The sequence below is a fragment of the Homarus americanus genome, unplaced genomic scaffold (assembly GCF_018991925.1).
Source record: "Homarus americanus isolate GMGI-L3 unplaced genomic scaffold, GMGI_Hamer_2.0 scaffold23939, whole genome shotgun sequence".
Lineage (NCBI taxonomy): Eukaryota > Metazoa > Arthropoda > Malacostraca > Decapoda > Nephropidae > Homarus > Homarus americanus.
In genome coordinates, this window is record NW_024755797.1 from 898,859 (window position 1) to 970,947 (window position 72,089).

Genomic DNA, 72,089 nt, shown 5'->3' on the forward strand with positions numbered 1-72,089 from the left:
ATACCGGTTATCGTCAGGGTCGTCGGAAAGGAGGAGCTTCAGTTTCTCTACGCACTCAATGGCACCCCTTACATTACCATGTGATAACATGCGTTCTTCTTGGGATGACGCACCGCCTGTCTCTTCACTGACGTCATCAACTTCTAACATCTCGTTGGCAGTCACATCAGGATCCCTTATCACCTCCATAATGTCGTCGTTGGTGGTCTCGGAGAAGCCTTTAGCTGTAACACTCTGCGCAGCTTCTCTGGCAAGGTCCACTGCTACTGCAACAGTCTGAACCTCACCAGTCACAGATTGACTCTGCCTCCCACCTGGGATACCTTGCAAGACATGTCTCCATGCATGACGAACCATTGCTACAGACAGCTGATCCCATGCCTCCACCAAGAAATCCACAGCTTTCTTGACGTTGAATTTCCTCCAAAAGTGTTTCACAAGTACTTCTTGCTCTGCCAACTGTTGTTCCTCGTCCTCTTCGCTCTTGCTATCGGTGTCACCCAGGTTACGCAACTCATCCTTGGTGTTGGTATAGTCGTTCAGGAGCTTAAACTTCTTTGCAGCGAATGCAGTTTTCACATTGCAGATTAATTCTAGGTCCATGGACTGGATTAATGACGTAGTGTTGGGAGGAAGGAAGACCACTTTTACGTTGGGGTGACGATACAACAGTAGGGGCGAGTGTCCTGGTGCGTTGTCAAGCAGCAACAAAATCTTGAATGGAACATTCTGTTGCTCAGAGAAATTCTTCACGTTTGGAACGAAACAGTCACCAAACCAGGAAAAGGACAGAGTAGAGAACATCCACGCCTTACGTCCGGTCAGCCAGTGGACATTTAGTTTGGTCATGTCCATGTTCTTGTAGGCGTGCAGCTTGCGGGCTGTGTGGATCACCGATAACTTGAGCTTACAGGTACCGGAGGTGGTAAACAGGATGGTGATGCGCTCCTTCTGCAACTTCCGGCCCCGACACTTGCTGGCAGTCTTGACAACGAAGGTTTTGGAAGGTAGCTTTTTCCAAAAGAGACCGGATTCGTCCATGTTGAACACCTGGTCGTCGGTGTACTGTCCTTCCTCCATAATCTCACGTAAAAACGGAGGAAAATCCCTAGCCGCAACACAGTCAGCACTAGCTTCTTCACCACCAATTGTAATGTTGGTGATCTTGTTCCTCTTCTTAAACCTCTGCAACCACCCAGAGGAAGCATTGAAGGGTTTGGGCTCTGCAATTCCCATCTTACGTGACACTGCTGCGTACAGTTCACGTGAGTACTCCTGAACTGAGCACGTGTCGACCGCCATGTTCCGTCTTGCCTGACGAATCAAGTAGCTCACAAGTAATTTCTCCGTCTTGAGAAGCACCTTGTTGTGGCAATACTTGATCATAGAAGCACCTGTAGACTTTGTGATGTTCATGTGTTCTTTTATCTTGGCTGCATCCTTCTTGATTGTCCGGATCGTAGATTCGTTCACACCATGCTGGCGCGCCAAATCAACCTGTCTTGTTCCTTTCTCCAACTCTTGGATGATCTTGTATTTAATTTCGTAGCTTAGGGCACGTCGTATCTTCTTTGGCTTAGGGCGGCTGGGTCCAGGTAGTGCAAGGTTTCTTTGTGGTGGTGGTGGTGGTCCGGTGGCAGCCATTCTTATGGAACAATAGATACCGATATACACGGTGGAGCAAGGAGGGGTGTAACTGACCCGGGTAGGTCAACGGGCTTCATCGCTCCCGCAGCGGGGCACGTCATATTACATTAAACCAATCAAAGCTAGCGGGGGAGGGAGGTAAAGATGCTTGACCCAATCACAGTCCGATATGTCATATGACGTCACTGATAACGCAACAAAGACATAAACTGCGCAACCTACTCGCGCCGCGTACCCAACATAGCGTGAGGTTTGAATCCAAAAATGGCGCGGAGCGAGATGACCGCCAGCTGCTCTCCGTGTAAAAGAGTAGATGCACCGCGTAAAGTGAACATTCCGGGTCTGGCTGGGTACCGCTTAAACTTACAAAACGCGTAAAAAAAAAAAAAACGCTTATAACGGGGTAATACTGTACTTTAATTAAATAACTGTCAAACTGTCCTAGTATGGTAAACAATGTCTTCAGATGTCTATGTCACTATCTTGGCAGCCTCTGATGCCATAATAATACAATATAATGGAAAAAAAATTAACTTTGGGGTTTCTGCTCATATTCTGAAATTTGATACATTTTTCTTCTAACTACAAGTCTTGTACATCAGGACACTGTAATTGAGGCTTCCCTATACTGTACTTCTTGTGTCTGCCCTTTCTTGTTACTTCCTACTTGTTTCTCCAATTTTCTTCTTTACCATTTCTTCCTTTTCCTGGTGTTTCCAGTGATTCACCCCAAACACATGAGAAATGAAATTTGATACCATGGAAATAATTCACTGCACCTTAGAAAATTTTTTGTCTTTCTTATTTCAATAACTTGATGGGGTTTGCCCTGAATAGCAATGATTATGCAAAATCAAACTAAGCATTCTTAATACAGTAACTACTACAGTTTCGGCAATGTTATACCTGTACAAACATTCCTCGATTTACCAAAGGATTCCATTAATGAAAAACAAATCATAAATCAACTTTTCATAAATTGGAGCACATTTTCCCATAAACGCCATGATGAAAGTTGAAATACATTCCGATAAACAAAAATTCCTCCTCAAAATCTCTTAAAATGCCACAAACCACGTTTCTAATGGCAATTTTTGGAATACTGTACACAATGAAAATAACCCAACAATAGGCATATTAAGTGAAGTACAGTACAATACCAGTAATAATTTTATACCTGTACGTACTTCCGAAAAACCAGATGAGATTTAAAACAAAGTGAACAGTATGAAGCATTAAGTCAACATTTAAAATACAGTAAATATATGCACAGTATCTGTACTACTATGGTAATACTGTACATTGACTTCCATTCTATAACTGGAGATAGGTTCTCTACAAAAAAAGGAAAAAAAAGAAAATGCTGATGAGTAATTACATCATCCTAAATTCCCATTACTTTGTTCACGTGGTGTGAATGTTACCATTAGTCAGTCATGTTGCCAGCAATAACCACGCCTCCAAACTTTTGTTCACTTCCAAATTCCACACTTTCTCTTACAACTCTACACCCTTATTCTTTCATTTAATTTGCCACATATTACACAAGAGTAAAAGAAGAGAAATTGGACAATTAGGATACTGGCAGAGTGGCTGTGTGCTAATGGAGATGAGTTTACTTGTCTTCAGTGTGTTTGAGGAGTAAGTTATAGTACACAGTACTTTGATTGTAGGCAAATGATGACACATTGAAAGCTTATTTATAATGTACAGTACTGTACAAGTACTGTAGTCTTAATAAAATTGAAATTGTTTAAGAATAATGAAATAAGTTAGTGAACTAACTAAACATATTGGTATTTAAAAATATAAATGTGTGTGCATACTGTATTTCACTATTAAGGAAATACGCTGTATTGATGAAATTTTTTTAGCTTTAGATTTTTTTGTAAAATGAAACAAGGGTCTTTTTTTTCAATTTTAATGTTTTGGTAACTTTGGATTTTAACAAACCGAACCTTTGTAAATTGGGGACTATTGTATCTGTAAAGGAATTCCCCAAATGATGAGGCTTCGGTTTACGAAAATTCAAATTGCGAAAGAACATATTTTACCTATGCTTTGATTTTCAAACAAAAACACCACCACTGCCAAAAGTATCATCTGCCCCATATAAACAACACAATGGGATTTTAGGATGATATATTAACTCATCTGGGGCCAAGTGTAGGATGTTTTACCATAGAAAATTTAGGGTTGTTTTTACATTGTTCATTTCGTTACCTATCTAGTGTACAGTACGGATATAATTTTATAACTGTATGGCCTGTATTTCACTTATGTGAATCACTGGGTTATAATCATTATGTACAGTTCTGTATATCAAAATGTTTAATAAAAAACAAGTTTTGTACCATTTTGTGGATTTATAAACTTCTTAATTTTCAAAGAAATGTATTTCAGCTCTTCTACAAGGAGTCTATGATAAAATGTTTTAATATATGAAAAATCAATTTACATAAAGTTTTTCAGGAACAGAACCCTGCCACACAGCAGGGAATGGCTGTACCTGTATTTACAATATTACAGATCTCTCCCTAAAACCTAATCACATACTGTACAGTATTATCTTTGTGTGTTTCTACATACTGAACTCATTTGTTCTATTATCATTTACAGTATAATGTATCTGTCTAAGATTAGGTTAAAGATGTCACAATCCAATTGCTCCATTACAAAACTTTAATTGCAAGGTTTCTCCCTTTAATGTACAGTACTGTACATAATACAACACATATAAAAATATAAAATCTTTCACGTGTATGGCATATACACTCTACAAAGGGAACAACAAACCTTTTCAAAAACAAGGATGTATTCTAGTTTACAATGGATATAGTACAGAGATATGCTAATATATACAACCAGCTGCATACTACAGAATATTGAACTTAACTCAACACCTGGAATACTGTATAGTAATATCTCCGTTAGCTGAAACTCTCCAATACCCAGAACTGAAATTAGCTCGGAATTTTCCTTAAAAATTCTCTCGATTCCGGGTGTGTGAAAGAGTTTCTGAGGTTCAAAATCAGATACATTTTCTGAGAATATCCGAGAAAATCTTTCCAAATTTCTCTGTTCGAAAGATCACATGATGCTCCAACTCATTCAGACGTATCAAGTGAGTGGGTGGCGTCGCTGCTCGAATCACTTAGTTCATATTCTGTTGCTATTGTCGAAGGTTACTCCCTCGCTAGCTGCTGTTTTTGCATACAATTTGTGTTGTGCAGTGCTGTACATTACTGTACCAGAACAAAATCAGTCAAGAATACAGTGTTAAGAACGTAAAAACTTATTACAGTTACGTATACTGTACTGTACATTCAATAAGTGGGAAACACTGGAGCACCTTAGCTTTCATCTTTATTCAAAATATCTTCAGGCCCTGAGACCCAATATTCAAAAACCCCAATAATGGATCACCTGACAAAATATTCTTTTTTTTTAATGATCTCTTACTGGAAACGTCTCAGAGAATTTATTTAGGATCATTATGGTATCAAATTCATCTCTGACACAAATAGAATATATGCTGTGAATAAAAGATTATACAATACACTTCTTGCAAGGGCAAAGGTGGTGTTGGTGTGACTGAGTGAGAGAGGGAGGGAGAAACTAACAACGATTCGTATTTAAGACCCCGATTAATTTAGGACCCAATTCAATTTGCACCATTATTTTCTTCGTATTTATGACCAAAAAATTATATAAAAAATAAAGTAAAATTACGTTTTCAGATTAATAATAGCTAAGTCCCGATATGTATTATAAAAAAAAAATAAAAAAAAATACGTCTTGCACACAGAGGCTGCCGGGCTTGTGAGGGTGACGCTAGCATCACTAGTATAAACAATCGCAGCTAGCAGGCCCTTTGTTTTCATGCATCTGAATAGGAAAAGGAGAAAAACATTCTCAGGTTTCTTACGGAATTTTTTGCGCCCCTATTCAACATGAGCAAGAGAGCAAGTGATAGTCGTGCTGGTTCAAAAGCTGAAAGAAAGTTTATAAGCTCAGCAGAGAGACTAGATGTGTTCAAGAAATATAAAAAAGGTGAGAGGTCTGTGGATATTATAGGGAGCAAAGCAATGAACGTATTATTATTTTCTGAAGTGGATCCATTAACAGAACAAAGCATTAAAATTAACAGGGACGTGAAAAACACATATGACCTCGACATAAAGAAGTACAATGAGAAAAGAAAGTGGCTGTTAAAGGTTTTTTCGACAGCTTTATTATTCAAAGGCTTAAACCACCAACTTCAGCTACACCATCAAATTTAGCATTATAAACAGCTTCAGCAACAACTTCAGATTCAGTAAGTTATAGCAACAGCTATAATATCTTTCTGGAAAGCTTCAGCTTCAGCCAGAGTTGAACCTGATTGATGAAACTATCTGAGCAAAAACTCGCACAATATACATTGGCTATCCTTATGTTTTAGACTTAACCACCATTTGTGAGTAGAATTTTTGTTTTACATAAGTATTATTTAAAACATGTATGAAAAGTACTAAGTGTTGCTTTCAGATTCTCATGTAGAGAAATGGCAGTGTTTTCACATATATGCACTTGCATACGATGGCGTTCCCAATCTATTTCGTTTTTTTCTTTACCATTAATGGTTAGCTACTTCTATTGTTCCATTTATTAACATTAAATAACATTACTTAATACATACATATTAATTTTTTACATTAATTTTACTCCAGCAAGAACCAGGGTCTTATTTTCTTCAGTTTCTTATGCAGAAGTAGAACCATCGCCATTCGTCACGGGTGTTGTAAACATGAACGAAAACAATGCCGTCTCATCTCCTCTCGTGTGTTTCAATATTCTACGTATTATTAATGAATTGTATTGTTCATTTCGCATATATAAACATTAATTCAATCAAATCCACATATTCAGTAATAAACAATAATGAATCTTTTGTACATATTCTTAATAAGATTAAATGCCACGTTTTCCTTGAGGGCGTAAGTATGCATTGCCGTTCCACTATCACTCTCTTTTTTCTTTAGCATCAGTGGTTACTTTTACTGTACACTAAATAACATGAATTAAAACACATATTTTTTACATTAATTTTACTACAGGAGATGGATAACGGAGATTACCGGTATGGGTGTAAACACGACTACAACAATAGCCTCCCATCTCCTCTTGTGTGAACTTATTATTATTGATTTATATTGTATAAGGTGCATTCATAAACATTACAGTATTTAAAGAATATAGTTTGCATTTTTCATTAATTGTATTGTTTTGGGGGAAAAGAGGGTAAAAGGCCACACAAAAGTTATGAAAAGGTCACACTGGGGAATGCATCTCATTATTATTGCTTTATGTTAATGGTAATTAATGATTCATGATACAATGATTCACCTTACACTGCAATATTGGGCGGACACATTACTGTGGTTACTCGAGGCTTTACTGTACCGGAAAAGTTAAGGGGATGTGGGATTTTTCCATTTTTTAGAGAGTAGTCTCATTACCTGGAAATCTCTCATCACCGGAGGAGCTCTGCACCAATTATTCCAGCTAAGGGGGATATCACTACTATCTATGTGATATCTCAACTGTCCAGAACACATTACATCCTTGTTCCTGAGTAACATATGTTTAAAATATTTTTCCTAAATGACCATTAATACACCTACTGCAAGGCCTTAATTGGAGTAAATCTAATGAAGACTATATGGTTATCATGTAATTAGAAAAAATTGAAGAGTAAATCAGTTTCCATAATAAGTTATTCTCAATTACGGATTTTAAGAAAATAACTTTCAATGTCATAGACTTAAATGACATCCATACAAAAGATAAAAAAATGTAGGGCATAAGGGACTTTTTTCTATATGTACACCAAAACTAAGACAGAAAACCAACAAAAGACATTCTAAAATATTTTGTATAGTAGGGCACAGTTGGGTTGATTCCTATCTTTACATTCATATACTATATGTCAAAAGAATTAAAGAAATATATAACAGTACTGTGTATGTATTAAAACATTTAACTGAAAACCTTCAGAAATCCTCATTGTCATTAATAATATACAACAATAATTAAGTAAAATAATATTCATAAAAAAGTTGGTGCATATTATGCAGACCTCATAATGCATAACATTAAATCTATTACATCTATTCATGCTGCAATTAGCTATTAAAGAAACAATACACTGAAAAGCTACACATACTAAATGTAAAGAATTTTATGATCTGCAAACATACGCACTATAATGCCATATGTGTAACGCATTCTTAGTAATTAATGTAAGTAAGATGAAAATCTAGATCACAATCTAAGTACTGTACAGTATCACGAAAGCTTCAGTATCTCTCATTACTGTACTATTAAGGCTAAGATAAAAGTCCAGAGAATTGTAGGAGCAGGTGAGGAACAGACACTGTAAACAGTAGAGTATCAAAACCTGCTGAATCATCCCTCAGAGTAAATGACTCAGTCTTATAATCATAACCTCGCCTACATTTAATAGGGTTTTCCTAAGTTATCATGTAATAATATTCTTAAAAAGTTACTAAAATTTGTGTAAGATAATTAAACTAACTTATTATAAATAGCTTCACTCAACTAAGTCAAAGCAAGAGCAAGTTGGTTGAATATTGCTGCAATTATGTTATGAGTTATCCAGGTCTACACTCTGAGACTGAACACCATGTGAAGAAATTGTTCATAAGAAATTGTGATGACGCCATCGCGATCCGAGTCATGGTAGCTAAAGGCCTGGGTTAGAGTCTGGAAGGAAGAAGGCACTTTTAAATCAATGAAAAAATATTTGTTCACGGCAAAACATGCTATAACGATGAATCGAAGTTGCAACTAATTGTCTTTATCACTCACAAGCATAATTTATGTTAGCTTTACATTTACATAAGCAAAAATATCTATATCTATAACCTGTAATACTCAAAAAAAATTTCATCAACTTCAATTTAAACATGCCTGTAGATTCTTCTCTAAAAACAATCTCCTCTGCAGTTTGTACAAAATAAAAATCATCTTGTACTGTACATTATTGTTCTATAAAGTTTTGTTGACTATAATTAGTGTGGCTTCTAAAAACCAAAAAAAGTTGGTCATTAACTTGGCATGGTTGACTTTAAGCAGATAGATCACACATGAGGTAAAAAAAATTCTCTAAATGTGTCTGGCAATCAGGAGAGACATTCAGAAAACACATGAAATGAAGCAAACAATACAGTACTCGTACTGTAAAAACTGTAAATTTAAGACACAGCTATAAAACTTGTAACTAATAATATACATATAAACTTCTCCTGACTGTCAGCTAATGAAAATTAACTTCACATTTCCTAATTACAGTATCAAAAAAAAATTAATTCTAACTTCAATCCCAAACTATCAATCAATGAAAATCAACCCACATTTCCTGACAGGTGGCTGACAAAAATAATACTAAAAAGTGTAAAGCTTGTACAATATACAGGTAGTACTTTACACTGTTAAGACCCATAATTAATATCACACCCAACACAGATGCATACCCTCACACAGATTATGAGCTCTTGGTGTAGACATCAAGTGGCTAAGTGTGCAGCATCTAAGGTCTTATAAAAAAATTCCAGGACTTGCAAAGCAAATACCAAGAACACAATGAGTTCATTCACAAAGACAGATGATCACTCAGGAGTTTAAGTTGGTCAGTCTGAGGCACCTAAGTGTTGAATTTTGACATCACTTTTGCGAATGTTCATTCAACATAAGAAAATTCTTGGCCAAGTATAACATTCCAAGGGTTCCCACTTGCCATATCCACCACCATCTGCCTTTTTTGCTTAACAAGCTTAAAAGAACCTTAAAAATAGAGACTTCAGGACGAATCACAGATCATACAAAATACAGCATGCGAATTAAATGTTATTCCGTAAATAGAGTACAGGTATCCCTCGCTGTACAATTGGGTTAGGTTCCTGAAAAACCCTTCGTTAAGTGAATTTTTATATTGCGAATAAAAGAACATAAGGGAAAAATAGGGTTTCGTTCACTAATATCAAAAAACCCTACCTAACTATGATAAACATTATACACTTACTGTACTGTAATTTGTAAACTAACACATTAAAATCATTAATAAAATATTATCTAGATGAAAATATGCAACTAAAACCATTAAGGAAAAGCTACATGAAAGTTAATCACTGGCAGTTGCAAAGACGCTGGCAGTATGGCCTCAAGCCTCGTCCTATCAACACAGCCCAGCTGGGGACGCTGCCTCTGCCGACCTTTAGCAATGCTCCTCTTTCCGCTCTCACACACACAAAAATGTTTATCCCCTTTAAATTTATAAACTCATGATAATGATTCATTTTACCTTTTTGGCACATTATTTATGTAGAATTGTGTGAAGTTTGTTTACCTGAAATTACAAGTTAATAAATAACCATAACATAACTCCCCTAGCTCATCCTGCTAACTCTTGCTGGAGAACAAAGAAATATTTAATAATCCCTTTATGTTTTAGCCTTTTGATGAATTCTTCTTTTGCACATTCTGTATGTATTATAGTGTTGTGCATGTAACTGAATAAAAAAATATGAAGAACGTAATGTTTATCTTGTTTATCTACCCAACCTTACGAGCCTGGTAGGGAGAGCGCTAGGAGGATGTGACCGCCCCAGCTAACTCATGGGGGTGTACAATTTGAATTGTTGCCAGGATCCATATTTATAAAAGCGGGGGAAGCTTTCGTAACACGCAAAAGAGGCGGTAATTTAAGAAGTTCGCATATGCGAATTTTCATGTCTTGAATGTTCGTATAGCAAGGGATACCTGTATCAGAGATGCTTCAACATGGAAGGGCAGCTGGGGTCAATAGGTACACTATAGAGGAGACAACTTTGAAGGTGATATACGGCTCTTCCCCGACATACGACGGGGTTAGGGACCCAAATCCAGGTCGTAAGTCGAAATGGTCGTAAGTCGGAAATGCTTAAATAATACATAGGAAATCTAAAGTGGGTGTCTCTTTTTCTTTCTCAGCACCACAAAACTCACTTTTAAGCTTGCCAACCTTTTTAAAGTGAATTACAAATGAAAATTTTGTCTGTGTACTGATTTTGGGACTCAAAAATACGTAATTTGACCAAATTTTGGTACGACTGAGGCAGGTTGTAAGTCGCGTAGGTCGTAAGTCGGGGAGGAGCTGTAGTATTTATTTATCGTGTGATCTTTAGTTTTCAAAAAAACTAATGTCTTGGAATTTTTGGATCAGACCATGAATACTGCATACTAATTTTACTTATACTCATGCTGTATGAAAGCACCACACCTGTATGTACACTTGTAAAACTGATCAATTGTAAGTGCTGTCCTAACTGAAGCAAGAAAACTTTCAGCAGAGGATTTTTTTAAACAAATTTTATTGGGCAACAAGAATGAGACCTTTATATTACAGTACACTACAGTATAAAGAAAAATTAGTAATTCATCATAAAAATTATCAAGGTACAGTAGCACGTCTTTTAAAATAATTAACCCTCTCGGAGTGTTTCAACGAAAATTGCGTCGCTAAGCACTCCCATGCTGGAACAACCCCTCCCACTCAGCAGAAATGCAGGAACAGCGAACTGTCCTTATCAACCACCAAAGTTCCTCCTACTAGCCACGTGGGCTGGCAAGTATGTCTCTAAGGGTGCAATTTGGGTCTGAATCGCTCTATCCAATGTTTACTAAATTAGAAAATCCATTCTTGTTAACGACGCAACCTGTATCGAAGTACACTACTGCGAGAGGGTGAAATTTTTGACCATGGCCAAGAGTACCCGATGGTTAAGTGTGCACATTACAAGTATTTCAACAGACACATGTTTACAATTACGTATACGTATACAGTATATATAAAAAAAATAAAATAAATTAATATACATAAGTTAAACTACAAAAATATTTAAATAAAATTGTCTTAAAAATCAGGCTATTTTGACAAAAAATTTATAGAGAACAAATTATAAAAGAGTGACAGTCTCAAAGTACATTCAAGCAGTATTCTTTTTAGAATAATCCTAAGCAAAAAAAATTTCATTGGGTAACATAATTGTTATTCAGTAACAATGTTAAAAAAATCCTATCTTTACATATATGGGCGGCTTAACCTGCAATGATTTTTGAGCATTCGCACACAATCAAGATAAATCTACTCATGCTTTTTGGTGATGTGATTAATTATTATTAGTAGTAGTGTATTGTCGTTTGAAAATTGTTTTCCCCCTTATTCAACATTTTGTACAATAGAATAGACATTAACTCTTAAACTGGTAACACTTTCCCACACCCCTTACCTTGTACGCACATAAATTTGAGTGTTTAGGAAAAAAATAATAAATCTACAAAATTACAGAATTCTATGTAAAAATAAATAATAATAAAAAATAAATTCAGATTTCTTCCCCTCCCTGAACCCAATGTGTGTGTAGAACATGTGGTAATGGAAACCCAGAAAAAGTGACTATCAGCCTTTCATTATAATAAATGACTCCATGTATTTCTGATGCTGATACAGGTACATTACACCCAATACGGTACTTCAGATTCGTCACTGCTGAAGAAAATCTTTTGGCACTTAATCTGGGCAATAAACTTAGAATGCTTCGGCTTCGGAGTTACAGCGTAACTAAGCATAAGACATGAGTAGGCTCGCTTATCTTCCTGTATTAGTACTGAAACCTATAGGCACCTGGAGCAACCATATGCCATCTGTTGCCTTGAAAGTTGGCGGGAAAATTCATTGCATAAATTGATAGGCGGAACAGTTGCAGAAAATGTGCATCAATTGGCATGTGGTGCAGTTTAAAGGTTAATCCTTTCACTGCGGTCAGCTTGTGACCCAACACCCACCTACTGTGCACTAGATTTTTGGATATTAAAAAAAATATACAGGTACATATACATATTTCTCATATTTTACCTGGCAGTAAATCGACTACATATAACTGATTACAGAAATGCATAACTCATTTCAAAAGTTGTTTCTACTGTTGCTACAAATTACAGCAGGGCAAAACTATCAGATACATAAATAGAATACTACTGTACCTGTCTGTTTTTTCCATATTTACATTATTATTTCTTGCTTCTATTACACTAACCGCTTGTGACATTTTCTAAGTTACACTGCTCACTTCACAATCACAAAAACAGAGCAAAAAGTACCTCAACATCACAATAAATGTGAGGAAATAATAAAAATAATAATCAATATAATAAAAGAAATAACACTGTGTTGCCATTTGGCAATCATTTTACAGGATACAAGACAGAGAGTAGCCAAGATATCCCCCACGCCCTCTCCCTCCATCCCCTTCCTGCTCTGAGGGTTAACTCCATGTGCACGTAAGAAATGGTTGTTTCCTTATGTTTTGACCTTACGATAATTTTCTTTTTGCACTATGTGTGTGTGTGCATGTAACAGTAAAAAAAATTTACTTATATCTACCTGAAATTGTGTGTTGAACAATAACACAGCTTCACCCACTCTGAGTGCTATTGTTGGTGAGTCCAAGACTCTGCTACACAATTACCCGGTAAGTGCCATCTCAACGGATATAATTTCTCCTCTAGGATATAATTTCTTGTTATCCCTCATTTAGCGATCATTTTGCACGAATGATCAGTTTTTCAGTATGTTTGGCCGAACGATGGCCATCATTAATGCAATTTTTTTTATCGTAAATAGGAAGGCGGTCTTAAACATCACCATTGTTAAAGCAAATTATCGTAAATCAAGGTTTACCTGTACTGATACAGTACAGTACTTTTTTATAAAAGGATGGCCTGTTCCTGGCAGCATGACTGGGGTAACCTAAGTTCAGTCACGGTCAAAACTAATCATCCATCCCTCCTATTACCATACCCATGAGCTCAAGGCCTTTCTATACGACGGGTCACAAGAAGGTGGGGGGATGTATTGAAGGGGGGAGAGCTAGGGGTGGCAGACCCAGGTAGGGTTGGAAGGCACAAGTGAGAGTGTATGTGGTCTTAGAATTATCCTCAACACCCAAAGAAGGTGTTAAGGCTCGTGGATGTAGCTTGACATTAACAGCCTTAATGACCTTGGAGTAGATAGGCCGAAAGCCCAAACAACCAAGAGGGTGGGTGTCCAGGGAGGTCAAGGAGAGGTGTCATATGGACTTCACTTTCCTTTAGTTATCTATGCCTTTACTTGAGATTCTGGGGAGGAATGTGAATGAGCTTTTGGCAGGTAATGTCCCAACAGAGTTGATAAAGCATCTGGCTTCTGTGAGAGAAAGTCCCTGATTTGACAACCTAAAAGAGAAAGAGGTGTGGCTTTGCGTTCGACCTTGCGCACCAACAGTAACACTAAACAAGCCCAGTAATTTAACAAAGCATCAGCACCAACCATTACAGTTCTTAATCTATATATAAGGCACAAGGTAATTTTAGGTGGTTTATACACTGACTACTGTACAGTATATGGTGAAATTATGCAAATTAATCAAAATTACCATAAACGGTTTTTTATTTCATAACCTGGGAATCATTGAGAAAATACAAACCGTTTTACACCAATTAGGCCAACTTAATGGAGGTATATTATACTTACTGAATAATGAAAGACAAAGAGGTTGGGAGGCAAGTAACAGACACTAATGGAAAATAGCAATGTCTGTGTAGTGGACTTAAAAGATGGGAAATATTAATACTGTAGTAGGGGCACAAGTGTGAGAACCATCAAAAGATGAATGCACTCAACCTGTTTATAAGCAAGTACTGTAATTTTAATTCATACTATTAAGTGATACGAAGTATCAAAATCTAAAGTGAATATTTATTTACTAAATGTAAGTACCTGTACAAGATCCTGCATCCAAAAAACAACGAAAGAATAATCCAACCTCTTTTGACACTTACGCAAACAAATCTACCTCTGAAACCACACATCAATGCATTAACATTTACCAAAGACCAAAATGTTGAGTCTAATATCCTCATACTATATTACTACTGTGCTTCTCAACTTCCAAGTAATGTGGGGTGAATGTCTTCAAGACTGATGTTATCTGCAAATCCAGTTATCTTAACATAAAACAGCAACTCAATAATTAAAGTAGCAAAAAGACAACCAACTAATCCTCCAGGTTGAAATGCCTCCTTGCCATAGTAAGTTCTGAAAACAAAGGACATCACAATACCACAAACCTGACTAGAATACTGTACTGCATTGCAAAAGAATTTCCTTAAAAGATTCCCCATCCATTATCCCATTAATGCATTGTGCCATTTTAAAATGAAGACTCATTAATGCATTCTTTTAAAAATATTAATCAATTGATGTTTTTAACATGCAAGTCCATAACAGCATGGGTTTTCATCAATATATTTCTTTCTCTGTAAAACTTTCAGGCAAGATTCTATGGATTTGCCAGTCCCATTTTTTTAGTGTAGCTAATCATTCCATAAAAAATTAATTATGAAAAGTTCTAGAATAATTACAACAGATGAATCAGTAAGGGACCATCCATAATTTATCAACATTTTCTTAAAAAGTAAAAAATGGTCTCTCTTCTGACCCCACCCCCTAACTGTGAAAGAGAGCCAAGTAAATGATGATCTTCCAGAAATAAAATGAACAATCAGCTGTTAAAGTAAATATAAAAAAGGTATTTCTATCAACAATTAATAAATAAATAAATATATAAATAATATAAAAATATATATTTCAAAGTAGTTACACCTGTCTTCCAAGAAATTTCAGAACAAAATACAAAATTTTTCATGTCCTTCTTGCTCTATCATACTCCATGTCATATATTTCAAAAGCTAATATTGTAAATGGTGTTTGAAGAACAAGACTATAAAATAACATGACGTGAAATTGGAGTGAGCTAAACAAAATCTTTAATAAAGTAAATTGTAGTTTGCGTAAAAAAGAAACTTTGGACACTCCATAAAAATATCAAAAATTTTGGATGGTCCTCCCTGAATATACATTAAAAGCTTTTACAAATGGCCAGTACTTTACATAGCTAAGCGCAATTTTGGGGGGTAACAATTTCTTAAAAATTAAAGCACTCAAGCTCAACAAAGTGCACATCTCATTTCATTATGTGAAGTGTTATTACTACTGCTGCAAACTCTATACTAAGTTATTCACTATAATTACATTTAGAGCACCATCAACAGCAGACTTATTTACTTAACTGTGTGTTGTTGATGTCACCATCTAAATCTTAAGAATGAGTTATATTTATCATGCTCAAAACTGTGTTTAACCTACATGTAACAGTAGCCATCTCAGTACCATCGACACTGACAACTTTACAAGATTTTAGCCATGACTAACATATACTGATCAAAAGTAAAGGTGGCAATTCCTTTCTGCTCCTGATCACGCTGACGGAATTCTGATGTCAACGTCTGGAAGAGTGGGAGCAAGATTTTTAATAAAAAATGGTAGACTTTTATCTCTTAATAAATACTTTGGTGCAAGCTTACTAATGCAGCATGTGTAAATATGACTGCCTGATAAGACACCCTTGTGCTGTACCACAAAAAAATCGTTTACATCATTGATAATCTAGGTTTTGAGTTCTTCAGGACCACAAATCTTAATCTGACCCAAATATTTAAGGGTTATACAGGTTATCAAATTGTCTTACAATCCAGTGTAAACTAGACTCATATGTAAAACACATATCACACACAAGCAAAGGACACGAGAAGCACAAAATTGGATAATCTATTCAATAAAAAACCCATATAATGTGATCATACAGAACACATTATAGTAAAAAAAATTCCTTAAAAATGTGATTACGGGTAAATTTTGTATTGCACACCAAAATCCCCTTAAACGGTCCCTAGTGCTGTGTCCTCCACCCACCCAAATCAGAAAGCCCACTAAGGATACAGAAGCGGAGTCAGTTGTCCTGCACCTCTCACTACAATGTGACTGTCACCACACTTTGTGTGCAACATGTTAAATCTTACATGGTACTTGCACCTCTTGTGAACTAGTTCTGTGTATTACAGTGGCTTCCAAGTATCCAATGTAGCTTTCTCGGGATGATGAAGCAAACATGAAATCCTCTCTTACCTTGATTCACAAGAAGTGGAAATGTTGGTAATATATATGCCTTGAGGGTGAATAAGTCTAATATATTCACACTAGAGGAAAATTATGTGAAACTAAAGTACAGGTACTGTATTCTATATACTGTACATCCTCTTCAAGAAAACAATACTGCATCCACCTAAATGCATCAGGAACTCTGCTCTGAGCTGTGCCACCACCACAACACATGGTTTCTAATAAGTGCCACCACCACAACACATGGCCACTAACATGTGCCACCACAAAACATGGCCACTAACATGCCACACCATCAGAAAATATCATTATCTCCAAAGTACAGTAAAACCTCATTAACTAGGTGATAGGGGCTCTACCCATGTCGATATAAAGCAAACTCCTAATTATAATAAATATAGTTCAATGCTGCCGACAAAGTCAACAGACAATTCATTGTAGTTGTATTTATATCTTTTTTGTATTGAGAACAGCATTATTGTCTAACTGCAATGATTTAGTTCTGGTAGTAAAATAAGTTAGATGAAATTTCCTAATTTTGTTGCATTTTATCCACTGTTTTTTGTACAGTGGTTCAGCCAATTAGGTAGGTTAGGTGAAGTAATAGTTTTCCTTCCTTGTACTCTTTAATTATAGCATCTAGGCTTAATGTATTCTAAAAAAAAAAATTTGTTACCTTCTCAATGCTATAAATTCATCATGCAGAATTTCGGTTATTCGTATGCAAGGACCATTTTTCAACCAGAAATTTATTAAGTGGTTGATAGATTAGTCTATACAGGTGAAATCATGTACTGCACCATGCCACTTCCTGCCTCTCAGTACACTTGTACCTCATCAAATAAAAGTTTGAGCAACATAAACCTACTTATATGTGAAAAATTATATACTGTATAACTAATTTGTCCATCACAATGCCAAACTCACACATTCGTGAATTGGTGTGCATTGTCACGAGGCCCCCACTTTAAATGAAGCATGAACCATGTCTCACAGAGCCTACCACTCATACATACACCATCCTCCCATGCAACAATAACCTGCCTAAATATTCCAAAGATTTCTAGCAAAATACCTAAATATTCGTTAGGGTACCACCCAAACGCCAGCAAGTCCTTCCTCATTGTAAAGCCAGAACATTATGAACGGGCAATGGGGGTGTTCGGTGGAAGTGAGGTCAAAATAACAAAGGATGGCCAAAGACACCTAGGCACAGTAATCGGCATGATGGACTTCAAGACCGAGAACGTAACGGGAAAGGTGAATGAGTGGGTTAGGGAAACCCAAGCTCTTCTGAGATTGCTAACACAGAGCCACATGCGGCTTTTGCGACATTCACCCATGGAGTCAAGCATCGCTGGAACTACCTGATGCGCACTATCCCTGATATCGGACCCCTCCTCCACCGTCTGGAAGAAGCTATCAGCGTCAATTTCATTCCCAAATTAGTGAAACACCCTCACTTAACCCCAGCAGAAAGATCACTCCTTGCACTACCACCAAGACTGGGAGGAATGGGATTGACCAATCCAGAGGAGATTGCTGCCACCGAACATCAAAACTCAGTTAAGCTCACAGCAGCCCTCACGGACCACATAATAGCTCAGAACGCAACAGGGGAGGTGGACACCAGTGAAGTAAACAAGATTAGAAAGTCCATTACGACAGAACGACAGCACGATCAAAGTGATAAGTTGCAGCAACTGTTGCTGCAAGTACCAAAGAATTTGAAAAAAAAAAGTAGCTATAGCGCAGGAGGTGGGCGCCTCGAACTGGTTAACTACATTACCGATAAGGGCAAATGGTTTCAGTCTCAATAAACAAGAATTTACTGATGCCAATGCTCTAAGGTACGGTAGGCCAGTAGAAGGTTTGCCCTCCCAATGCATCTGTGGCTCTTCCTATGATGTCGATCACGCCATGGTGTGCAAGAAAGGGGGCTTCATATGCATGAGGCATGACGAAGTAAGGGATCTCACAGCAAATATGCTGTGAGGTCAGGGTAAAACCGACCCTCCTTCCATTGGACGGAGAGATTTTCCAACATAGGACTTCAAACACATCCAACGAAGCCCGTGTTGACGTCAGTGCTCAAGGATTCTGGACGTGGGGACAGCGAACCTTCTTCGACATCAGGATTTTTTATCCCATGGCCGCATGTCACCGTAACTCAGCTCTCGATGCTGCACACAGGAGGAACGAGAACGACAAGATAAGGGCATACGGGGAGAGAATTCAGAATGGTGATGAAGGTAGCTTCACTCCTCTAGTGTTCACAACCTCTGTTGGGATGGGACCAAGTGCAAGATGCTTCTATGCCAGACTCGCGGAGGTGATCTCCAAACAGACGCAGCAGCCCAGAAGTTATGTTACAGCCTGGATGAGATGTCGACTGTCCTTCTCTCTCCTTCGGTTGGCTTTGCTCTGCCTCAGGGGACCGAGAGCATCGGCCCTAAAGCCGACAACGGTTGCAGATATTGTTATGAGGCTATAGTCAATGAATGCCGCATAGATCTGCGGCTCAACTAACTCAACACGGCTAGGATAGCTACTTATGTATTAGAATATTTAATATTAAGGTAATAAAATGGTGGAGAAGGTATGGCTATTGGGGGAGGCTGGAGGCCATTCTAAAAAAAAATAAATAAATAAATAAAAATATATGTTTCATAAGGTAATGTATTCTTTGAGTGTTCCAATGTATGAAGTACTGTAGCTTGTTTTCATTTTATGGTTTTGAGCCATGATAGGTAGAACCAATGGGAAGAAGCAGGTTTTCAGGTGAGAGTTCAGTGGGAAATGAATAGTTCATTTCCAAGTGCAATATCTTACTTCATGTTTTGGTAAAACTAGATTCTTCGGTTGTGAGAATCCAGGGAGATAGGGAACAGGTGTGAAGCTGGTTGGTACTGTATATGGAATACCTGTACATGTATCTGGGTATTTATACTACGTATTTAAAATCCAACAAGAATGACCAAATTCTGAATAAAGGAAAGGTTTGCATTATGGATGATTACAATATTATGATGGAAATGCTTATACAGTCTATAAATCAGATGAAGATTAGGCTCAAGATACAGTACAGTTGGTCCTCATATTACGCGGTTAATGTAACCCGGAGGGTACCGCGGAAAGTGAGAAACGCGTAAAGTGAATAACATAACATATGGGATTAATTGAAATGGAGTCCGGGCCGATCCCCAAACTCCACTTTTTGACGACACACAACTATGTTGTAGTAAAAATATTATCTTAACTTTATGATGGCATGCACACACAATTAATAATTAAGAGAAATATTAATAATATTAGGTTTTTTAACACTTACATTAGTAGAAAAGATGGCTGGGCACACGGGGATGGGCGGTTGGTTCCGAGGCAGAGGGCAGATTATTGGCCCTCACCTGTATCACTTGTATCAATTGTATCACTATCCACCACAGAGGCTTGCAGGGCCTCTTTGTCAAACCCCCCAAAGTTCATATAAGTCCATATCCTCACTATAATTATCACTATCACTGACTTGGGCCGGCTGTAGTGGGTGGCGGGTGAAGAACTGGTCATGTTTTGATGACTGGGCGACCTTGTGCGCACCATTTTCGCGCCTCTTACACAACATGGCGGATGGCGGGAGGTTTGGATCCAAAAATGGCGCGGCTTGCCAGCCGCTCTCCGCGTAATGGGGTTCACGATCGCGAAATGTGAAAATGTTAGGTTCTGGCAAGGCACCGCGTTAAAGGTGAAACGCGGAATGCGGGACCGCGTAATATGAGGACCAACTGTATATATATTTACTTAACCCTTATTCAGCAGCTAAGGATTACCCTCCCCCATATGCACGAAAATGGAATGCAAATGAACATGAAACTTCCACAGATGATGGTAGCTGTCCCTACTTCCACCAGTGATGGCTGCCATTTAAGGGTTAAAATATAAAATACTAAACTAAGCACAACATAAAATTTTAGGCAGTGGTGGTACGGTTCCGCTAACCGCTAATTAGCGAAGCTAACTTTCTCATTAGCGGATTAGCGCTTTTGCGAACTTTGGAAACCACTAGCAGACCAATTAGCTTCCGCTAAATTTAGTTCCGCTAACTTTAAGTCCGCTAACTTTAAGTCCGCTAACAAAATTTATACATGTTTGTTCCTGTCTGTTGTAAGTGTGTGACGCCGCGACGCGTGTCTCCAACGACCGTATTGCATATTTACATGAATAATGAATAAGGCCGATAGGTTGTATGAGAATGCAAATTAATTATTTGTGAAATTGTGTACAGTGTACACCTTGATAAGTTGATCATCATCTGATCTTGGCATGATGCTATTTGCTACCTATGCTATACAGTACTATAGTTTTTGGATTCGTTTAATACTTTCTGTCTTTTCGTACAGTAAATAAAGATCATAAAGTGTATGTTGAAACTTGAATGTAAACTAATGTTTAATTTCATTTGTTCATTTAATTATTTGTGTACACCTTGATCATCTGATCTTGGCATGCTATACCTTTTTGGAAAGCTCTATGTCTAAGCTACAAGACAACATATGAAAATTTCAGCTCTCTAGGTCTGTTTTTAAGGGTTTTAGAGCCCCCCCCCTCCACCCCAAAAAACGAAGCTAAATTCATATAATAAAAGTTAGCGGCTAGCAATGGCTTCCGCTAATTTTTTAGCTGTTTAACGGTTTAGCGTTAGCGAAGTTAACTTTTTAGTTAGCAGATTAGCGGTTAGCAAAGCTAACTTTTCGTTTAGCTGTGCCCACCAATGATTTTAGGCAAGCTCAAATATTCTCAACAAAGCAAAGTAGTTCATTTAACTACTCTGTGAACCACAAGAATCAGTACTGAACTGTCAACCCTTAAATGTTCAGTACTACTGTATACGAGTATATAGCATGTCAGAGATTACTCTGATATAATTGAAAGTGGGTCCCAAGCACCAGACAGTTCGAGACAGTGTGGATACAGCACAATAAATACTAAGCATTTGGCACACAAGGAGCCAGTGTGGCCAGTACTACACTCAACCTCTTTCACTTCCCAAACTGTAGTCATGTGCATTTCACAGCCGAGTGGATTGGAGAAGCCCTGGGCATTAACTAGCCATTCCTATAGAATGATGATGAGCACTATATATGATCTGCCACTGCACCTCTCCAAAATATAACACATTTAAATTATCCTTTTGTCATATAAACACTGTAATTCATAGCCATTTTGATACAGAAAAAAATATCCTGTCAACCAACTACAGTCAATCAATCAGAGTAGCCTCTAAGGTTTTGTATCTTTTGTATCTCTCTGGAAACCCAATTTTTAATTTAATTCATCCATCTCAGTCTCTCCCTTCCCCTGGGCCTCCTTCCCTCAACTTTGCATATTAATATTTCTGCTATTATCCCCTCATCCCTAATTATGTGGCCAAAGTATCTCATTATTTTTTTCTGTACATTTCAAGTTTTTGCAAATCTTAGTACTTCTTCATTTGTTTTCCTGTCAGTGTAGCTTATTCTTAGCATTCACCTATAACACCACATTTCAACTACAGTACAGTACAAAACAGTGACTTAAAAATATGGTAAGTTTATACTTACATGAAGCACTATACAGCACTGAATGAAGTCATCAAAATGAACTACGCCCTTTCCAGATCTATCAAAACGCTTCATCAACACGTCATAAAATGGCTCAGAAAACCTGCAATAAAAATATGAGAGATTAGTAGCATTCTTATTTTTTACCATTTAATAATTTACCCTTTTTAACCACATATAGTCCAGTGTGCATTAAAATCTTTGGTCTATCTCAAAATTTCAAGGTAAATCAAATAAATAGTCTCGTTATTTCTTATAGTTTTTCAAACAGTATATGTATGTTATTCTACATGAGCAGGAAATACCTTATCAATAAAATTTTAGTTAAAATCGGCATATGACAAAATGTGAACAACTATTTTGATTTGTTTCTTTTAATATTACTGAAATCCACCAGTACACAAACAAAGGTTCACTCAAAAAAGTGGTTAAGTCTTCTGCTTTGGTAGAGTCATAAATAAAGAGGGTCATAATTCATCTATATCTCTACATAAAAGTTATTGCAATTACAAGGTTAAAAACTGTTGCAAACACACCAGCCTGTCCACAGAGGAGCAAGGATGAAAACAACATCCTACAGAAAACACATTGTATTAGTATTCAGAAATTATTAAAAATATTAATTAGTACAGCAAGTCCTCGTTTAACATTGTCCCAGACAACGTTGTTTCGCTATAACGTCGCTACTCTTGAGATACCCATGATTCTAACAACGTCCCGACCGATTCGTTATAAAGTTGTCACGGACTACTATGTATGGCGCATCACCCTCTCTCATCTTGGCGGGCTAAGCTCTCTCGCGGAGCGTCACAGCGTCCCCAGTCTTTGTTAGGCTTCCACAGAGTATGTGCGTGCTTAAGTGTTTTTGCTATAAATACTATACTGTAACCATTCAAAATGGCTTCCAAGTGCCTATCAAGTGTTAGTGATGCTCGTGTTAAGAAGAAGCAATGCAAGACCATTGGCCTTGCTACAAAAATGGAGGGGGAACCCCAGTCAAAGCAGGAAGGGTAGCCCCCCTCCGGGTCTCAGTGACTCACCACCCTCCTCCTCTCCACTACCCACGACACACTCGCTCCACCTCTGCCCATCAGTGAGTACAATACAAAATATTTAGTTTATTTATCTTTTTTGATGTAAATATATTTTCTATAAAAATTCCATTGAATTTATGTATGTGTAATGTATTTTATGGGACAAAGGGAGGCTGGGGAACGTAACTAGAGTATTTTATCTATTTCTTATGTAAGTATTTTGTTTACTCTGAGTAAATATGTTATCTTTTGTGCAAAATATATGACATTTATATTCAAAATATTCCTGGTCTTACAAGGAATCCAGCAATGTCAATTATATTATCCTAACTTTAGTTTGAGGTATTATTTATTACTATACCTTAAAATCTAGTGGTTTTCCCCCAAACATTTCTCAGAGAGGGAAGAGCCAGCGAGTGTGAGAAGAGGGGGAGGGAGTCGAGTCCATTATTTGAATGGACATTAACTTGGCAACTGTATTTCTCTATTTCTCTTAAATATTAATTGTGTGATTGTACCATCATAAAATTAAGATGTTATTTTTACTAGCACATAGGTATTGTGTCGGAAAAAGTGGAGTTTGGGGGTCGGCCTGTCTCTTTTTCAATCAATCCCATATGTTATGTTGTTCACTTTACGCATTTCTCACTTTAAGCGGGCCTCAGTGGGTTCAATTGACCGTGTAAAGTGAGGGTTCACTGTAATATGAAAAAGAGATGTCATCACTGATGAAGTGTGTGGCTGGGAAAAGTAAGTGCACGACACTTGATGACTGTTGCATGGCCACACAAGCATACAACTGTGGAGGGACCTTTGCTTGGTAGCACTTGGCAAGAAACTTAAGAGATGCTGTTCATTAGTTGCACAAAACTAAGTGCACTGTGACTGGCTGTTTGACAAGTGACAGTGTAATTTCTAAAAACAAAGACTAATTTATTTTAAGAAAAAAAACCCATGGTCATACCTGTATCCAAATGTAGTAATAGCTGTCCTAAGCTCTTCTTTACTAATGTTGCCAGAGCTATCTCGATCAAAAGAGCGGAAACATTGCTGCCAGTCTGTCACATACTTCCATAATGACCCAAACTCTTCAAATGTGATGGTGCCAGACCCTTTCTTATCAAACATACCTGTAATATAACAAGTTACTTCCATTATTTCACCTGGTTTATATATGTAAAAAATATGTTCCATAGCTACAAAATAAACTGTTTCCCACCAAACATAAGTATACCATAGATCTCTAAAGCTAATTCATCATTTCTTGACTTCCCTCTCTTACTTTGACCATCAACTTCCCATTTGGCCTTCCTCAATGTACCTCCCTAACACAAATATTCATACTCATTTTCACAAACATTTGTCCTTAAAAGCTCAATCAATCTCAAAATTTCCTTCTTTGTTTTACTGACTATTCCTGCAACTGTTAAGGGCACTGATCCAGTACATAATCAAGGCAATACCACAAGAAAAGAAACCTTGGGGGTGCTTCAGGGGTTCATTTATTAATCTGGCTATTATTGTTCCATGTGAGCCATAAAACCAATCTGACTATTATTGTTCCATGAACATCATAAAACTAATCTGAATATTCTTGTTCAACGTGAGTCATAAGACTAATCTGGCTATTAGTGTTCCATGTGTGTCATAAGACTGGAACCAAAATGACAAAAATCTAAAAGCAGTCACTAATGAAACAGCCTAATCAATAATTACTACAGTATTAATATCAAGTGTCAAGGCATGATACTCACGTTGAAAGCAAAGGAAAATTATTATTTGCAAACAGACTTCATGTAGCTATTTGTCCAGGTACATAACCAAATGGAAAACCAGATATAAACTCACACTCAATATCTGAGTGGCTGCCTCCTCAACCCCACCAAAATAATACCTTGTAGTTGTACAATGGTTCAATATTACTTACAGTACAATGAACTTGAGGGTCTCCTATATAAGAAGAAATATCATTATATAACTCCTTGTGTACAAGGGTCTGTCTATGCTGAATAAAAATGTCTGGCTTTTTCAAAATAAAATATTAAAAGTGGCATCCCCATAGTGAAGAGGTTAGTGGGTCTGTGTGCCAAATAAAATTGTCTAGCTTTATCCAAATAAAAATTAAAATTGGTGTCCCCATTGTGAAGGGGTTGCATGCAAAAAGTGCTTACCAATCATCAGTCGAACAGTGTCAGGGTTGAATGGTGTCCAATTTCCATTAGAGAGTGCAGACTGCAGCTCTCTTGCATCAATGGCACCACTTCGATCTTTGTCGACTCTGTTGGTGATAAACATGATTCATTAAAAAAAAACGGTACTGTACAAGATGAAACATGAGATACAAAAGTTAAGTTACTTGTATTTCTGAAAACACACAAGGGGAGAGAATATTCTGGGTTTGGTCTTAGGTGAAGAGACAATGGTGGACTAGGACTACATTGAGGAAAAATTCACTGTTGACCGTTACCACTACTGTACTTACTAAGATGGAACACAGCCTTTGAAAGTATTAGAGGAAAAGTATTATGTTTCAACCATGGTGACTACTGATTACCAGTGCAATGCAAAAACTACACAGAATAAACTAGGGAAGATTCCTATACAAAAGAGTAAAGGCATAGATTTAAAGAAACCCTTGAGGCAGTGGCAGAAGAATGTGTACTCCAAAAGTCAAAGAAAAGAGGAAGCAAGTCCAGATGGATGAAGCAGAAACCCACAAGTCATCAAAAGAAAATACCAACTACCAATTGTGTAAACAAAGCACAAAAGATTATGTATGTGGAGCATGTAAAGTAGAAGAGAGACCCAATTATAATCATTTAGATCAGCAAAAACACAATTCAAGAAAATGCTCTCCCAAAATATTAAAAAAAGATCCAAGTCCTATTATGCACATACCAGAAGAAAAAATGAAGATGAAAGATACTATTGGCCCGCTAAAAGATGAATACAGCCTAGCTTTGAAGGGTGACAGGTCTAAGCTAAGAGCAGATGCTGTACCTTATATGAATATATTGTATCAGTACCCCCACCCCCTGTATTCACCCAAGGAACATGGGATAACACATCAGTACAGTACCTAGGAAGGTGCATACTTCAGGGCTTGAAAATGTTTCGAGAGGAGAGCAGCAAAAAAATACAGAACTGTAATTAAGAAATAGATAAACAGCCAGGAATGGACAGACCACAGACTAATGTAATAAAAGAATTAGCAAATGAGTTATGGAATCCACTAACACAACTACATGTAGTGTATTCAGAAAATACATGGATCAAAGAAAAGTGCCTTGGGACTGAAATGAACTACTGTCAGACTTATATTCAATACTGGTGAAAGAGTGCAGCAGAAAACTATAGGTTAATCAACTAAACATCACATATTTGCAAACCCCTTGAGAAAATTTAGAATGCCATCATCCAACACCTGCCAGAGCACAGTCTCATCAATGCACCAAAACATGGTTTAATGGAGTGAAAATCTGTCTTAAAAATTTACTGGTATATATACTTATATTCCTTGAAATAGTCATAGATTACTGTATTGTACAAGGATCCATGTTTACAAAGTGGATATACTGTACATATTGTAGTGCACAGTGAGAGAATTACATCTTTCCAGCTTTGGCAGAAACCAGACTATCCAACACAGTGAATGGTGTCAGTGGCACTCTTTTTTCAGAGGTTCCACATGCCTGCCAACTGTTTATGAGCTCCACACTCCTGTGTGTCGAATAGCTCAACCGTTGTGATGCATTGATCAAAATGCATATATATAATATATAATATATAATATATATAATATATAATATCTCATGTAGATCCACAATGAAAACGTGGATAAGATAAATCTTGATAAAATCACACGGGAAAAGGGAAACAACGGAGCACCTTAGCACCTTAGCTTTCGTCTTTATTCAAGACATCTTCAGAGGCAACTGAATTACATGGACAGAGAGAGGCTTAAATATACAGGGTGACCTTATAAAACATGAGGTCAGGTCATAATGATGTCATCCACTAATCCCCATATATATATATATATATATATACGGTGATCCCTCGGTTAACGAGCAATCCCTCGATTAACGAGTTTTTTACGAGCTGACCTCAACAAGTTTTCGCTTGCATTTGGCAGTCCACCAGCTGTAGTATTAGTCCGCCAATACAGTAATCAGTTCTAGGGCTTAAATTCCTTACTATTTTAGTAAATATCAAGAAGTTTATACTATTCAATAATTTTAAAAGTTTTATATTAATTTTTTAGTCATTTTAACAATTATTGAACATAATTGAAGTATAGGAAGCTAGTTTTTGCGCGCCATACAGCTTGTCAACACACCGTACAGGCATCAGTCTCTGTGTCTTTTCAGTGGAGGTAACATCTTGCTTCAGACTCGCTTCAACTAAATGCTATATAATGCAGTGCAGTGTTGATTTTAAGAATATAATCTTGAATTACACCAAGAGAACTAAAATTTTATGGGTGAAATGGCACCATGGGGTGACTTCTCTTCCACCCCAATGCCTTCTCTTCTCCCTTCTCCTCCACCCCCATTCTAATTCCCATCATCATCATCCAGGAGCCTTCTACATACACACCTCAGAGTAAGTGTACTTTACTACCTTTTTTGTTTATTCTAGGCAATTTTCGGTGAGCTGGAACCAATTACCCCAAAACCCACTGAAACAATGGTTTCGGTTACCGAGTTTTTCAGTTAACGAGCAACCTTCTAGAATGAATTGTGCTCGTTAACCGAGGGACCACTGTGTGTATATGTATGTATGTATGTATATATATATATGTATATATATATATATATATATGTATATATATATATATATATATATATATATATATATATATATATATATATATATATATATATATATATATATATATATATATATATATATATATATATATATATATATATATATATATATAGGAGGGAACACAAGATGGAAATTCAGAGTTAGAAATTACAAATACTGTACATTACAATATTTTTCAAACTTACTGCTGGAAAACAGTTACGAGGAAATTCCTATCTTGTGCTGAACCAGCCATTTTTGTTGTATAGTGTGTATGCCACTTATCTGAAATAAACAATATTTTTATTATCAGTGAGTGTCACTAATAACTGTACAATGCAAAAAAAAAATAAAATAAAAATCTCACAAAGAAAAGTGTCAAGGAGGATGCAAAGTCCAAAGCCATCTTTCACAACAGTTATCAACACCTAAATCTGAGAAAATTTGGCAGGATATAAGTGATTGCCATCTCTCCAGTTTGTGTGTTACAGTAAATCTCTGCCCCTTCAGCTGGAGGTCACTCAGTGGTTAGCTCTCCCCACATCACCTTCAACCTTATTCTGGGAACACTGTTGCCAGATGCTTCCTACATGTAGCAGACATACCTTGTTCAAATTAATGTACTCTGGTGTGGTGCCAGTTTTCAAGATGCTGATTATACTGAATGGTCTGGGGTCAATGTATGTGATAAAATATAAACTTTATCCATAATCTGTACTGTACCTGAATAATGTACTGCATTAAATAAAAATGACAAATTTAGTAGATATTTCCCCTATTGGAAATTGCAATAAAATACTCAACCAGTTTTGCTTATAAATGTACTATTATCTATTCTACATCAACTGTTTCATATCTCCAATTTTTAATGTTTGCAATTCTTTTGTCATGGTCGTGAAGACTACAGTATATCCTTACAAATTAAGATAAAGGGCAGAAAAAGATGACTGTAACACACCATCATCACCATTTTCCAACTTTCTGAAGTGCTTGGAATAAAATGTCTCAACCTGCAGAAGAGGAAACCAATCAAAGATGAAGATGTGAAAATAAAATCATAACATAATTAAACTTCCATCTTCCTCAGTCTTTTACTAATTCTACGTTTGTTGTCGGGTCAGTCCTAATCTTAATACGTATTCCAAGATCCCAATTTGGGATGACTTTCTGTATCCTTCCTCTTATACTGTACTGTATGTGAGTAAGTCAAATTACAGTACTGTACTGTATGTGAGTAAGTCAAATTACAGTACAGAGGGGTTGCCGACTTACGAACACCTGCCGATACGAACGAGGTCCCATAAGGTCAATTATTTTAAGAATCCGACATAAGTACAACTGGTTCGCAGTATTAACGTACGAGAACTAGTTTGCATGGCATAGTGGTGAGTAATGCGTCACCCAGCCACGCACCTCGAGGGGGCATCAGTAAGCTTTACCCTCACCACAGTAACGTGTGTGATCAAGTGAAAATTGTTGTTTTTTGCTTATTATCTATCTTTTTCTGCCCTCATCATGGCTCCCAAACACAAAACTTGATGCAAGTGATAGTAGTGCATCCAAGAATAGGGAAACAATTACAATGAAAGTGAAAGTTGACGTAATTAAACGTTCTGAAAAAGGCGAAACATATCGGTCATTGGTAAAGGGTTGGGTTTCAGTCGGTCAATGGTCGGAACAATTTTGAAAGACAAACACAAAATTCTTGAAAATGTAAAAGGGGCTACACTAATGCACTCAACTGTGATAATAAAACAAATTAGTGGATTATTAATCGAAATGGAAACATTGTTAGAGATATGGGTAGAAGATCAACTAGCCTAAGGTTTCAATGTAAGTGCTTAACTTTAATTTTTACTTTCCTTATCTGTATTTAGTCATTCTTTTTTTCTCTTAAATTAAGTGATTCGAGATGTATAAAAAGACTTACGCTGATATAGTGCACATACGGTTTGTATTCAGACTTAAGAACGTCCTCAGGAACAGAACTCGTTCGTAACCCAGGGACCCCCTGTATACTGTACTGTATTCAATGCACCTGTACATATAACAGTGGAGCCTCAATGCCGAGTTGCTACCAATATTTAATGAAATGGATGTCTTAAATGGATTTTTCTTGTATTATTTTGTCTTCGACCCTAGGGTACATTTTCCCATATAGTAATTTAAGAAAAAAGTATATTGTGAAAAAGATATTTCATTGTAATTATCAGTCCCAATTTCACAAAATACCAAGGGATTACTGTATATACTGTATGACAGCGTACCCCATGAAAGGCTGAGAATTAAACTGGAAGGGTACGGGTTTCCGGGAAGTGACCTAGCGTGTGTCGAAGACTTTTCTTCATGACCGCAAGCAGTGTGTGGTGTTTAATGGCACGAAATAGTCTTGTGTACCCATGACAAGTGGGATACCACAGGGCAGTGTACTGAACCCATTGTTTGTTTGTTTGTTTGTTTAAAAAATGACATGCCAGAAGCTATACACTCCTCCATACAAATGTTCGCAGATGATGCCAAGTTTTTCAGGGATATTAAGAACCAAACAAACTGTGAAGAGCTAATGAAAGATCTCTGCCAGCTTCAAGAGTGGTCGAAGAAATGGCTACTCAGATTCAATGTCATGAAGTGTTAAAGGGTCCACCTAGAACATACCAATAGTAAGGAGGTGTATCACATGTCCCAGAGGGACGAAGAAACTGCATTAATAGACACCAAATGTGAAAAGGACCCGGGCGTGATGTTAACAATGAACTGTAGTTCTCGGGCCATTGTGAGGAGAAGGTGAATCAAGCAAATAAACTAGATCATATAAGACGGCCGTTCAGATATCTAGACGGTCGGTCCCTCATAACGATCGTCAAGAGAGGTGCTCCCTGTCTGGTCCCCGAGATATGCTAGACTGTCAGTTGACTGAAAATGTCCAAAGGAGGGCCACCAGATTGGTGCCTGCACTATGGCACCTCAGTTATCCAGAGATTAGAATGCCTGCAACTGCCTAGCTTAATCTACAGATGGGCAAGGGGTGATCTAATTGAAGTTTATAAACATCTCAGAGGGCACTACTCAGTCAAGTGTCCATACCTAGAGCTGGCGGACACCTGCTCTACAAGGGGTCACATTTGTGAGGGCAAATGTTTTCCGAGTGAGAATTGTGAACTCTTGGAACAATCTGCCAGAGTATTGTAAAGGCACTGATTATGAACTTGTACAAGACCAGACTTGACCAACACTGGAGCAGGTTCAGATACATTCAGGAGCCGGTGCATACCCAGTACTTGCCAACAGTGCATAACAGACATGACCAACTGCCCAAGTAGCTAACGAGCCGATCAGTGGCAAAGATCATAAAGGTAAAAAAGTATACAGTATGTAAACTTTAAATACAGTATAAAATATTTACAATAACCAGTCTGCAATTTTTTTTCCCTCTCTGCTGGTCTGTGAAGTTGAAAAGTTTGGGATCCACTATCGCTATTATTTTCGTCAGTTTGTAATTTGCCCAAAAACGGCTCTCGAGTTGAGCAATATATTTTTTCTGATGGTTTAAACAATTTCAAAGACACCTTTCTTCTATGGCATTTCCCTCGCAAATTATTTAAATATACCAGGGGATCTAATGGGGCAGCGTCCCCCAGTTAGGAAGTAAGGTTTGGTAATTTTAGGTCATATGCGAGGGAAATGTCATAGAAGAAGAATGTCTAAAAAAGTTTTAAACCATCAGAAAAAACACATTGCTCAACTCAAGAGCCGTTGTTCGAAACTACAAATTGATCTTATTTTCCTTAAGGTCTATAATTGCTCTTATAATTAAAAACATGATTTTCCAGCAGTTTAGTTAGACAATTCTAAGACACTTCTTCCATGATGTTTTCCTCACAAACGACTTATATATGCCGAGGCTCCAGGGAGCAGAGCAACTCAGTTAGGAGGTTTCGTTAGGTAATTTTAGGTCATTTGCGAGGGAAACGTCATTGAAGAAAGTCTTAGAATTGTCTAACTAAGCTACAGAAAAATCATGTTTTTAATTATCAAAGCAATTATGGACCTTCAAGAACTATTTACCCCACTATTACCATTTAGACTATTACAAAATTCAGCTAGTATGGCGGACTTCATTGCCACTAACCCGTCTTAGTAACAGTAAGTTAGCCCACGGCAGGTGTTAAATTATGCTAGGTTAAGGTTAGGTTAGGTGAAATTAGGTTTGGGTAGGTTAGGTAAACTTAACTTTTAAATATACACTTTTAACACATTTGCCATAACTATTTCAGTGTCCACTCACTATAAAGGACAGTGAAATTGCAGCATTTTTAAATAGGTTTTCTATGAAAAATCAGCAGCTGTGAAGTCGTAAATAATTACCCAAAACACTTTACTGTATATTGTAAATCCTTAAGACAGAAATTAAAAAAAAATAATACAATCATTGTTTCGTTTTTCCGAATTGCTCAAAACACATAAAAACCACCAGAAAAACATTATTTCAACCTAACCTAACTTAGGCTCTCTGAAGTGGTAACTTAAAATCCTAAAATTCCTCTGGATGACCGAAACGATAATAAATAAAAATAATAAAAATATATGTTTTACAGTAATATTTCAGTGGACTCATAAGAATGATTCCGGTATTATTTTCTTGTAGTTCCGTTCATTCCTACCACTAATCTATTATCATATTCGAATAAGACGTCTAATTATAAGATAATTTTCATCTATTGCATTACCGGCGGAAATGTATAATAACGGAGATAGCTTTTCCAAATAAATTTCTATTTTCTTCCATTATTTCCCGCCATTATCGTCTGCCTCTCACCTAACACTGCATGTCTCTCGCGTCTCCTTCATTAATCATGACGCGCATGCATACCCGTACACGTCACGCGGCCAATCAAAAGCGTTTTTGCTAATTCAGAGTATATTTGGCCCAATCAAAATCGATATTTATTTTGGGTCTCATATTTTGAAATTCAAGTTCAGTTCCGACCATGGAAGTCTGCGATGGGTGTCACTTAAAGTATATGGAGCTGATTGCGAGTTTTTGGAAAAAAAAACGTAGAAACTATAGCATTTTTTCGATCGCATGGTGTTCTTCCGACCTCAGTAAAGTGTACTAAGAGCAAGACGGAATGTAAATATCGCAAAGACCAACATATGTGGCGTTGGGTAAGAATCCCAGAATGCAACGACGAACAAGAACCAGGACAATAAGGTAAGAAATAGGCGATTCCATCATATGGTGAGTCAGTTAAGTTAGGTCAGGTTAGGTTAGGTTTGTTTATTGTTTTTCTCGTGTTTTATTGTGTATTTGTTAGTCGCTTAGGCACTTTTTTTCTCGGAAAACGTCAAACGAAAAAAATCGCAAAAAAACAGGCCAATTTCCGCCCAAAAGGAAGGTCATATTCGGTCTCAGCACACACAAATACACTAGAAAAATATATTTTTAACTTGCTACAAGTGAACGGAGCTACAAGAAAAATTTACCATGATTCCTAATGGTTCCCGTGATAATGTAAACAAAAAAGACACTTTATAAATTAATAAAGATTTTCCACATCAAATTGAAAAATCTATTGAGAACTAATTTTGCACAGAAAGTTTTAGAACTTAAGTTACACCCACCTATCTAATGCAATGTAAATCACTTCCCAACAAACTGATGCTCCCACTCACCTGTAGAATGACTCAACAGTGTGAGCTCTTACTGTAGAATGACTCAACAGTGTGTTTCCAACTTTCCATTCCCCGTGACGCTGACTGAATGATATATGACGTCAGTACTAACGATAACTTACAAAGTATGAACTGAGGACCTCAACCTTGAGACTACAAGGAAAATTAGAGTTTCGTAAGATGCCCAATGAACAAATACTACGTACCGAATGTCTGTGCAAGATCATAAGTAGTATTTACAAGACCTTAACATCAAAAAAAATCATTGATACTCACATGAAGAACAATAACCGCAGAGACAATTTACCGTCAGCCTTACGGTCCGTGTGTTGTCCGCCCACTGACCGCCAGGCGTCCGAACACATCAAAGTTTCAACCGTGATGCAATATTTAGCCTTCCCTACCTCCTGTACTTTAAGCTGAGACAAATTGATGCTCAAAAGACCTATTGAAATTGGTGTTCGGTTTGTTTGAGCTGAAATTATTAATATATACTGAAATGCTTTCATATCAGCTATCTTAGGTTAGATAAGAAAGATATCTTGGATTAAACTCCTGTTTTATTCATTTTATAAATTTAAATTCGGTAGATATGCTAAATTATACATAATGTGTATATGAATAACTCTTTTGACAAATACAAAAATATAATTTGTTGATAAATTTTCAGACATCTAAATATCGTGGAGGTGTGTAGTGGACGTCTCCCCTACAGGTGTGTCTGCGCCCAAACATAATTACTTCCTCGTTGGGTAAGGCACACTTTTAGGGCAACATTGGAGTACCTGGAGGATTTAATATGCGATGTTATTTGGCAGGGTCACTCAAACTATCCTTTCTGCTGAAGTTATAGTCAGATAATGTTACTAAACAGCTTTTCTATAAGGTGCTGCTATAGCGTGCCGTCTACAAAGATATCTTTAGTCTAACCTAACCTGACCTATCCTAACAGAACCTGAACTGGCATAACCTAACCTATCCTAACCTAACCTGACCTATCCTAACCTAACCTAAGCTTACCTAACCTGACCCAATCTATCCTGGCCTAACCTAGCGTGACCTGACCAAATATAACCTAACGTAATCTAACCTAAACTAATGTAACCTAAAATATCTTGTAGACAGCAGGCTATAGTAGCACCTGCTATAGCTTAATTCATATGCAAAGCATTGTAGTGGATTCCTCCCCTACAAACGCTGTTTGTCGCTGAGTAGCCGACCCCGCGAATTCCCCAGTGTATGCCTCGTGGTCTCGGTCAACCAGCGCCGCCTTACATGACGGAGGTCAACTATTAAGCCACGCATACCTCCGCTATATAAGACCTGACCTCGTGGTCCAAGGAAACATCAAATAGAACAACTTAGCTTAGCTTGGCTGAGACCGGCCTTCCCTAACCGCATGAGTCCTCTAATGCAGCACTGTTGACGGAAGACAAAAAACCCCGTCTCTGCAAGGTGGATAGCCCACCTGCTGTTAACCTCCTCCTCTATTTCCCACTTCTGAACTTTACCTTGTACTGTACCCTTCTTGCACCCTCAGAGCAAATGCTCTCTTCTCTCCGTATCACCGACCGACCGAATATCTCTTTCTACCTCCACCAACCAGCAAGCAACACCTCCTCCTCCTGCCTGGCGGCCCTCGCTCCCGCCGGCGAGCATGGCGACCCACAAGCTGGTCCTCCTCTGAGCACCCTCACCAACCAGCTCTCTCTACTCAACGCTTGTAACCATGCTGCCTTCCCAGCACCAAGCTGCACTGTACAACCAATACAATATGTATACAGAGAGCACATTGTGAGTTTCCTTTCTCCATCCCATCCTGAGTGTGAACCAAATATTTCACAACCCCACAACATAATCACAAAAAGTATGTGTCGTGTGCGAGACATCGAGCATAATTTCCATGTTGTGGGATATTTATTACTTTGATGTCACTAGAATTGAGTATGACGATCATCCAGCTATGATACAATAATATACGTTATTACTTATTAATTCATAGTTAAAGATGATGCATATAGTGCGATAGGGGCGGCGGCAGCGTCTTTCCGGCGTTGCGTTTGTTTGCCTGCCTCAGTATGCGAGTGGTGGTCCTCCAAGCGCTACGGTGTGGAGTGATCATCTCCCAGGTGAAGGGGTCGATTTGGAACTTTTCAGGTTTGTCATAAGACTATCCTTATACCCTTTCCGTTGCCCGCCAGCGTTACGTTTACCATTCGATTAGGTGACTTTAAAGTAGCTGTTTAGGCACAGTGGCGGCTCGTGAAAAATAAAATGGAGGGACTGCAAGCCTCACACAACAGTAGGATACACAAATTTGACCTACCTCAGGTATGAGTTGTAGTTGATGTCCACGAATTCCCAGGGCATGGTAGTAGTGTTGGTGGTAGAAGGTGGTGATGGACCAGTATTAATTGAAAATAAAGTCGGCGTGTCTGCTCTTCGATGTAGCAAAATTGTTTATTACTATTTCATTAAAATCCTTTATTTCTGTTATCATTTTATTTTCAATGGATATCACTGCTAAAGCAGACAGTCTGTCATTCACATTTCTGATAAACACTGATGTTAAACTGGCGTGTATATTCTTTGTTCCTGCTTGTACTGTTCTGTTGAATGGATAAAACTGGTGTAGGTCTTCCTCTTGCTTTGATTTCAGTCTTTTCATTTAATGTCAGCTGGGAAAAGTTGATGTTTTGCAAATACTTCACTCGATTTTCCATCGTCAGAGGGTAATAAAAGAAAGCACGATTTAACCACACCGTCCACACGTTGTACGAGACTGAGCTGCTTCAAGTGAGGCGGCGGCGGCGCCAATTAATAACAAACATGAATCGTACAGCATTGACAGCAACTATGAAAGTAACTTAAATTTTGGTCTGATTTTAATGAAAATTCACTTAGCAACGTATTGAAAATAATTAAATAACATATAAAATGATATATTTGTTGGTAGTGTATTATTCAGCTGTCTCTCTAAAGGAATCATACGCCTGGCAGTGAGTGTCTGGGGGGACTGCAGCCCTATGCACGAGCCGATGAATGGTGAAGAGGATAAAAGTAAGTAAAAAGCCATGCATGGCTCGGGTGATGAGAACATATCGGAGATCTCTTTCTCTGACAATGATGTAGATAATGAGATGCCAATATTTGGATCGTGGGTGTAACCAAAAACCCGTGGACTTTTCGGAAGAAAACCAACAGTGCGTAACGGAGACGTAATGAATCGACCGTCAAATCGGCTAACGAGCCTGACGATTCGGTCCTTCCTGTGATAAAACGATCTCTGAAAAGTTTGCACACAATGTCTATGTTCATATTATATCTGCACTGCCTACATGTAAATAATGAGAAAATGTGAACGTGTATAAATTTTTATCTATATCACAGCATTTTGTGTGAAGATGATTGATAAAGGTAAAAAAATCGGAGTCCGATGTGAGATGAAGGAGTATCGAACTTTGCCTGAAGAGGAACTAGTGTAGTGTTGTCTGTCAAGTGTCAACAAAGGGGGAGGAGAACATGGAGAGTGTACAACTATAAAAGAAAAAAGGAGGAACAGCCAGTTTGGCGTTTTGAGATTGAGTACAGGTTTGAAATTCCGCAAAGTATATAATTTGATATTCTGTAAGTATATTTAATTTTTGCCGTGACTGACTGAGGTCCTACTAACGCTATTTTACCGTGAGTTTTTATTATGTTGGAGGGGGTGAGGTCCGCCCCTCTGTTAGGAAGTTAGGTAAGGTTAGGTAGATTTCTTTGGTTGGTTATGCCAGGTTCTGTTAGGTTAGGTTAGGTAAGGTAAGGTAAGGTAAGGTTAGGTAGATTTCTTTGGTTGGTTATGCTAGGTTCTGTTAGGTTAGGTTAGGTAAGGTAGATTTCTTTGGTTGGTTATGCCAGGTTCTGTTAGGTTCTATTAAATGTCACCACTTAGAATAAGTTTCCATGTACAACAGAAATATGAAATGAATGACAAATGCCGCCAGACTCACAGTTATATATAATTCTTAAATTGTTCGCCGGTAATGGACGATTAGCTAAACGGAGCGCACTCACGTTTAAATAGTGTTCGTGGGAGCTTAGCTGGTCACGGCAAAATATCCACTGCCTTCTGTGCACGGTAATTTTATAAATACCTGTACAGTATTTGATCTTCAGGCGAGCTTAGACAGAAACACATTCAAGTCTATAAATACTCTACAATTACACTATGTTGTTGTTATGGAGCTTTGACTCCTTGCCAACCTTTTAATTTTGCAGAGTTGTGAAGAAAGGAAATTGGTTTATTCGGTATTTCCATTGTTACTTATTATATAGTTAAGCGCCATTTTAAAGCCCCCCAAATTTATTATTTCTTACACCAGCATTAAGGAAAACACCAGGGACTATTTTTATGCCGGTCCAATTATGCGTGTATGAGTACCGAGTAAAAAACCAAAGTTAACCTAACCTGACCTTACTGGCATAAACAAGGGATGTAGTTCCCTTTACACCCATGGAAGATCATAACTATAATAACATTGGGTTGGTCATTTACATCCTGAACATGTGCAAGAAGGCTGGTGTAAAAATAGCCTGTTATTTTCCTTACAGCTGGCATAAGAATAGCCACTGCGTTGCTCTCTCCCAGGAACAGCAGGTAGACAGTTCCAAGCGTTTATCAATCTTAAGAAAAGTAATATATTGGTAATGGTTAAGGACAAGTTAATCAGTTATCAGTAAAGGTGGAGCAGACAGTTAGCACGTGAATGCATTTATATACGTACTCTGTTCATATTTTCCACAGGTGTTCTTTGGATGATATTAACTAATAAAATTGATAGAACTTTTTATTTGGTAAAGGTGGAGAACACTGTTAGCAGAAAAAATAACTTACGGAATTGAACCAAAATTTGTGGAGATACTGCAGTATTTGAATGATGCTAAAAAAATATTTATTTTTTATTTTTTTACCAGGAAAGCTCTCTCTAGTTCAAGTACTGTAGTCACTTATTCAAATACTGCAGTAGCCAAACCTAATCTTGACGCATCTCATGTGTTGGATATCACTGGGGTGGCTGCAAGAATTTAAGATATTAGATTTTAGTTGATGTACTGCAGTTTTAGATAATTAATGATGCTTATTTGTTATTGCAGAAGTTATAAGAATCCCTAGACTATGGCAACCATTCGCCACAGTCTTCAGCGAGATGTATTTGAGCCGACTGAGGAGCGTCTTATCGGTGTGTTGTATGTGACAAAGCCTGGCAAAAAGAAAAAGACAAGCTTTTTATGTGCTACTATAAACAAAGAAAAGCCTGTGTATGCCACAGTTCATCAGGTGTGTGACCATTATAGAATGTCCTTAACCCACTACATTTACATGCACTTCACAACACATGCTTATGATGTACAGACCCCCCAAAATATAATTTTATTTCGTTACAGTTTTAAATGCGAGACGAAATGCTTTGATATAACTTCAGTGCATCATAAGTTGGTATGCCTGCTTTTTATATTAGCAACAGTTAGAGATGTGGAAGTGGTAGGATTGGGAAGGGAGTCATCCTTGTATGGCATACTGTACTTGATACTTCAGTATAACAAGATATCCATTAAGCTATACTGTATTGATGTATGTATTGTTCAAAAACATATACTGTACAGTATACTCATTCATGCTCTAAGGTCACGGACATAGAAATACTAACCATTCTGAAACAGGTTGAGTAACATGCTTGGAAAGCCTCAAATCACGTTGACCCCATGGTTAACGATACTTTTTTGGGGTACTGTACATACAGTACCCTCATTGTCAAATCGGTATTATATTGTACACTTGTACAGTATCTAATTTACCAGTTATCTTCAATACAGTACCTACTTTCTATACACATAAATTTGTAATCATAGTATGGTACAGTATCATTTTCGTACAATAACTTTAAATTGGTTAGACAAATTTTATTCAATTTTTATGATCATCTTTAGAACCTTACGTGCTATGATGTAGGTCTGTCCATCCATATGGGTGTCTGGATGCCCATGAACTTTTTCTTATCCAGTGCATAAATCATGTATTAAAACTGTTGTTGTAATGGAAATTTCACATAATATGCAACATCACCTAATCAGACATTCAATTTGTTAACAGTAAGGGCATAGAACTGTCTTCTTGAACAACTCCATCCTTCCCTCACACACAGCCATCAATTCTTTTCTGTAACCCAAACAATTAAACTTATATATAACTTGTATGACTTATCTGTACACCAATATAATGTTTTTATTTTACTGTATACAAAAGGAGAGGAGAATGGGGGAAGTCTAAGGATGAGGAATAACTACACCAGCCGCATTTATTAACTAAAGTCTAGCTTTTATGACCGTTTTTGCACTTTCGTATGACAATGTTTCAAAGGCAAGATTAGCATCTTACTTATGAAACATTGTTAATAAAATAAAACCTGGCTCAGTGATCAGATTTTCAAAAAAACATAAAGCTTAGTCTAGATAATCCAAGATGGAAATTTATAAATAAAGCACTGAGAAGCATTATCTACCCTGCTCATTTGCTTACATTGGGTCATGATAGTGCATGAGCAACATTGGTTAGCTTCATGAATCACTAAAAAGCATTACTATGCACAAGGGGTTTTGGCAAGTCATAGTGTTATTGTGGGTAACACACTTATCTCTCACCAATATGTCATGGATTTGAGACCTACTTTGTCCGGGTACATGTGAGAAGGGTGTTTATCCAGTGTGACCCTACCAAACATCACAGTTTTCTTCCAAGCACTCTGGTTTCTTCCTGTATTAACACTAGACAGACCAAACACCAGAATGGCTAGTAAGTTGATAAGTAGTAAACTGATAAATACAAAATAAATAAAAATACATAATGATGAAAATCAGTTGTAATATGTTAACTACTGTATGTATGTATGAGCAAAAAATGTGTAAAGCAAAAGTAATGTAATGAGAAGGGCTACTGTATTGAACTCATACTGTACAGTATTGAAATTTGTCACTTACAGAAAAATGCTGGTGAGTCTAGTTTTTACAGTTCAAATAATTAAAGGTTTATTGTATTCCTTTAGATAGTGCCCATTTACGGGTACTCCTTAAGGTATCAGTGTGATCTTTCTATTTTTTTCCTAGATAAATTTACCTGGACACCACTGAACAAAGATTAAAATTAAAGTAGGTGAAGTGTCACAAGATATTGAATTCATTTAATTTTAAAATGATCAGTCATCATATTTTGTATAACTTATGTAACATTTAAACAAACAAATCTCCTCCTAGCTAAAAGCCCAGGTGACATTTATTAATGTGCTGTTCAATTTTAGGGGCTTGGACATCATGCTGCACTTCCTGTTATATCCTCTAACATAATGCAAATATCTTGTGGTTTATACAGGGGTATATGATATAATTAAACACTTATATTTTATTCAGGTGAAGAAAACAGACAAGGATGTTTACAAGAAGAAGAACTCATGGCCACTTCGAGAGTTGCAAGTGGTGGATGGAAGGGATGAAAACAAGGTAGAACTCAGCTAATTATTTGGTACTGTTCCATCTGTCTATATTAATAATAATAATAGTAACTGGTCTTTTGTTCTCAAAAGCATAAGATCTTCTAAAGAATTCAACAGTGCTTGAAACACTCCCAAGTGAAAGTCTTGAGAATAAAAAGAAATACTGCTCTACAATAAAAGATCACAAAAAGTGATAAACATTAAATTACATCCCACATGATATTCAGTACCTAGTAGTATATATCAGTTACATGTAAAGTCAACCTAAACTCTTATTTTCAGGATACGGCAGACCTTGACTTAACATTTGACCGCATTTACAAGTGGGTAGCCAACAGTGCTCCAGATAAGCATGCCTTTATTCAAGTGCTTTGGAAAGTAAGTTCACCAGAAGGACCAGTTGCTGTCTGACTTAGTTTTAATACTATCTGCGTTGTTTTTAAATTTGATAATATGAAATTAAACCTGCAATGTTGAGAGCCTCTATAAACAGAGCAGACAATTATATTTGAGTCATGATGTAATGAATGACTCACTGAAAGCTGATTTTGGAGTAAATTTTTTTATGGCCATGGTTATTTAACAATTATGAGATTAGGTATGGAAGTACAGTATTGTACTGACCCCATTGGATCTACAGTACACTGTACCTGCATTAAATTTAGTACAGGTATTTACTTTTGTTATTCGTTTATTTTATCAACGCCTTAATGTGTCTCCTTTAAAAGTATTATTTATGTGCCTTGGCAATACTATACTGTACATAGTGTGTTGTCTCTTTTTAAAGATGTCTTTTTTTTTTTTGCAAATTATACAATGTGTTTTAATGTTTACTCCAATGCTTGCAGTTGTGTTGCCGTTACTTACCAAAACAGAAGCCCCAATTCATAAATATCCCAGCAGAATTGATCGAAGAAAATATTAATCTTGCAGAGAGTGGGGATGTTACTACTTCAGGTGAGTTGGTGACCACTTTGCCTCATATTTTTATTAAAGATCTAAAAACTGTGTGCACAAATGAATTTTTTTGTTTATTACGCTTTGTTTGTATTGGCAAAATAGAAATGTCCAACCAATAAAGTTTCACATCTCTGTAAATTCTCTTTTTTGTATTTTTTTCAGTTGCTTCTTTTACTTCTTATATGATTCTCTTAATTTTATCATACTTCCTATTCTTTGATGAAACACCATAAGCCCTTTATAATTTTTGCTTTGACTCATGAAATTTTACATTTATCTACAGATATAGAATTGCAGCATTCACCCAGGCTTTTGATACACTGCTGTACTTGATTCCAGATTCACCACTCCTGATATGAGACCATACTTCATCTTGTATTATTATTCTTAGTTTAACCTTAACTGACCCAATCCTTTTCAAAAAATTGTTTGTATCCTCCCTCTACACCCCCTTTATGTCCTAGAAACGGAGTGACAGTAGATGAATATTGTAACTACCTAAGGCTATCCATACTATGGGAAGGTAATACATTTGTGTTTGGAGGGATTACTTTATAGTACTGTACAGGAGGTCCCTGACTTACGAACGCCTGCCTATACGAATGGGGTTAAACTTGAAATTTACAGTACAGTCTCTCCTCGACTTACGATAGCTTGGGCTGGGCCGCCTCGTGGTGTACAGCATCCACATCGTAGCCCGCTCAGTTGGTGTTTGGCCGTCATTGTTGTTAGTGATCCCGCTGTGTACTGACAAAATTTTCGTTTGTAATTCCCTTTAAAATGGCTGGCAAGCGTAAAAGTGAGAGTTCTAGTGGTGCTGAGAAGTAAAAGAAACAATCAATTACTTTGGAGATGAAAATTAAAATAATAATGCAATATGAAAATGGAAAAACGGTAGCAACCATTTCACGCGACCTTGGCTTCTCTCACTCGACGATATCAACAATTTTGAAGGACAAGGAACGAATTCGTGAGGTAGTGAAAGGATCAGCACCTATAAAGGGAACAAATAACGAAAAAAATACTAGGTCCTCTTCATGAGATGGAGAAATTACTTGTGACGTAGATGGAAGATCAGCTGCAAAGGTGCGTACCCTTAAGCCTTCGAACCATACAGGCTAAGGCAAGAAGCCTTTTCGAAAGCCTGAAAGAGCAGGCAGGTGATGAGTGCGACTAAAACTTCACAGCAAGTCATGGGTGGTTCCAAAGGTTTAAGAAACGTTACAATTTGCACAGTGTAAAGGTGAGTGGAGAGGCAGCAAGTGCTGATGTCGGTGCTGCTGAAGCTCTTAAGGAGGAGCTAGATCGTTTCATCGTGGAGGGAAAATATTTGCCTGAGCAAATATTGAATGTGGATGAAACTGGCTTATTCTGGAAGCGCATGCCAGAACGGACATACATCCACAAAGAGGCGAAAACCATGCCAGGATTCAAGGCATTCAAGGACCAAATCACACTTCTGTTGGGGGGAATGTAGCTGATTTCAAGGTAAAACCCTTCATGATATACCATTCAGAGAACCCAAGGGCTTTTAAAAATGTCAGCAAGCACACACTGCCATTGTTTTATCATAGAAATAAGAAAGCATGGATGAATCTAGCACTGTTTGAGGATTGGTTCCTGAGTTGTTTCATTCCACGAGCCAAGGAGTATTGTCTGCAACAAGGAGTTGCCTTCAAGATTTTATTAATTTTAGATAATGCTCCGGGACACCCACCACACCTGGACGACCTGCACCCTGATGTTAAGGTAGTCTACCTTCCACCTAACACTACCTCTGTCATCCAACCCATAGATCAAGGTGCTATTGCTGCTTTTAAAGCGTATTATTTACGTACAACCTTCGCTAAGGCTATTGCTGCTACTGAAGGTGAGAAAACGCTCAGAGAGTTTTGGAAGGACTACAACATTTTGCAATGTACAAAGAACATAGCTGCAGCATGGGATGAGGTTACAGGTCAGTGCATGAATGGAATATGGAAGAAAGTCCTGAAAAGATATGTGAACAGTTTCAAAGGATTTTATGAAGATGAAGCAATTTCTGAGATTAGTAACAAGATAGTCCAGATGGGTAAACATCTGGAGTTAGAAATTGATAATGTTGGTGGAAAGTGTAGCAGAAGAGCTAAGTAACGAGGATTTCATTGAACTGGAGGCACAGAAATTTGCAGAGGAAGAAGAGAGACAAAATGTAAAAGAAGAACCTGCACCCCCCAAAAAGTTTTCAGTGAAACAAATGGCAGAGGCATTTGCTACTATTAATAAGGGGATGCAAATGGTTGAAGAAATGGATCAAAATGTTGAGCGTTTTGCAAAAGTTGACAGACTGATCCAAGATGCACTTGCTTGCTGCAGGGGGATTTACAATGAAAAGAAAAGGCAAACTGTGCAGTCTAAATTGGACATATTTTTTAAGAAGTCCCCCACTGCTGTCTCCTCACGCCCCACCACTGCTGGCTCTTCACTCCCTAAAGATGATCCAATACCTTCAACAAGCAAGTATGTTAGCGTTTCTGAAGAAAGCAAACTTGATGACCCACCCAGCCCTGTCTCCTCTTCTGCTTCATCCAATTAATGTAGTCTCCATGCTTAATTAAAAAATTATTGAGGCCCCGTGTGCATTCAGCTGACTACATTAAAGGTAAGTGCACAGTAACACTTTATTCATTTTTCATTATTGATTACTTTTACTGTACTGTATTTCATTTTAGAATTTCAGTGGATTATTTTCGCCTTTTCGACTTACAACCAAATCGACTTACGACCTGGTTGTCGGGACGGAACCCGGTCGTAAGTCAAGGAGAGACTGTATTTTATTTACCATATGACTTATTTTTTACTTTCATTTCCTGTATTTTGTCATTATATTTCTTAATTTTTCTTAAAATTAATTGATTTTAGATGTACCGTATATATGGACTTAAGTTATGATATACTGTACAGTGGTCCCTCCATTAATGAGCACAATTGGTTCCACAGCCACTCGTTAACTGAATCTATTATTTCAATGGGATATTGGGTAATTGGTTCCAAGTCACAGAATTCCCTTTAAATTAATTAAAAAGTACATACAAAGTACTGTATACCGGTAATATAATTAACAAAACATTAAATCTAAACAAAATACAGTACTGTACAGTATACTGTACAATAATAAATAAAAAGCAATAAAATATTTTAACACTTTCTTTGAGGTGTGCATGTAGAATGTTGCTGGTTGAATTGAAAGGTGGAGGAGGAGGAGGAGGACAATGAAGGGAATTGGAAGTGGGGGTGGAGGAGGAGGAGAAGGGAGAAGAGAAGCATTTTAATGCTTCTTGGAAGGCGAACTACCTTCCATAATATTGTCAGAAACCTTTGGAGTGACAGATTCTTAATAAATTCTTGTTTCACTTGAATTGAAATCACCTTCCGAGATTTCTTCGGACCCTTGCTTGATAATTTCACCAATAACATTTAAGTTCACAACAGTTTATTTAACTAATTCCAGATTTTTTCTTCTAAATCAACACTGCACAATGTATATTATCAATATGTTAACCAAATTTGAGAATGACCAATAATTTTAATGGAAAAATGCACAAATATTCAAGAGCATAACTTTCTCGAAGTTTACCGTATATGGCGACTCAAACACCAGGTCGACTTATACGCCGCCATATACAGTACTCCACTGGAAACAAAGCTAAACAGAGAACAAATTATTGGCGGACAAGTCGATCAGCTGATGCGCTCACCAAAATGTGTTTCTCGTAAGACTGTCGTTAATAGAACTGAAAGTCCTTACAGGAGGTAACTCATTAACTGAAATCTCGTAGATTAAACCTCACGTTAATGGATGGTCCACTGTAGTGGGATTTTAAACATTGTTTTGTAAGTACGGTATGCATATAGCATGTGCTACGAGCTGTGTGCAAATCTGACTTACGAACGTCTTCAGGAACGTAACCCATTCGTAACCCGGGGACCTCCTGTACATGCAAATCATTTAAAGATGGTTATACATGGACCACCCAAAAGTTCGAAGACAGAATGGCAATGATGATGTGTTGATGCTCATAGCATTTTGATATGGTAAGATTGAGCAGTATATTGAAGAGAAATGGGAAACAGGGAGACAGGAGGGACAAAAAACATTCCATGTATGGTGAGAGCACAGGTAATGGGTCCTGTCTTTGCTGTCCTTTCAGAGAGGAACACCGTGGGGAGTGAGTTGTCAGATATGAGATAGGACAAAGAAAAAAAATGATGTGATGGCATTGTTTATTTTTTTAGGGAGAATCCTGCTTTGATTTAGTGGAAATTATAATGAATAATGACTGTTAGATACACATGTAAGTGAAGTAATATGATCATCATTATTTTTCAAACCTAATTTTTACATTATTCATGTATTACTGCACATTGTTTTTCAGCACTTGACAATGTGGATGCTGCTCTTGAAGATGATGGGGATTATCGAGCACTTTCAGAGAAAGAACAGATGGATTTGGAAAGACTTATGGAACAGTGTGACTCTGCAGTCAGCAATGCTGAGGCCTTTGCTGAACAACTGTCACGTGACCTCTCTGTCCTTGATGGTGTAAGTGATAAGTATACGGTAGTATTATTTTTTTCACCCATAGAATAAAACCTACTGAACTACTGATTAGAATTTTATCTTTTTGGAGTAAAAGTCATGCAGTATTACTCTAAAATTGATGAATTTAGGAATACTGTATTCATTTTATACATAAAATACCTTTAACTTTTCTTTATCAGTGGAACAAGTTTCACAAATTAAATGACAGCATTTTTATAGTGAAATTTTTTGCCTCTTGCATAATTACTTTTTCTTGAACAATTTTATGAGATTAGAAATTAAGGAGGTACAGTATCCTATTTTTTTTTACTTTTCACACCAGGAGATAGCTCAAGTTGACTACCACATAAAGCTCTGGTTTAAGCTAAAAATATTACAATAATTCATTAATATCCAGGAATTAAGAAACCAGAACTTAAAAATCCTAACTTTTTTAAGGACCCCCAAAACAACTTAATTTTTAAGCAACAAAAATCTTAGTCAATTGCATCCAGCATATCACAAAATGCTCTAACTTCGCATGATATTGTGCCATACAGTATGTACTGTACTCTGCATGTATCTACTCCGTCAGTACAATCCTAATTAACTGCTGCAAATATTTTCAGGCTAACATCCACAGTATGATGGCTTCAGAAGCTCAAGTTGAGGCCTTGATGGTGATGATTGATTCAGCTTATACAGAAGCAGAAAAAATTGAAACCCGACTAGATTCCTATGATGAGATCTTGTTACATGTGAAAGACTCTATTGAGAAAATGGCAGACAAGAATACATCCATTGAACAAACAAATGCAAATAACTCTAAGTTACTAGAAGAACTTGATAGGTTGATTGTAAGTTTGGTTGCTAATTATTAGATTCACTAATTTTGAGATTGTATGATCACTCACTCATGAAATAATTTTTGTGGAAGTTCTTTATAGATTTGTGAAAATAAACTCCATCAAGTTCACTTTCCCCCTTTTTTGAAAAGTTGCCGACATGAATAATCTTTACCTAATATTTTTTCCAGCTTGTATAACTAATAATCTATGAATCATATCTTTCTTCCACTCCCATCTGTGCTACATAGATCAAGGGAGACAGAAAACCTCAAGAAAAGTTGAGAAAATGAGTATTCTACAGTATTGACATGAATTTTCAGTGAGATTTCAAACAGTTGACACCAAGAAAATATTTAATGAATATACAGATACAGGATTTTCAATTTAGGTACTGGTTATGTGTGAAGTTTTGATTGTTAATGACTTAACTCTGAAGATCAATAATAAGTTTACATGAGAAAAACCAGAAGTCCAAAGTGATACTGTACTGTACTTGTTTCAGGTGCTACAGTTTAACAGAATGGTCTCAAGTGTTCCTCTGGCAGTGAGATGCTATATTTACTGTATTTATGATTTTAACGTAATCTTTGAAATATATACAGTACGTATGCCATTTATGTTTCAAAGGAAGCACACTTTTCTCCAAATTAATACAAAAAAATTCTGTATGAGAAAAATGGTGAGTTATGAATGAAAGATTATAGATGCCAAAGTGACATTTTTATGTAAAATTCAGTTTTTAGGTGTGGCATTCTCAGGAATATGATGGACAGTACAGTACTTTAATACCCCAGACTTATTTGTAAGGAATACCTAACTTGAATACCTAATCTTGAAATTAATGGTAGACCCTGCTGCCATATGGCATCACAATAATTGTGATCAGGTCCCAGACTGTTGATCTGACTTTCTACTTCATTTATACACAATTGCAGGGTCTCAATTGTTTCTCTTACTATGGACAACACAACATATATACTGCATATTGTTTCTCACTTGATCTTTTTTTCATTTTTTTATTCCTTTATTATTATTATTATTAGTGTTATTATTATTATTATCATTATCATTATTAATTTATTATTTTATTTTTTTATTATTATTATTATTATTATTATTAATATTATTATTATTAATATTATTATTATTAATATTATTATTATTTTTATTATTATTTTTATTATTATTATTATTATTATTATTATTATTATTATTATTTTTATTATTATTATTATTATTATTATTATCATCATTATTATTATTATTATTATTACATTTTCGCCACCCAGGCCCCGATGTGGGTCAGTGACCTGTGCCCAGGTGGGCTAATCCCCGTTAAAAAGTAAATAAAATAAAATAGAAAATCAGAACATTTTTGCATTAAATACCACTGCAGTATTTTTATCAGACACCAAGTAAAACAGTTGCTGTCAAGTTTGTTTTAGTGTGCTTGGGTGTTTATTATTACAGAATTTTGTAATTGATCCTTACAGAACCAGCTAGATTTGCCAAGAAACTATGTGAAAGACTTGTATGAGCCAGACCTCAACAAGGCTGGCATGCTTCCACAGGCAATTCAGGCTGCAGCTGCCTTGCAGTTAGTCATCAATGCTCCAATTTCTTCACAGCTTTCACAGTTACAGGTGATTCAAATGATTATTTCAGTGTACAGTTCTTTACTTAATTTAGTGACATACCAGTAAGTCTTCTTTATCCCCTTGAGTGAGAGAGACTTAGCTGATGTCCTCTTACACCAAGCATAAAATCCCTAAGGGATACTTTGCCCTTTGAAGGGTTTAGTGTTAAACAGGTAATACAGTATTTGTTTATTTCCAGCTTATATTACCAGTGTTGCAGCATGAATTCACAGCTTGATAATTTGTTGGCTCAAACAGTTTTACCTTTCATTTTATTTTGGCAAACCATTTAGGTAATGTATACAAGAAAGCTCTGACTTACACAGTTGTTTTCGTTACTTTCTGTTAGAATTTCTTGCCCAGGTTGATTGTAGGACCGATGCTATTGGAATTTTATTAACTTAGACAAGCTGTTTTAAAGCAGAAAGATGCAGTCATTCCGACCCATTTCTACATGAACTCAATAGCTAATATCTTTTGGTTAAGAGGTGAATCATTTTAATATGCATCTCTTCAACAGATAATTCTTTAAGTTTTCTTTAGATATCAAGCTCTTTACTCAGAGAAGTTTCCATGTTTCCATGTATCCAGTATATAATTTGTTTTTTATTAGCTGCATTACCCAAAACAGTAAAAGAAGCTGCTGAAAGTACAAGTTCTTTTTTGGTGAAGAGTACAGGTATTCATTGATCATATGAAAAGGCAAATGACGTACAGGTATTTAAAATGTAAGAACAAGAATCCAACCAGTATACTGTATGAGGTATTGTGAGTGTACTATAGGGAAGATTGAGCTGATTTAGAGAAAGAAATATGAATATTGTAGATATAATACAGAAATAATTCTTTGTTTATGTTTAGTTTACAGGTTTGTTGAGTTACTTCACTTAATTGCACTTCATTATTCGACATCATAGGTCATTTTTATTGTATATTTCTTTTCAGGCAGTTCAAGATGAAAAGAAGAGATTTGATAAGTTGAGAGGCAGATTCAGTCAAATTGTATCAAGACATCTAAATAATCTCTTCATTCATTTGGTGAGTTAGATATGATTACTGTATTAATATAATGTATTGATATACTGTATAACTCACCAACATGAGTAGGTTTGTCTAATAAATTCAAATTTACTTTATATTACCTTAAAACATAATGTTAATGTAATTAGCCATTTAATGTAATGCTCATGTATTTCAATTAAAGGGCAATGATCCAGGAGAAACATTGAGCTTACATGCTGAGCAGCTTACACTGCCTCGCCATGGAAGTATCCACACTGAGCTGCTTCCTTACACCCCACTCATGCACTGGATTCGAGCTCTTGATCACCGTGCATATCAACATCTAAACAAAACCTATGCTACCTCCATCAGCAAGCTTTATGAACGTGATATAAGACTGTTCTTTGAGGAAGCAAGACAACGCATCTCTGGTGGAAGGAGATGTGAGTTTGAGTTATTAGTGGGGCACAGTTTATTAAAGTACTGTACTGTATTGTCACTAGATTGTTTACTTGTTCAAAACTACTGGTATATTCTTAATCTCTCCTTATAATTTCAGTACAGTATCTAAGATAAATGCTGTGACCTATTTTCAATTGATGGTCAATTTGATTTGATCTCATTTGATATTTTGTTAGTGTATGTAATAATGTTCAGTATTATGGTTTAAATCTAATGTGTTACAGATAAATGACTGACCGCTCAGTTACTAGCCATCCAATCAATGGTGAAAAGTGTTACTGTTAATTTAAATCTGAAAATAAATATATTAAGGTGTTTTTAAAAAGCAGAACAACCAGGACAGATTCGAGAAGGATGCTATCCAGTGTGACTCAACCAAACATCATGGGTTTTCCCTGGGTACTGTGGTTTCCTCCTGTACCAACAATAGACTATAAAGGTCATAATAAAGTAACAAAGAACAAACCAACTGCCCAAATGGCCAGTGAACTGATAATGGGGGAAATAATAAATACATTAAAAGGTAAAAAATGGCTGAGCTACATTCCAGGACATTCTTACCCTATTTTTATTTGATTCCTTACCAATAACACATGCTAGTTTTTCCTCCTGCTAGCTCTTCAGTAAGAATATTGTGATATCTCTGTTTCTTACCTTTAAATATTGTATTCACTTGCATATTAGACTTGTAGAGTACACTAGTCACAGTTGAGAAGAAAAATACAGTAGAAGTCCAAAAATCCGGACTGCTTGGGGATTGGGTCGGTCCGGATTTTCCGGATTCTCAGGCAGTACTTTTAAAATTCAAATTTAAGGAGGAATAAAGAAGAGATGAACAGGTACATTTTGATAGTTTATTCATTAGCAAATATAGCATGTTTCATTTATCAAAATGAGCAGTTTTAAAGAAAAAGCTGTGAATTCTAGAATTTTATTCTTTGCCTTTTTTTCTATCATAAATTGTAGACTTTCCAATGTCGTATGTTTCCATAAGAACAGTATTGTTCACACCACGTTCTATTTTCTTAATTATTTCAAGTTTGTCACTCAATTTCAACGTGTTCTTCTTTCTTTTCGCACAACAAAGTTTATCTATTTTGGGAGCCATTATTATGGGCTTGTACAGTACTCTGTAAATGGAAAGAGTAGGACTCAAAATTGCATACGTTGTCACAGTTTGATTGCTCGTTTTAAAGTGGCGACCGCGTGGTCGCTTGTTGTCGCTGTGTAGCTGTGATGCTCACGTATACTCAAATACTGTACACACAAACGCCCGCTAAAAAACCCCAAAAAAACAAAAACAAAAACAAGTTTGAGTTTTCGAAAAGTCCGGATTCTCGGGTGGTCCGGTTTTCTGGCATCCGGATTTTCGGACTTTTACTGTAATTGCACGTCTTGGAATTCTGAAGGGGATGTACTCGATATTGTAATTTTCTCATCAGAAATAGTAGCATGCCATCTCTTCTCAGTAGCACCAGATGCATTAGTTTTAATTTCCTTTCTCTTTATGCTCATAGTATTGGTGGGTACAGTTAAATGAAATTTTTATTCTCTTTATAAATACCCTTTACTGTACAGTGCAAACATTTGTTGTCCAGTGATGAACATCGTCTATTTATTGTATTTAAATTTTTCTGGGCTTACACAGCAAAATAATGGAGTTTGATTGTGCAATAAGAAAAAGTGGGAGTGATTTGGGCTGCCACAGTACTATATCGAAAGAGCAGTATCGAATCACACAACAATGAGGGTCTACTAAATAGAATGTTCAAATTTGTGTGAATGTAAGCAGAATGATATGATTTTACCGGTGTCTTATCTTTTGCAGTACGTGGAAGTGGATCAAGTCAGGATATTGCTAGCATGTCAGGTGTGGCAGGAAAATTGACATCCCAAATAAAGCATGGAGCACAGACACTGGGAACACGCACCAACACTGGGGCATTGCTAGGTGTTGACCGTGACCAATGGGGCTCAGAGGTACTGTATTTGTATTTCACCCCTGCAGTTTATCTACATTTTATTCTGCAAATAATACATATTTTATCTTCAACAATGACAGTTAAGGACAGGGAAAGAGATGCTTTAGGTTTGTTGTAAATGCATGTCCTTACTTTTTGTGTGTAAAACTGCGTACAGAGTTTAGTTAAATAGCTCAGTTAACATCTGTTTATAAAAAAAATTAATACCTATAGTACTTTTTCCCAAGCAGGAAATTCTGGAATTTATATGGAATGTGATTTTCTATGGGTTCAGCTTGACATGCAAGAGAGACAAAAGTTTGATGAGATCTTTGAGCGTGTGCTAAGTGAACTGCAACCAGTTTGTCTTTCTGAGCAAGAATTCTGCATTGCCTTCTTCAACCTAAATGCTACAGGTAATGAGGTAAGTGTTGCTTTTTTCCTGTACTTCTGTGTATACAGTACTCGGTTAAATCAATTAAAAATATGAGAAAAATAGTCGGAAAAACACACTTCAACTTTTCCTGCCATGAGTACAGTGATATCCCCATTAGTCAGAAAAATTGGAGCAACGGTCTTCCCTGGATGAGTAATTTCCAGGTAACAAAACGACTCTCTCAAACATGGAAAAAATCTCACATCCCGGATTTTTTCCAGGTACGTACTAGGAAAAGTTTCAGAGAGTTTAAACTGTGCATCTCATCGTCTCATCTCCCATGGACAAACACTCTCCCATTACATTTAGACCGTGAAAATGAAGGACTAAAAGTGAATGATAAAGTAATATCAAATATTCACTTTGCAAATGACACTGTTCTTATCACAGATAGTGAAGAGGCATTACATTTATGATAGGCAATAGGCAGCTATCAAACAGGGAGGTACTACCGCCTGAGAAGGTATTGGAAGCATAATGTGTTGTCTAATGGTAGACCCTGCTGCCATATGGCATCACAAAAATTGTGACCAAGTCCCAGGTTGCTGATCTGACTTTCTGCCTCATTTACACACAATTGCAATTTTTTTTTATTATTGTATGACTATGATATGCATGTTTTTTATATACTGTACCAGTATTTGACATGAAATACTTATACTGTACATGTTAAAAATATTTATATTGTCATATTTGCTTATCGACATTTAAAAAAAATTACTGTAGTAAGAAAAAGATGATATAAATAAAATGTTTTTGTAACCTGTGATACAGAAAGCACCATCTTCAGTTGCCAGCACCCCAGGCTCTAGTGGAAGTGAAGAGAGCAGTGGGTCTGCAGGAACCTCATCTGGTGCAGGGCTTATAGGAACACCAGGGTCAGGGCATGGACGGCCATTCAATAGAGAAGTGCGGTCAATGATGGCTGCACTTTTCACCACTCTTGAGCAGCAGCTTGCTTCATTCATAAATACTTATGACCGTGCTGACTCTTAGTAAGTTAATTTATGATTCTAAAGATGCACTTTTAACCAGTATTGAACAACTTGTTCCTTATTTATAAATACTGTATATATGACCATGCTAATTCATAAAATTTAGTATACTGTATATTCTAAAGAATGAGGTAAGCCATTTGCTGCTATTGCCAAGAATCAGGGATGAACTCCTTCCTTGCTATCCTGCTTTATAGCCGGAAACGGGTTGTAAGATGGTAAAAAATGAATTTTCTAATCAGTTTCCTATTTTAATTTTAGTTTATTTTTTAAATATTGGAATACTGTATGTTTTAATGTAAGATTGCATTTCAGTTGTTGTCTGTACATATATGTACGTCTGAGTGAGCATGTACTAACTGCCGAAGACACTGGTTCCTTCCTGTGTACTACATTTGGATCATGTTTGGTGCAAGCAAAACGCAATTTCGATCGCTTCATGAATTCTCAGCTTCAGTCTATCCAAGAATGTCGTGTTGCAAGGAAGAAGTGTGGCATCATTCCATTTATTATAAATTTTGAGGTGAGGAAAGTTACATACATTTACCCGTATCTCTCAGTTGTTCTGTCCCACAATCAGGGAGTACAGAGTCCTCAAAGAAGGGTGAAATAATATCTCTTGTTGGCTGCTCATCCGGTCCAATTCTCATCTGTAGACTGTCCAATGATGCAATCTGTATCATCCAGAAGAATAGATATTTCATTTAATTTGATTTTTCATTTAGTATTTACAGGTAAAATTATGCAATTTTTTGGGCATTCTGTATTATTAAAATGATTGAATGTAAAATTTCATTAAACCCTAGGCACCATGACACTTATTATACAAACAAAAGATATATCACTTTGTTTACGAGCCTCTTGAATAACGTTTTCAAATGCATAAAGCTAAATTGCAGATCATGGTGAAATTATGGTTTAAAAGTTCCACCCTAAACCAACACAAGAAACATAGGTGTGTACATATACTTATAGGCAACTGCACTTACAAAGTAATAGTAAGAATGAATACACATGTATTTATGTGATCATGTGTGTATTCTGTATGTTGTGTACCTGTACAGTATACTGTACTAATTTTCATTTTATATTGGAAACTGAGTAACAATAAAATTTGCAGGAATTTGCAAAAACAGCAGAAAGTGTGTTCAAGAAAAGTGAACGTCGGGCAGACCTAGACAAGTGGTATGTTCGACTTGTCTTGGCAATGTTTGAGTACATACCAAGGGTAGCCAGTGAACACCAGAGAACTCCTCCAGAAGTGATAAAAATGGGTGAGTCAACTGAATCCTTTACAAGATGAACTTAAGACATAGAAACTACACATGTAAGTCACTGCAAATGTGTCTGGCAAAATAACTACCACACAGGGCTAGTTATCATACATAGAGAAGTGTCTTATCTTTTAGACTTATTCTGTACTGTATATAGGAAATTGACCCTTTATTTTATAGTATGCTATGATAGAAAAACCTAAATTAAATGTTCTATTTTATATTTTTTTTTTACTCTTATATTTTCGCCCCTTAGACCCCATTGTGGGTCGATGACCTGTGCCCAGGTGGGATATTACCAGTAAAAAAAAAAAAAACCTGTTTTGAACATCATTATTTGGATTTAGCTATACAGTATCTGGATGTCCCAATCAGTTAAACTATGGTCTTAAATCCAACTCTGTTTAATATGAGCATCAGTCTAGACTCTAGAATATAGGAAACTGTGTAGGAGAGCTACGTTATGGTTTTTATTCAACTCGTAATTTTGGGTAGATAAACTTCATTTTTTCTTTTACATGCACATATGTAATGTGCAACAAGTAAAAGAAATGACTATCATAAGGTAAAAAAATATAAAGGGAATAAACACTTCTTTGTGTGCAAAAGTTAACACGCTGAGCGGGAGAGCTGGAGGGGGGAAGCAAGGCAGTGCCCCTTCTGGGCTGAATTGATATGTCGAGTTTTGAGGCCACACGGCTGCGTCTTATGCAAATAGAGGTTGGGTTAATCTTTCATTTAGCTTTTCCTTAATGGTTTTAGGTGCATTCTGTATTTTCATGTAGATAGTATTTTATTAATGTTTTTAATGTGTTAGGTAGTAAATTACAGTAGATGGGTACTATTTTTCATTAGTTACTAAAGGTAGTTTTTTTTCATGATCAAACTTCATGGTTTTGTGGTATAATATTGTTTTTTTGTTATTGGGAACTGAACCCTATTTTTCCCATTTGTTCTGTTATTTGAGTTACGGAAATTCACTTAACGAGTGGTTTTCCAGGAGCTTAACCCATTCATTAAGTGAAGGATACCTGTTCAGCTATTGGCCCAGAGTGGTGGTGGTGTGATACCTAGGTAGCAGCATAATGCCTTATTTACTTCCACACGAGTTGCTCATGAAGATAGAAATTTAATTGCAATTTTTCCCAATTTATGAAAAATTTCAGGAATGGAACCCTTTGGTAAATCAGGAAATACCTATACAGGTACAGTAATATCTCCATTAGCCTAAATCCCTCAAACCCGGAACTCTCCGATAGCTGGAATTGAAATTTTATCAGAAAATCGTTCCCAATGCCAGAATTTTCCGGAAAATTACAGCTTTGGGAATGATTTTCCGAGGGGCACATTTTCTGGAACATTCTGAAAAATTTTTCCTGATACCCGGAAAATTCTGGGGATGAGGGATATTTTTCCGGCTTTGGGAGAGTGGTCTCGTTTCCCAGAAATCTCTCATTCCCGGAAGTGCTCTGCACCAATTGTTCCGGCTCACGGAGATATCACTGTACTTGGTAAGATTGTTCATGATACTGTACTTTGTTTTACATAGCAAAAAACAGCAGTAAGTAAGAAGGAAGAAATAGTGCTGTTTTACATTATACAATACGTACTGTGAAAATACAAATTTATATAGAGTTTAAAGTAAAATGTTGTCTTCAGGAATGTGTTAAGTTATCTCTTTTTTACCAGAGAATTATCATGTCCTGCACCAGCTGATGTTCCAACTCAAGCTTCCAGGAATGGACACACAGAAGAAGGAGGCTAAACAGCGGTATCAAGAGGCTCTCAGTGCTTACGTCACACAGTATTTTGGCAGACCCCTTGAGAAGCTCAATGTATGTTTGAAAGTTATCTTGCCAGTGTAGTACAGGTGCTCTTCTACTTATGAACATTCGACTTACAAATTTGGAGATATGAACAGCATCATTGGGGGCGGGGGGGTTACCTGACAGAGCAGGTGCTTAATGTGGATGAGACTTGATTATACTGAAGAAAATACCAGATTGAACATACATTGTCGAAAAGGAGAAGTGTCTGTCAGGTTTTAAGGCTGTACTGTAGGGTATAGCCGCACTGTATAGACCTTATCTTTTTATTTTTTACAATGTTGTATCTACACGAGTAAAGTTGGACTTATGAACAACTGGATTAACGAACTAGCCTCAGGAATGTAACTCATTCGTAAGTACAGGTAGAGGAGCACCTGTATTGTTAGACCGAGCTAGTTTTCATAAAGGTGTTAATATTTTTTAAACAAATATTTAGTTTATGAAGCAAATGTTTATCACTAGTTAATAGAAGTACTGTACTAACAGACAACTTTTCACATTGCCTGCAGCAATTTTTTGATGGTGTGACAAATAAAGTTGCCAGCGGAGTCAAGGAGTCAGAAGTTGGCTATCAATTAGCTTTCAGTAAACAGGAACTACGGAAAGTTATCAAGTGAGTTTTATATGGTGATTTTATGCAAACAATTCTGATAAAGACTAAGAGCCATCATATAAGCACCAAAGAGTATTGAAACATTTCTACACATTACTTTGTAAATACTTCTACATAGCATATTATTCTACAGTAAAACAAACACTTTTCACACCAATTTTTTTTTCTTTTTCACATAACATATTGGTCCATAGTACAGGAGTATCTATATCATGCTGAAAAGCCTCCCACTTCAGTTCTCACCAAATTGTTTTTTTTATTGTATGTACAAAAGTTTGATTTACAAAAGATTACACTTGCGAGAAATTACATTTTGTCTTATGCTTTGATTTACAAGTAAAACCCAGATTTTTTTAAACAAAATTATTTGTAGTGATGACAATTTGCTAAAATAATGCAGTTTTTTCTTCTGCCAGAGAAAAACCACTGAGAAACTGCACTAGTATTAGTATAATTAAGTGACTACTTTTTCCAATTCATTAGAGAATATCCTGGAAAAGAGGTGAAGCGAGGCTTGGACCAGTTATACAAGAAGGTAGAGAAGCATCTGTCCGAGGAAGGCAACTTACTCCAGGCATGTCCCATTATGGTTTCTTATCAGACACTCACCGTTTCAAGCTCTTATTTCAGGCAACTTTTAATATGTTCTTTTATAAAATATGTGATGTTTAAAGAATTGTTCATCCCTTTTACACAAGTATTAATTAGTCAGTATATGCATCAGTGAGGAAATACACTGGTACAGTACGTGCTCATATAAAACATTTGTGGTGTCAAGAATTTTTTTGCTGTTTACATAAGTAAATATTAAATGTTTTACATAAACAATATTTTGATGCAGAAAACAGTGCCAACATATTAGGAATTTTTTTAAAGTAATCTAAGAATTATCAAGAGTACAGAATAAATATGAGACACATAGAGCTGTGAAGAAAGAAATTACCAAAGTATGGTAAGTTAAACTTGTATGCAAATTACAAAACATTTATTTGGTCAGGGTTTTAGATTTTTTCAAGTTCATTTACTGTTCATACACTATTATACAGTATTTGTGTATCACAGAATCAGTGGATATATGTAACAATTGTCCTTAACTTTTTAAAAATTATAGTCTTAATTTTATTTTGTAGGTTGTGTGGCGTGCCATGCAAGAGGAGTTTATCCGGCAATATAAGCTGATAGAAGATCTAATACACCGCTGCTATCCAGGGGCCATGATCAATCTTGAGTTTTCAATTGATGATATTCTCAATTATTTCTCAGACATTGCACTCTCTCATTAATTGAAAGTCAAACACTACTACTTTTGAACTTGTTTATACATAAATTCACAACTTTGCCTGTTATATATTTAATGGATTTTAAGACATTGCATTGAGGAGATGTAAATACAGTGGTCCCACGGTTAACGAACACAATTCGTTCCAGAAGGTCGTTCGTTAACCGAATCCATTGTTTCAATGGGATATTGAGTAATTGGTTCCAGCTCCCCAAAAAGTACATATACAAAGTAAAAAAAAATGCATTAAAGTACACTTACTTTGAGGTGTGTATGTAGAAGGTTCCTGGTTGATGATGATGATGGGGATTAGAAGTGGGGGTGGAGGAGAAGGGAGAAAAGAAGGAAGTGGGGATGGAGGAGAAATCACCTTCAGGGACCCATGCTTGATGCAGTATTTTCACCAATAAAATTTTAAGTTCACTAAGTGTAATTCAAGATTAATTTATTTAAATCAACACTGCACTGCACTATATATTATCAGTATGTTAACTAAATTTTAGAATGACCAATAATTTCAATGAAAAATGCAAAAATATTCAAGACGCCAACAAAATAGATGATCTCCCCACTGTTTTCAAAGCCCAATTGACGCCTTGTGACCGACTCACGCATCTGATGGGAGCACAACAAACTATGTTAAATATATGTTAAAATGACTAATAATTTTAATATAAAACATGCAAAAATATTAAAGACCACAACTTAATGATATTTACTCCATTGGAAACGAATGTAAACATAGAACAGATTACTGAATTGGCAGACTAGCCCATCAGCTGATCAGCTGATGCTCACAACAAAACGTGATTTTCGTAAGGATTTCGTTTATCAAATTTTTGTTTGTTAACCGAATTGAAGATTCTCATGGAAGGTAATTCGTTAACCGAACCGTTAGTTAACTGAGGGACCACTGTATACAATTTAAAGTATAAACCTTTTTAAGCCATGGAAATGTGAATATGAAACTTCCTGTGTTGGAAATATGAATTACTTGGCATTATATTCATGCAAGTGGGTAAAATATGTAAAGAGAGACATACTGTACAGTGTAATTGTTAGCTGTGTAAAGATGAAGTTCAGTGAACATTTTCTTGAAATAAAATGGTTATGTATTTGTTTTATGCATAAGCGTACCCCTTCATATTTACAGGATAATATATAGTATTCTCATTTTTCAATGGCCAGTGGCTAAATTACCATCTACTTTGCAAAGTTGGTAGTCTATTTTTCCTGTTATTCAAAACACTTAATTTTAATTTGTTAAAGAAATAACAATCCCAGTTTTAAACTGCATTTTGATTACAGTATCCTGTATTACCTGTATATATTTGTCTCTTGTATTTATTTTATTTCTAGCCTTTTGGCTCCTGGAGGTATCCCCAACCTGAATAAAATTCAATCATACAACAAACAGTATGAAAGGATTAACTGAGATAGATTTTAAGCCTGTGGATCCTGAAAGTTCCCTAAGCTGAATAATATTGTTTAGTGGTAACCTGAATCAAATTCTAAAGTGCAACAATCAGTTTCATATGGCTAAAACCAAATGAGCAGGCTGTAAAGTAAACCCCTCTTTAAACCAGACTAAATGAGGGGAAAATAAGTCAGGATTTTCCAGGGAGTGTTTCCTAAGGCTCAAAATTAAACCAATTGCAGTATAACCATTTACAGAATACTTTTATAGCTATTTTAAAGTACCACTTTAAAGCCCATTACTACAAAGTACTGTACTGTACTGTAGTACAAAGGAAGGATTTTTTCTCACTGTCTTCTTTAATGGCATGCATGCTCCAGCACTACTAGGAACTCCCTCTCCCATGGAATCAATCTTATGATTGTCTTTCAAGCACTACAATTATTACTATTATTTACCTCTTCAACTTTCCATCTTGTAATTACTGCAAATGCTAAGGCATCTCTTGTGTACGTTTTTGCTACTACGTAATTGCAGACAAATTAATCAGATGTACAATTGGGGATTTTTCCGCCTGGTATACTTAAGTTTTGTCAATCCACCCTTGTTTTTAGGTGTGAACTCCGAAAGTATTGACTCTTGACACCAAAGTATTCATGAGGGAGAGGGGGGCCGGTGTGTGAACAGGTGGCAGGCTATGGGGGTTGAGCAGGGTGTTTGGGGTCTAAGGGAAAGGTTTAAGGAGTTACTTGTGCAGTTACAACACAGTACGTTTTAAGCAAGGATTTAAATACATAGAGCAAAACATAAATAAGCTTAGAATGTGTTACAGCACATTAGGGTGGTATTCCCAGCTTGTGCTACAGGTTCAAGCAATATACAGTGTACATAATTATTTTATTTATTTATTTTGATTATTATTGTTTTTATTATTATTTATATTTATTATTATTTTCTTTTATGCAGCTCTCACATAATCGAAGGGTGATAGGGAGATGGACTGAAGTCACATTATGGTGTCCTTTTATTATGGGGAAACTTTCATGACCCAATAAATAAGGGATGTATTTTATTCTACAGAGTACAGTATTTACATTAGCATCAAATTATTAACATGTAATTTGCAATAAAAAGATACCAAGGAAGTTGGCAAATTATGTTTATTATAAGAACAGGTAACATGTGAATGACAGTGATAAATCAGTCTACAGCATTTCTCCCTGCCGCAAGCATTTCCTATTGGTTATTGTTTTAATTCGGTTATGCATAGGACATACCGTAAGCTAGTAGACTACTGATGTACTGTAGTATGATATTTATTATAATGTTTTGTCAGGGAGATGTAATTTATTTTTATTCAACATAACATCCATGAAGGTTACTACTTAGCCACATGTAATTTTTTTAAAGTAACTGTGTGTGCATCTTGCCAAAACATGCTAGCAGTTGTAGGGGGCAGACCTCGCAACTCATTAGAACCTCACCCTCCCCTCTCCTTGGGCTGTGGCAGTGGAAAAAAAAATATTTAGTAAAATTCCATAACTATGACATTTAAGAATGTCTTAAAAAGTTTCATTTTGAAGATTCAACGAGCCTCATGAACATGGCAGCCAAAAGTGTTATGAGTTTGCGACAATGGTTATGCGCTCTTTTATCTTGTTTGCCATCCGCTCAAAACAATGTTGGTGCTTTATATGCTTCTTTGTTTACATATGCTCTCATAGATTGATTAATGTAGTATGGGAGTTTATTACATTATACACCTAACCTTGTGGAACTAGCCTCCTCAGGGTCAAAAATAGATGGTGTGCATCTGTCTTTATAATGATTTGAGTGATTACTGTAACGTGATGTATGCTCTCGCGAAGTAGTACTATACAGTATGTATTGAAAGAATATTCTAGTCTTCACTGATATTAAGGAGATGTAAATTTAGAAGTAGCAATAATTTCTCTCAGTCTTAGTGCACCCAAGACTTCGTTATTCCTTAGTAATGACAAAGAATTTGATATTACAACTGGGGTTGCAATTGTTGAGGCAACTTAGATATGTCTGATTACAGTTGGAATATTCAAGATCCATTGTGAGGGATGTTTAAAACTTCAACTGTCTTTATGGTTGGTAAAACTTGTCAAGTCTGTCATTCTGAGTGGCATGTGTGAGTGCTTGTACAACCGCTTTCATTCAGACCCACTAAAGATATAATGTTATGGTAATTATCAGAAACACACATAGGTATGGCTAGGTTTATTACAAAGTGATGAAAATGGTACGCTCAATATTGTACAGTGGGTAGTCCACAAAACATGTAGCAATGCCTTCTTTATTTGAGTGACCCGTCATAGGAGTCTGTTTTCTCTCGCTTCAGGACACCTGAGTTTTCCGTTTTCTCTTAATCTTAGAGTGCACCAGAAACTTCGTTATTCCTTAGTAATAACACAGAATTTGAAATTGCAACTTGGGTTGCAATTGTTGAGGCATCTAGATATGTCTGATTACAGCAAATGTGTTATTGTCAATTTGTAGGTGAAAGATGCTTTAAAACGCCAAACACTAATAAAGTTCACTGATTCAACCAGTAACAACAACAACAAAAAAAACCCCGGAAAACCACGAGTAAATAAAGTAAAAAAAAATAACTACAAGTAAAGTAAACTAAAACATACAAAATAGTTATGGGTAATGACATGTCCCTGTGACTTCTAACTACACACACACACACGCAAAGCAAGCGTACCTATTCCCTATCACCACCACATGCATCATGATAGCAGATGCGGTACTCTTAATATTGTAAATATTTGAATTTAATTAATGGGCACTTCCTTTATATTACATCTAATTTATGATTTGAAATTCATCTAAATCCTCTAGTAATTAAAAAAAAATAATGGACTATTTACCAATATCCATTGCTTAGCTCATAATCTAACACTATATAAAGATTAAGGGATTCTTTAATCAAAGACAGTATTAGGTAGAACATTAACAATTACTACACTATAAGATCAAACTGCAAACAAAAACTCCCGTTGTATGAGCTGACTCACCCTTAATCATGTCAAACAACCTCAGTATCCAACAAATAACTTTATATCAACAATCTATGAGCTTCTATTCTGACATCATAAGATTTGGCTATTGCACCTCAATATATGAGACCACATTTATTCAAAGGTTATTTGATATATTATTGCATTTATATTTTTCTAACAATAAATACAAGTTTCTTTTGGGCAGTAATTGAGGCAGGAGATTAGCTAAATGATTGGTCGTCAAGTTACTAGCGCGGGAAATGAAGTTTACTTGCGCTGGCTGACCTGTGAGTTGAGCAGGGAGAGGCAACCAAGCAGCAGGTCCCGTCAAGCACGAGAAGCAAGCAGCTCGGTATTGTCATTGAGGTAACAACAGTTGGAAGTATTATCTTGTTCTATATAGGCAATGTAAAGTTAGCATAGGTAAAGAAACATTTAAATTTCTTAACTGTAACCTTTCACTCTACTTACTCGACCTAATTACTGTACATTTTGTTATTTAGTATATTGATTTTAATTTTTGGAACACAGGGAAAGGTTGGGAAAGTTTATTAATGTTAACGCTGTTTTACTGTCTAAATTGTCTACAATTTAATGTTAACTTGTTCTAACAACTGAATATTCGACTTTCCCTTTTAGTTATATCCCACTTATTGATAAATCGGGTTAGGTTAGTATTCGTATAGTTGTTGTGTTAATGTGGGAAATTATGTAAATGGATACTTATATTAATAACACAACAACGGGAGCAACAGATTAACTTTATATAGTCATACCCAGCTAAGTGTCTTAAGGCAAATGGCGTCCAGCACTATGTATCCCCAACAGGACAATCGTAATATAGGTGTACAGTATTTACAGAGAGTTATATGCTGCATATCCTAATTTTGTATTGTTTTTGGACTAGAGTATTACTAACTTGTTTATGTGCTTAAAGACCTTCACTGTTGAAGCGCAGTAATAGCATTATAGCAACAAGTGTATTGGAGCCGAGTTATAAATAGAAGAGCGCAAACATTTTCTTCTTTCATAATACCGAGGTGAATTCACAGTACGAAAACATAATTATACAGTATCAGTTTTCCCCACGATATTCTGCAGCACGGTACGGTACTCCAAGAGATATGATAAAAATGGAAATAACATAAGCTGACTATGAGTGAATTAAAAATATTAGCGATTTGTAACGGCTGTGCGGAGTCGGCACATCCTCATAAACGAGTTTGTTATTTCTTGATTTACGAGTTTATCATTTTATTTACATGCTAATGCTTGTAAAAAAAAGTACAAAAATAATGGTTGGATCAATATATAGAACTGTCAACTGTGTCAGGCCAGCACTGCCAACTTGGAGCTAAGCAAGGGTTGACAGCTGTGGTCAAACTGGAAATTGACTGCTCTAATACATGCAGAAAAGCGGCCATATAGTGTGTGAAGGGCGTGTATGGACTGGTGAAGGAAGTGGCACTGTATTTCAGCCGACATTCATAGTACTCGGCAACATGATGAATTGTCCATTTACTTTCGCCATGTGAAAAATCATATCGTGAGATATTTGGCGTGAGCTTTATTATAGAAACCAATTGATTATTTGCTTAATTTATTCGAAAACAAATTCAAATAAAGGTAAATTTTTGTAACATGGACTACACCAAACTAAATTCAGGCAACAACCCCCAAAACTACTCGAGTTGTGTTTGTGAAAAATATATGACCTCTCTGTTGCTTACAAAATACAGTATGATTTATCATAAATAACTCTAGTTTGTGCAAAAACATGATGTAATGTGCTGTATAAATTGATGGAAATTCAAATTACTGAGGGTGTGATTGGAAATAAAGGTTTAAAAGACCGAACTTGAATTTAGGTCACCACCATATTTTAATGCTTAAGCACAAACAAATAAAAGGCCAAGTGGAATTATTTCATGTAAATCCTAGCTAAAACTATTCCAAGGACTAAGGACGCGTGTGGAAAAAGCAATATACAGTACTGTTGTGGGGTACGGGTTATTTGGTTCGCGCTCAGAATGGGATGGAGAAAGGAAACTCACAATGTGCTCTCTGTATACATATTGTATTGGATGTACAATGCAGCTTGGTGCTGGGAAGTGGCAGCGTGGTTACAAGCGTTGAGTAGAGAGAGCTGGTTGGTGAGGATGCTCAGAGGAGGACCAGCTTGTGGGTAGCCATGGTCGCCGGCGGGAGCGAGGGCCGCCAGGCAGGAGGAGGTGTTGCTTGCTGGTTGGTGTAGGTAGAAAAAGGAGCTAGGTCACCACGAGGTCAGGTCTTATATAGCGGAGGTAGGCGTGGCTTAATAGTTGACCTCCGTCATGTAAGGCGGCGCTGGTTGACCTAGACCACGAGGCATACACTGGGGAATTCGCGGGGTCGGCTACTCAGCGACAAACAGCGTTTGTATGGGAGGAATCCACTACAATACTCCCCCTTCCCTCCAGGCGGTGTAGGAGACTTGTTGTCTGCAGGATTGCATGGCACATGTGAGGCAGAACGGCGAGGGCGTGGATGAGCCGGCCGCTAGGGGGGGCAACTCTGTCTAGATACACGAGATCTGAGGGAGAAAAGAGGGAGAAGGAGGGTTGTGGAGGTGATGAATGTTGTGTTTTCCTCGCGGCAGGTACAGAGTCCTCAGATGCGCCTGCTGGGGTGTGTGGGCCTGGGTCAGGAGCAGGGGCTGTGTCAGCAAGAAGAGGGTCTATGACAGCAGCAGGGTGCATGACAGCAGCAGGGTCCACAACAGCAGCAGGGTGCAGGACAGTAGCAGGGAGTGCCTAAGGGAAAAAAAAAGGGTGTGTGGGGCCGCACTCAGGCGCATGGTGCCGCGTCGGGAGCAGGGGCTGCCAGGCAGGAGCGGAGGAGGGTCTGCGTCAGGAGGAGGGTCCAGGACAGTGGCAGGGGTACTGCTGGGCCGGGGGCGGCGTCTGAGGCAGGACGGGTGTGCTGGGGTCGGTAGGACGTGGTGCTTGGGGCAGGAAGAGGAGCTGGTGTCTGCTTAGAGAAGCAGTGCTGCTCTAGGGTGTCTAACCTGCAGTGTAGAGACAGTAGCTGTAGAGCCGATGAGAGCTGCCTCTGTGTGGATAAGCCAGTCTTCCATGTTGCTTGAAGACTGGGAGAGTGATCAGTTTCTCCTCCATCCTGTGTGAGTGCGATTTCTTGAAAAGAGACTACATGAAGACAAATTTGTGTAAGGATTTTTGTCATTTGATTACGTTAGTGAGAGTTAGTCTGATAGGCTTTTGCATTTTGGTAATGGGATTTTCTCCATTGAAAAAACTATTGAAGGATTTTGCCTACAGAGATTTTCAATGGTGAGATATATTGAAGTTGGAGATAGCGTGAGGGATTTTTTCTGGTGTGATTATCATCTACAGTAGTTGGATTTTATCGGTATACCACTAACACTACCACAAGGGCGGGTCCCTTAACACTACCCTCGTCAAAGGAGTCTGTGAGGCGTGGCAGGAAAAACTCGGCACAGTAAAAAGACCAAACGTGCACGTCATTATTCACATGTCACCGCCTAAGGTCCCTGATCGATACTTTTACATTCCCCTCCATCATCCTCATTCATTCAGAGTACCATCCTCATATCTGAGGCTTGGCGACCACAGTCCTCCACTCTAAACATTCCTGTGTTCATTTTGACTTGTGTTCTGTCCAATTACCTAAACAAATTCGTCCTAACGCACATTTACTTTGTTTTTATACTTTTTGTTTCCTTTGTATTTTACTTTATTTTTCTTCGTTATTATTCGTTTTCTTTTTATGAAACGACAAGAATCTGGTACCAACACTGTTCTCAATCCGAGTTTTGTGGGACGGTTAGTGTGTGAACCGTATCTTTGGAGTTATTGTTTCAACTTTGTCTCATTTGCCTATAATATGAAGCTTGATAATAATAATAATAATAATAATAATAATAATAATAATAATAATAATGGCAAAAATTTTAACCATGATATACTAAACATAGTGATAATAATAATGCTAAGAGCAATAATAATATCAATGGGAGATAATTATAACTAGATTAGTAATAATCTTAACGATAATAATTATAATAACAGTTAAAATGAGAGTAACAGTGTCTTATAGTTACTTTAATTAGTATTTACGTCGGTATCGTTACCTTAAACAATTTAGACCAACATAGTGGTGGCACCAGAAGAAGGGTGGGATGGGGGTGGGGTGGGTGACCTTGTTATTACCCTTCCATTCCACTCGTTTCCCCTCCATTCCCGTTTCCCTTCGTTTTTCGTCTTCCGTCCCTTCCCCCCCCCTGTTTTTCCTTTGCCCTCATCTCAGTTTTCCCTTTCCTCCCCCGTTACTCCTCGTTTCCCCTCTCCTCCAGTTTCTTCTCGTTCCTCTCCCTCCGTTTATTCTTCCCCCTAGTTCCTCCTAAGAATCATTAAGGGGATGACGCATCCTTTCAGTCACGCCCGTGTTTAAACTCACGGTGTCAATAATAGAGATATAAAGAGATATAGGTCTTGTTCCTCGGGGGTTCGCAACCTATTTTCAATTGTCCTCATAAATTGAGATTTGAGAACGCTTCTAGCTGCTTCCCTTCAGCCCAAAAATAAGCTGAGACTGGAAATAAACTTAAAACAATTTCTTTCCTGGGGCTATCCTTAGTTGAATCTACTTATTGTTTAACATTACGGTATTTGTATATCTGTAGTGTCTACATGATTATGAACCAGTTTGAACTTTTAATCATGACGATGCTATTGAATATCCCTTTCTGTCCGCCTGGCTGTCTACCAAGGGGCATTAATATTTCAGAGAGACTCTATCTTAACTAGGTATGTACGTTCACAAAGCACCTGCAGTTTAGAGGACAAAGCTCATACACTTTATTCGTAGGTATGGAGACAGAAACAGACAAATAGACACATAGACTACATCCTTGACCACCGGAGGGTCAAGACCCGCAACAGCTGCCAGGGCCAATTGTTGACCCATACCCCAACTCCCTCCTCTCTACCCTCCCGCCCAAAGTGATAATTTCGTTTCGGAAAGGAGTGGAATCAGTGTTGAACTGTGATGGACAGTGTTTAGGTCTGTGAAGTCAGCACTAGACATTCACACATAAGCAGTTGGGCAGGAAAACAGATAGCTAGGGAAATGGACTTATAGACAGACTGACAGAGAGACAAAGAAAAGAGACAGCATTGATCAACAGAAATGGTAAACAAACAGACAGATATAACATAAAATCCGGCAGACTATATAGACAAACAAAACAAAAGAGGTATACAAGCAGACACATAAACAAACAAAAGAGGGCTGACTGTCACGTGCCCGTCACAGGGGTAGACGGGGGATAATGACGGTAATATCATGTTACATGAGGCTGGTGGTGGGGACAGTATGTCACCCACTGAACATTGTAATTAGTGGATAGTTACGACACACACACACACACACACACACACTATCCTGTTTACTCTGTGACGTCATGCACTGATTATGGTGTTAGTGTCTGAGTCATAGATACAGTGATTTATAGTCTGACGTCACAGATACACTGATTTTCAGAATCTGACTTCCTAGCTACAATGATTTACAGTGTCTGACGTCTAGCTTACAGTGATTTAGTGATTTATAGTAATTCAGTATTTTACGTTAAAGTACAGTGTTTCACAGTCTGACATTACAGATACAATGGTTGACAGTGATACAGTGAAATATTTATACAGTATTACAGATATAGTAATGCAGTGGTTCCGTAATACAGTAACAGAACAATACAGTAACAGTGGTGCAGCGATACAGTAATAGTGATGCGGTAATACAGTAATACAGCTATACAGTAACAGTGATTCAGCGATACGGTAACAGTGATTCAACAATACAGTGGCAGTGATGAAACAAAACAGTAACAGTGATGCAGCGATACGGTAACAGTGATTCAACAATACAGTAGCAGTGATGAAACAAAACAGTAATAGTGATGCAGCGATACAGTAATACAGTGATACAGCGATAGTGATGTAGCTTTATTGTCACTATAACAGATCAGTATGGTAGCCTAAGGGGATAATCCCAGCATAGTTGATACTTTTATTATTATCATTGATAATTATCTTTTAATATAGATTGTTAATGATAATTTAGGCAAAAGTAATAAAAACTTGTTTTTATCCTAATAACACTGATAATTATCTTTTTATAATGGATTATTAGATAATGTCTGTAATCGTATGCAAATGAAGGAGTGGTGGGCCCCCCTTTTCCCGAGCCTTACCTGCCCACCTGAGGCCAATTAGTGCTCCCTGATCACGTGACACCCCACACGCACACATACAGATGCACAGATACACATATCTTATGACACACACACACACACACACACACACACACACACACACACACACACACACACACACACACACACACACTACTCATAATACTCCAGACATTTTCTCGTAAACTAACATTATAATGAGGATCGCGTTATTAAGTGTCTTAAATAACGGTAATATATAGTCGTGTTGTTCTCTTACGGGGGAGCTAATCTGAGGGTGTGGGGAGGTTAGTGGGGAGGTTAGTGTGTGTGTGTTTCGAGATTAGTGTGTACAGGTAAATGTGTGGGGAGATTAGATATGTAGGGGAGGATGGTTTGTGTGTGGGGGGAGGTTAGTGTGTAGGGAGGTTAGAGAGAAGGGAGGGTCTAAGATGTGTATTTCAGGGTGCTACAGTGTGAGGGGAGACTATAGTGTTGGGAGGTTAATATGTAAGCCGTGAGGGGAGTTTAATGTCTTTAGTGAGGGGGAGATTAGTGTGAATTTAGCGATGGAATATTAATGCAAATTTGGCGAGGGGGAGTTTAATATGACGTAACCGAGGGGAGATTAACATATTTGGCGTGGGGAGAATAGCGTAATTGGTGAGGGAAGAGGGGAGATTAGTGTGGGTTGAGGGGAAGTTAGTTAGTAAGTATGTGGATAAAGGGGAGATTCAGTACAGTATAACCAACTCCCCTCACCCCGGGCTTCAAGAGAGGGGAGATCCTACACAGTTCCACTAATGAAAAGATAACTAATTAAGAAACAAAAAAAAGATAAATAGATAAAAAATGACAATTAATCATAGGCTGATAAAGTTTATGGGAAATGCGACGAGAATTAGAAGGAAGTGGTGGGTGTTTAGGTGTCAGCTGAGCGTGGAGTTGATATATAAATTCTGAGTAAATTATATAGTCACGGGTGGAAGGACAGTGAGGGAGGGAGGATTGGAGGGGCAGGGAGGGAGGGAAAGGGGATTAGAAGGGAGAAGGAGGGAACGAAAAAAGATTGGAGGAGGGAGAGGGTGAAGGGGAGGGAAGAAGGGAAAAGGTGGTTAGTGGGAGGGAACAAGCGCCAGAAAAGGAGGAAAGGTTATAGGAATAGCGAGTGGAGGGAGGGAGGTAGACAACAAGGAAGAGTATAGGGGGAGTATGAGGAAGTCAGGCGAGGATAAAAAGGAAGGTGAAAGGGAGGACAGGGAGAAGTGGAGAGAGGAGGATAGAGAGGGAGGAAGGAAGATAGATAAGAAGAAGGAGAAAGGAAGATAGATAAGAAGGAGAAAGGGAGAATTGGAGGGAGCGAGATGAGGAAGGGAAGAGAGGAGCGAGCGAAGGAGGGAAAAAGGGAGGGAGGCAGTCAGGTGGGTAGGAAGGGAGAGAGGGAGGTCAGGAGAGATAGGGTCGGGGGTTAGCACTTGCCTTAATTATTTTTCTGTTTCGCGTGTCGTGTGCTCATCAAGGAAGCGAGGAGGAAATAAAAGCTGGACTTGGGATACATAACAAGAGCCATGATGCGGTCACACGGAGAGGAACTAAGTGAGGGGCGGCGTGCGTCAACTGAGTAACTCTTGCCTTGGTAACTTCAGTGGTAATTGTGCAGGTGTAGACACAGATGCCAGTCCTTGCATGTGGGTTCAGGAATAAGAATATAGGTACAGTACACTTACAGGTCCGTATACGAGGTTGTCAACTGTAAAACAAGAGTATAGGTACAGATGAAAATACAAGTTCGTGGGTTTGTCACTTTAGAAGAGAGAGGAAAGGCTACAGGTCCAGTATATATACTGGTGCAGGTACAGAGATTCTCAAAATACACACAGACGTTAGTCAGGACCAGTGTACAATACAAACCTCAACGGGCATAAACTAGTGGCATCACACACACACATGTCCATTACATTCATTATCAGGGTGTAATAAGGAATTCTCAGAGAATAGCAAGTTACTATTTTCGCCCGTAATTGGGAAATAAGAAAATCGTATCTAGTGACAGTAAATTCTCAGTGTGGTTTCGACGTCAGTTTTGTTTTATTCTCACTTCTTATAAAATAGAGAGACATGTTCTTGGGAGCCTCTGAGGA

At 37.2% G+C, this 72,089-nt stretch overlaps 2 protein-coding genes across 7 annotated transcripts; one reads left to right on the plus strand and one right to left on the minus strand.

The window, feature by feature from the left end:
• Nucleotides 1–6,925: 6,925 nt before the first annotated feature.
• On the minus strand, nucleotides 6,926–34,243 carry LOC121856679 (programmed cell death protein 6-like). 4 transcript variants are annotated; one of them, XM_042352368.1, is made up of 6 exons: nucleotides 34,140–34,243; nucleotides 25,550–25,656; nucleotides 24,343–24,508; nucleotides 22,345–22,447; nucleotides 15,935–16,074; nucleotides 6,926–8,415 (listed from the first exon to the last, which is right to left on the minus strand). In XM_042352368.1, exons 1-5 carry the CDS (start codon nucleotides 34,226–34,228, stop codon nucleotides 15,976–15,978), a joined length of 564 nt encoding a protein of 187 aa, XP_042208302.1. In that variant the 5' UTR covers nucleotides 34,229–34,243; the 3' UTR covers nucleotides 6,926–8,415; nucleotides 15,935–15,975. The 4 variants fall into 4 exon arrangements, with proteins under 4 accessions (XP_042208302.1, XP_042208303.1, XP_042208304.1 ...); XM_042352369.1 differs by lacking the exon at nucleotides 15,935–16,074 and adding an exon at nucleotides 28,397–28,475 and having other exon boundaries at nucleotides 34,140–34,227; XM_042352370.1 differs by lacking the exons at nucleotides 15,935–16,074; nucleotides 34,140–34,243 and adding exons at nucleotides 28,397–28,475; nucleotides 33,864–33,996.
• A 2,941-nt stretch (nucleotides 34,244–37,184) lies between these two features.
• Nucleotides 37,185–59,468, plus strand: LOC121856669 (exocyst complex component 1-like). Of its 3 annotated transcripts, none has more exons than XM_042352349.1 (19): nucleotides 37,185–37,203; nucleotides 39,000–39,183; nucleotides 41,307–41,396; nucleotides 41,672–41,767; nucleotides 42,238–42,346; nucleotides 46,765–46,931; nucleotides 47,540–47,767; nucleotides 49,252–49,401; nucleotides 50,341–50,433; nucleotides 50,600–50,840; nucleotides 52,688–52,839; nucleotides 53,116–53,244; nucleotides 54,031–54,251; nucleotides 54,567–54,774; nucleotides 55,372–55,525; nucleotides 57,215–57,360; nucleotides 57,864–57,967; nucleotides 58,451–58,541; nucleotides 59,098–59,468. In XM_042352349.1, the coding sequence occupies exons 2-19, from the start codon at nucleotides 39,022–39,024 to the stop codon at nucleotides 59,248–59,250; spliced, it is 2,694 nt and encodes an 897-aa protein (XP_042208283.1). In that variant the 5' UTR covers nucleotides 37,185–37,203; nucleotides 39,000–39,021; the 3' UTR covers nucleotides 59,251–59,468. The 3 variants fall into 3 exon arrangements, with proteins under 3 accessions (XP_042208283.1, XP_042208282.1, XP_042208281.1); XM_042352348.1 differs by lacking the exon at nucleotides 37,185–37,203 and adding an exon at nucleotides 37,218–37,490; XM_042352347.1 differs by lacking the exon at nucleotides 37,185–37,203 and adding an exon at nucleotides 37,219–37,454.
• Nucleotides 59,469–72,089: the final 12,621 nt, after the last annotated feature.

Bases quoted from the DNA above. Each gene is read 5' to 3' on its own strand.
- LOC121856679 (XM_042352367.1), bottom strand. From the start codon at position 34,228: ATGTGTTCGGACGCCTGGCGGTCAGTGGGCGGACAACACACGGACCGT. The intron at 25,657-34,139 runs GTGAGTATCAAT...TATCACCAACAG, and splicing joins CTGCGGTTATTGTTCTTCAT to AGTCGACAAAGATCGAAGTG. The intron at 24,509-25,549 runs GTAAGCACTTTT...GTTATATTACAG, and splicing joins CACTGTTCGACTGATGATTG to GTATGTTTGATAAGAAAGGG.
- LOC121856669 (XM_042352349.1), top strand. From the start codon at position 39,022: ATGGCAACCATTCGCCACAGTCTTCAGCGAGATGTATTTGAGCCGACT. The intron at 39,184-41,306 runs GTGTGTGACCAT...TATTTTATTCAG, and splicing joins TGTATGCCACAGTTCATCAG to GTGAAGAAAACAGACAAGGA. The intron at 50,434-50,599 runs GTGAGTTAGATA...TTTCAATTAAAG, and splicing joins ATAATCTCTTCATTCATTTG to GGCAATGATCCAGGAGAAAC.